At 37.9% G+C, this 68273-nt stretch overlaps 2 protein-coding genes and 2 non-coding genes across 4 annotated transcripts; all 4 read right to left on the bottom strand.

Annotated features, from left to right (window-relative positions):
• Positions 1 to 18604: 18604 nt before the first annotated feature.
• On the bottom strand, positions 18605 to 19681 carry LOC112769968 (uncharacterized). The gene is made up of 2 exons (XM_025814408.1): positions 18944 to 19681; positions 18605 to 18850 (listed from the first exon to the last, which is right to left on the bottom strand). The coding sequence occupies exons 1-2, from the start codon at positions 19679 to 19681 to the stop codon at positions 18605 to 18607; spliced, it is 984 nt and encodes a 327-aa protein (XP_025670193.1).
• A 12240-nt stretch (positions 19682 to 31921) lies between these two features.
• Positions 31922 to 32029, bottom strand: LOC112773625 (small nucleolar RNA R71). The gene has a single exon (XR_003188166.1). It is a non-coding gene; the product is annotated as a small nucleolar RNA R71 (small nucleolar RNA).
• Positions 32030 to 61358: 29329 nt separating this feature from the next.
• On the bottom strand, positions 61359 to 61877 carry LOC140181587 (nuclear-pore anchor-like). Its single transcript, XM_072225622.1, has 3 exons — positions 61776 to 61877; positions 61566 to 61700; positions 61359 to 61458 (listed from the first exon to the last, which is right to left on the bottom strand). Exons 1-3 carry the CDS (start codon positions 61839 to 61841, stop codon positions 61369 to 61371), a joined length of 291 nt encoding a protein of 96 aa, XP_072081723.1. The 5' UTR covers positions 61842 to 61877; the 3' UTR covers positions 61359 to 61368.
• A 5301-nt stretch (positions 61878 to 67178) lies between these two features.
• Positions 67179 to 67286, bottom strand: LOC112773806 (small nucleolar RNA R71). The gene has a single exon (XR_003188335.1). It is a non-coding gene; the product is annotated as a small nucleolar RNA R71 (small nucleolar RNA).
• Between the last annotated feature and the right edge of the window lie 987 nt (positions 67287 to 68273).

Raw genomic sequence — 68273 nt, 5'->3', positions numbered from 1 at the left:
GTGACGTAACTTCAAACTCACAAGTGTTGGGCGAAGTAACAGACGCAAAAGAATCACTGGATTCTATTTCCGACATGATCGAGAACCGACAGATGATTAGCCGTGCTGTGACAGAGCGCGTAGAACATTTTTACTAAGAGGACGGGATGTAGCCATTGACAACGGTGATGGCCCAACATACATCTTGCCATGGAAAGGAGTAAGAAGGATTGGATGAAGACAGTAGGAAAGCAGAGAGATGGAAGGGACAAAGCATCTCCATACGCTTATCTGAAATTCTCACAATGAATTACATAAGTATCTCTATCTTTATTTATGTCTTATTTATCTTTTAATCATTCATCCTCCATAACCATTTGAATCCGCCTGACTGAGATTTACAAGATGACCAAAGCTTGCTTCATACCAACAATCTCCGTGGGATCGACCCTTACTCGCGTAAGGTTTATTACTTGGACGACCCAGTGCACTTGCTGGTTAGTTGTGCGAAGTTGTGATAAAGAGTTGAGATTACAATCGTGCATACCATGTTGATGGCGCCATTGATGATCACAATTTCATGCACCAAGTTTTTGGCGCCGTTGCCGGGGATTGTTCGAGTTTGGACAACTGACGGTTCATCTTTTTGCTTAGATTAGGTAATTTTATTTTATTTTATTGTTCTTCAGAGTTCTTAAGAATGAATTCTAGAGTTTCAGATGATGTTTTCATCATCACCAAAGCTGATTGATTCTCATCAATTTAGCTCTTGAATGTAACGTCCTGTTGAAGCTTGGCTAGCCATGTCTAATCTTTTTAGACTGTAGCTTTAGACTAACATTGCATGATTCCTAGAAATTCTTATTAAGAACTTTGATATCATTATTTTCTCTCCATATAATTTTCAAAAAAGCACAAAAAAATTTTTTTTATAAATCAAAAAGAAATAAAAAATATTTATGTTTCTTGCTTGAGTCTAGTGTCTAATTTTAAGTTTGGTGTCAACTGCATGTCTTTATTCTCCAATTTTCGAAAATTACAATGCATTATGTCTTCATTGATCTTCAAGATGTTCTTGATGATTCCTGCTCTGATCCTTAAATTCTCTGTTTTATGTGTTTAGTTGTTTCTTACATGCATCTTTAAATTATTATATCAGTAGTAGACAAACTTCTAGTTTGGTGTCTTGCATGCATTGTTTGTTTGATCTTAGTTCTCCATGTTTAGTTGCATTTTGATTGTTCATTAAAATCCAAAAAAAAATTTTCAAAAGTGTGTCTTTTCAAGTCAATATACAGAGAATTGAAGATTCAGAACATGCTGCAGAGGAATTACACAGAAAAAGCTGGGCGTTCAAAACGCCCAGTGAGGAAGGAAAACTGGCGTTTAAACGCCAGCCAGGGTACCTGGCTAGGCGTTAAATGCCCAAAAAGGTAGAGTTTTGGGCGTTAAACGCCAGAATGGATACCATTCTGGGCGTTTAACGCCAGGATGACACAAAAGGGATGATTTTGTTTTTAATTCAATTTTTTTCAGTTTTCATAATTTTTCAAATCAAATCTTTTTCAAATCATATCTTTTCAATCAAATATTTTCAAATCAATTTCTTTCTATTTTCAAAAATACTTGCTAACAATTAATGATTTGATTTAAACATTTCAAGTATGTTGCCTTTTCTGTTGAGAAAGGTATAATGTCTGAATCATATCTTTAAATTTCTTGTTAGCCAAGTCATTAATTTTAAAATCAAATCTTTTTAAATTGTTTTTCAATCATATCTTTTCAATCACATATTTTTAAAACCATATCTTTTCAATCATATCTTCTTAATCACATCTTTTTCAAAATTAATTTCCAATCATATCTTTTTATTTCTAATTTCAAAATCTTTTTCAAAATCACTTTATTTCTTTCCCAATCTTAATTTTCGAAAATCATTCGTCAAATTTTCAAAATTTTTTTTAATTATTTCAAAATCTTTTTCTTTATTTTCGAAAATTCTTCCCCTCTTCTCACATCCTTCTATTTAAGGACTAACACTCCTCCATTATCAATAATTCGAATTCTATCTCTCTTGATAAGTTCGAATTTGTCTCTTTCTACCTCCTCCTTCTATTCTTCTTTTCCTCTGACACCTCAAGGAATCTCTATACTGTGACATAGAGGATTTCATACTTCTTGTTCTCTTCTCTTTCATATGAGCAGGAGCAAAGACAAAAGCATTTTTGTTGAGGCTGATCCTGAACCTGAAAGGACCTTGAAGCGAAAGCTAAGACAAGCTAAAGCACTACTCTCTGTAGAGGACCTAATAGAAATCTTCAAACTAGAAGAAGATATGGCAGCCGAAAACAACAACAATGCCAACAATGCAAGGAAGGTGCTGGGTGACTTTACTGCACCTACTCCCGACTTCTATGGGAGAGGCATCTCTATCCCTGCCATTAGAGCAAACAACTTTGAGCTTAAGCCTCAATTAGTTTCTCTAATACAACAGAATTGCAAGTTTCATGGACTTCCATTGGAAGATCCTCATGAGTTCTTAGCTGAATTCTTGCAAATCTGTGACACTGTCAAGACCAATGGGGTTGACCCTGAGGTCTACAGACTTATGCTCTTCCTTTTTGCTGTAAGAGACAGAGCTAGGATATGGTTGGACTCTCAACCTAAAGAAAGCCTGAACTCTTGGGAAAAGCTAGTCAATGCCTTCTTGGCAAAGTTCTTTCCACCTCAAAATTGAGTAAACTTAGAGTGGAAGTCCAAACCTTCAGACAGAAGGAAGGTGAATCCCTCTATGAAGCTTGGAAAGATACAAACAATTGATCAGAAAGTGTCCTTCTGACATGCTTTCTGAATGGAGCATCATATGTATCTTCTATGATGGTCTGTCTGAACTATCCAAGATGTCATTGGACAGCTCTGCTGGAGGATCTCTTCATCTGAAGAAGATGCCTGCAGAAGGTTAGGAACTCATTGAAATGGTTGCAAATAACCAATTCATGTACACTTCTGAATGGAATCCTGTGAATAATGGGACAAATCAGAAGAAAGGAGTTCTTGAGATTGATACTCTGAATGCCATATTGGGTCAGAACAAAATATTGACTCAGCAAGTCAATATGATTTCTCAAAGTCCGTCTGGAATGCAAGCAGCACCAGGCAGTACTAAGGACGCTTCATCTGAAGAAGAAGCTTATGATCCTGAGAACCCATCAATGGAAGAGGTGAATTACATGGGAGAACCCTATGAAAACACCTACAATTCTTCATGGAGAAATCATCCAAATCCCTCATGGAAGGACCAACAGAGGCCTGAACAAGGCTTCAATAACAACAATGGTGGAAGAAACAGGTTTAGCAATGGCAAGCCTTTTCCATCATCTTCTCAGCAGCAGACAGAGAATCCTAAGCAGAGCCACTCTGACTTAGCAACCATAGTCTCTGATCTAATTAAAACCACTCAAAGTTTCATGACTGAAACAAGGTCCTCCATTAGAAATTTGGAGGCGCAAGTGAGTCAGCTGAGCAAGAAAATTACTGAACTCCCTCCTAGTACTCTTCCAAGCAATACAGAAGAGAATCCAAAAGGAAAGTGCAAGGCCATCAACATGGCCGAATTTGGAGAGGAGGAAGAGGCAGTGATCGCCACTGAGGAAGACCTCAATGGACGTCCACTGGCCTCCAATGAGTTCCCAAATGAGGAACCATGGGAATCTGAGGCTCACACTAAGACCATAGAGATTCCATTGGATTTACTTCTGCCATTCATGAGCTCTGATGAGTATTCTTCCTCTGAAGAGGATGAAGATGTTACTGAAAAGCAAGTTGCTAAGTACCTTGGAGCAATTATAAAGCTAAATGACAAGTTATTTGGTAATGAGACTTGGGAGGATGAACCCCTTTGCTCACCAAAGAACTGGATGACTTGACTAGGCAGAGATTACCTCAAAAGAGACAGGATCCTGGGAAGTTCTCAATACCTTGTACCATAGGCACCATGACCTTCGAGAAGGCTCTGTGTGACCTAGGGTCAAGCATAAACCTTATGCCTCTCTCTGTAATGGAGATGGTAGGGATCTTTGAGGTACAAGCTGCAAGAATCTCACTGAAGATGGCAGACAATTCAAGGAAACAGGTTTATGGACTTGTAGAGGATGTCTTGGTAAAGGTTGAAGACCACTACATCCCTGCTGATTTCATAATCCTAGAGACTGGGAAGAGTATGGATGAATCCATCATCCTTGGAAGACCCTTCCTATCCACAGCAAAGGCTGTGATTGATGTTGATAGAGGAGAACTGATCATCCAAGTGAATGAAGACTCCCTTGTGTTTAAGGCTCAAGGATATCCCTCTGTAACCATGGAGAGGAAGCATGAAGAGCTTCTCTCAATACAGAGTCAAACAGAGCCCCCACAGTCAAACTCTAAGTTTGGTGTTGGGAGGTTCCAACATTGCTCTGAGTATCTTTGAGGCTCCATGAGAGCCCACTGTCAAGCTATTGACATTAAAGAAGTGTTTGTTGGGAGGCAACCCAATGTTATATTTATCTATTTTCCATTGTTATTTTATGTTTTCTATAGGTTGATGATCATGTGAAGTCACAAAATCAATTGAAGAAGCAAAAACAGAATGAAAATAGCACACCCTGGAGGAAAAACTTGCTGGCGTTTAAACGCCAGTAAGGGCAGCAAATGGGCGTTTAACGCCCAGTCTGGCACCATTCTGGGCGTTTAGCGCCAGAAAGGGGCACCAGACTGGCGTTTAACGCCAGAAATGGGCAAGAAGCTGGCGTTAAACGCCAGAAAAGGGCAGCAGCCTGGCGTTTAACGCCAGGATTGGTAGAAAGGGCATTTTTGCACGCCACTTAGTGCAGGGATGAGCTATCCTTGACACCTCAGGATCTGTGGACCCACAGGATCTCTACCTACCCCACCACTCTCTCTCTTCCTCACCCATTCACCAATCACCTCATTACCTCTTCCCCAAAAACCCCTCACCTATCAAATCCAACCATTCTCTTCACCACTCACATCCATCCTTCATAAAACCCCACCTACCTCACCATCCAAATTCAAACCACTTTCCCTCCCAAACCCACCCATAATGGCCGAACACTACCCCTCTCTCCACTCCTATATAAACCCATCTTCACCCCCTTATTTTCACACAACCTAAACACTACTTCTCCCCCTTGGCCGAATCACAAAGCCCCCTCCATCCCCTCTATTTCTTCTTCTTCTACTCTTTTCTTTCTTCTTTTGCTCGAGGATGAGCAAACCTTCTAAGTTTGGTGTGGTAAAAGCGTTGCTTTTTGTTTTTCCATAACCATTTATGGCACCTAAGACCGGAGAAACCTCTAGAAAGAGGAAAGGGAAGGCAAAAGCTTCCACCTCCGAGTCATGGGAGATGGAGAGATTCATCTCAAGGGTGCATCAAGACCACTTCTATGAAGTTGTGGCCAAGAAGAAGGTGATCCCCGAGGTCCCTTTCAAACTCAAAAAGAGTGAATATCCAGAGATCCGACATGAGATCCGAAGGCGAGGTTGGGAAGTTCTTTCCAACCCCATTCAACAAGTCGGGATCTTAATGGTTCAAGAGTTCTATGCCAATGCATGGATCACCAAGAACCATGATCAAAGTGTGAACCCGGACCCAAAGAATTGGCTTACAATGGTTCGGGGGAAATGCTTAGATTTTAGTCCGGAAAATGTAAGGTTGGCATTCAACTTGCCCATAATGCAAGGAGATGCACACCCCTACACTAGAAGGGTCAACTTTGATCAAAGGTTGGACCAAGTCCTCATAGACATTTGTGAAGAGGGCGCTCAATGGAAGAGAGATTCAAGAGGGAAGCGGGTGAAGGCATGACCTCAAGCTTGTGGCTAGGGGATGGTTGGAGTTTATCCAACGCTCAATCATTCCCATTAGCAACCGGTTTGAAGCTACTATAGACCGGGCTATCATGATTCATAGCATCATGATTGGAGAGGAAGTAGAAGTTCATGAGGTTATATACCAAGAACTCTATAAGGTGGTGGACAAGTCCTCTACCTTGGCAAGGTTAGCCTTCCCTCATCTCATTTGTCACCTCTGTAATTCAGTTGGAATTAACATAGAGGAAGACATCCTCATTGATGAGGACAAGCCCATCACTAAGAAAAGGATGGAGCAAACAAGAGAACCCACTCATGGACATGAGCATGAGGAAATTCCTCATCATGAAATCCCTTAGATGCCTCAAGGGATGCACTTTTTTCCACAAAATTATTGGGAGCAAATCAACACCTCCTTAGGAGAATTGAGTTCCAATATGGGACAACTAAGGGTGGAGCACCAAGAACATTCCATCCTCCTCCATGAAATTAGAGAAGACCAAAGAGTCATGAGAGAGGAGCAACAAAGGCAAGGAAGAGACATTGAGGAGCTCAAGCACTCCATAAGATCTTCAAGAGGAAGAACAAGCCGCCATCACTAAGGTGGACCCGTTCTTTAATCTCCTTGTTCTTTATTTCCCTGTTTTTTGAATTTTTATGCTTTATGTCTATTTATGTTTGTGTCTTATGATCATTAGTGTCTAAGTGTCTAGGCCTTAAAGTTATGAATGTCCTATGAGTCCATCACCTTTCTTAAATGAAAAATGTTCTTAATTGAAAAAGAAAAAGAAATGCATGAATTTTGAATTTTATAACAGATTAATTATTTTGATGTGGTGGCAATGCTTTTGTTTTCTGAATGTATGCTTGAACAGTGCATATGTCTTTTGAATTTGTTGTTCATGAATGTTAAAATTTTTGGCTCTTGAAAGAATGATGGAAAAGGAGAATTGTAGTTGAGGATCTAAAAAATCATCAAATTGATTCTTGAAGCAAGAAAAAGCAGTGAATATTCAAAAAAAAAAGAGAGAAAAAGCAAGCAGAAAAAGCCAATAGCCCTTTAAACCAAAAGGCAAGGGTAAAAAAATAAAAAGGATCCAAGGCTTTGAGCATCAGTGGATAGGAGGGCCCACAGGAATAATATCCTGGCCTAAGCGGCTAAACCAAGCTGTCCCTAACCATGTGCTTGTGGCGTGAATGTGTCAAGTGAAAACTTGAGACTGAGCGGTTAAAGTCGTGATCCAAAGAAAAAAGAGTGTGCTTAAGAACCCTGGACACCTCTAATTGAGGACTCTAGCAAAGCTGAGTCACAATCTGAAAAGGTTCACCCAGTTATGTGTCTGTGGCATGTATGTATCCGGTGGTAATACTGGAAAACAGAGTGCTTTTGGCCACGACCAAGACTCATAAAGTAGCTGTGTTCAAGAATCATCATACTTAACTCGGAAAATCAATAACACTATCTGGATTCTGAATTCCTATAGAAGCCAATCATTCTGAACTTCAAAGGATAAAGTGAGATGCCAAAACTGTTCAGAGGCAAAAAGCTAAAAGCCCTGCTCATCTAATTAATACTGATCTTCATAGATGTTTTTTGAATTCATTGTATATTCTCTTCTTTTTTATCTTATTTGATTTTCAGTTGCTTGGGACAAGCAACAATTTAAGTTTGGTGTTGTGATGAGCGGATAATTTATACGCTTTTTGGCATTGTTTTTAGTATGTTTTTAGTATGTTTTAGTTAGTTTTTATTATATTTTTATTAGTTTTTATTTAAAATTAAATTTTCTGGACATTACTATGAGTTTATGTGTTTTTCTGTGATTTCAGGTATTTTCTGGCTGAAATTGAGGGACCTGAGCAAAAATCTGATTCAGATGCTGAAAAAGGACTGCAGATGCTGTTGGATTCTGACCTCCCTGCATTCGAAGTAGATTTTCTGTAGCTACCCATACCCAATTGGCGCGCTCTCAATTGCTTTGGAAAGTAGACATCCTGGGCTTTCCAGCAATATATAATAGTCCATACTTTGCTCGAGATTTGATGGCCCAAACTAGCGTTCAAAATTAGCACAAAAGTTTTGGCGTAAAACGCCCAAACTGGCACAAAAGCTGGAGTTAAACGCCCAAACTGGCACAAAAGCTGGCGTTTAACTCCAAGAAAAGTCTCTACATGAAAATGCTTCAATGCTCAGCCCAAGCACACACCAAGTGGGCCCAGAAGTGGATATTTACGTCATTTACTCATTTTTGTAAACCCTAGGCTACTAGTTCTCTATAAATAGGACCTTTTGCTATTGTATTTTCAATCTTTGGACGTTTAGTTCTTCGACCATGAAGGCTGGCCTCACGGCCATGCCTAGACCTTGTTCTTATGTATTTTTAATGGTATAGTTTCTACACACCATAGATTAAGGTGTGGAGCTCTGCTGTACCTCGAATATCAATGCAATTACTATTGTTCTTCTATTCAATTCAGCTTATTCTTGTTCTAAGATATTCATTCGCACCCAAGAACATGATGAATGTGATGATTATGTGACTCTCATCATCATTCTCACTTATGAACGCGTGCCTAACAACCACCTCCGTTCTACATGCAAACAAGGCTTGAATGTGTATCTCTTGGATTCCGTAATCAGAATCTTCCTGGTATAAGCTAGAATCCATTGGCGGCCATTCTTGAGAATCCGGAAAGGCTAAAGCTTGTCTGTGGTATTCCGAGTAGGATTCAAGGATTGAATGACTGTGACGAGCTTCAAACTCGCGAGTGTTGTGCGTTAGTGACAGACGCAAAAGAATCATTGGATTCTATTCCGACATGATCGAGAACCGACAGATGATTAGCCGTGCTGTGACAGAGCGCGTTGAACATTTTCACTGAGAGGACGGGATTGTAGCCATTGACAACGGTGATGCCCAACATACAGCTTGCCATGGAAAGGAGTAAGAAGGATTGGATGAAGACAGTAGGAAAGCAGAGAGACGGAAGGGACAAAGCATCTCCATACGCTTACCTGAAATTCTCACCAATGAATTGCATGAGTATCTCTATCTTTATTTTATGTCTTATTTATCTTTTAATCATTCATCCTCCATAACCATTTGAATCCGCCTGACTGAGATTTACAAGATGACCATAGCTTGCTTCATACCAACAATCTCCGTGGGATCGACCCTTACTCGCGTAAGGTTTATTACTTGGATGACCCAGTGCACTTGCTGGTTAGTTGTGTGAAGTTGTGATAAAGAGTTGAGAATACAATTGTGCATACCATGTTGATGGCACCACTGATGATCACAATTTTGTGCACCAAGTTTTTGGCACCGTTGCCGGGGATTGTTCGAGTTTGGACAACTGACGGTTCATTTTGTTGCTCAGATTAGGTAATTTTATTTTACTTTGTTCTTCAAAGTTCTTAAGAATGAATTCTAGAGTTTTAGATGATGTTTTCATCATCACTAAAGCTGATTGATTCTCATCAATTTAGCTCTTGAATGGAATGTCTTGCTGAAGCTTTAGACTAACATTGCATGATTCCTGGAATTCTCATTATGAATTTTGAATCCATTATTTTTCCAATAATTTTCGAAAAAACCAAAAAAATTTACAAAATCTTAAAATCAAAAATATTTTATGTTTCTTGCTTGAGTCTAGTGTCTAATTTTAAGTTTGGTGTCAATTGCATGTGTTTATTTTTTTCGGAAATTACATGCATTATGTTCTTCATTGATCTTCAAGTTGTTCATGATGATTTCCTTGCTCTGATCTTTAAATTCTCTTGTTTTGTGTGTTTTCTTGTTTCTCATATGCATTCTCAATTTGTTAGTAGTATACGAACTTCTAAGTTTGGTGTCTTGCATGCATTGTTTATTTGATCTTAGTTGCATTTTGATTATTCCTCATAATTAAAAATTCAAAAATTTTTTTTTAAAAGTGTGTCTTTTCAAGTCAATAATACAGAGAATTGAAGATTCAGAACATACAGCAGAGGAATCAAACAGAAAAAGCTGGGCATTCAAAACGCCCCAGTGAAGAAGGAAAACTGGCGTTTAAATGCCAGCCAGGGTACCTGGCTGGGCGTTTAACGCCCAGAAAGGTAGAGTTTTGGGCGTTAAACGCCCAGAATGGTATCCATTCTGGGCGTTTAACGCCAGGATGACACAAGAGGGAAGATTTTGTTTTTAATTCAAATTTTTTTCAAGTTTTCATAATTTTTCAAAATCAAATCTTTTTCAAAATCATATCTTTTCAATCATATCTTTTCAAAATAAATTTCTTTCCATTTTCAAAAATACTTGCTAACAATTAATGATTTTATTCAAACATTTCAAGTATGTTGCCTTTTCTGTTGAGAAAGGTATAATGTCTGAATCATATCTTTTAAATTTCTTGTTAGCCAAGTCATTAATTTTAAAAATCAAATCTTTTTAAATTGTTTTTCAAACATATCTTTTCAATCACATATTTTTAAAACCATATCTTTTCAATCATATCTTCTTAATCACATCTTTTTCAAAATTAATTTCCAATCATATCTTTTTTATTTCTAATTTCAAAATCTTTTTCAAAATCACTTTATTTCTTTCCCAATCTTAATTTTCGAAAATCATTCATCAAATTTTCAAAAATTTTTTTAATTATTTCAAAATCTTTTTCTTTATTTTCGAAAATTCTTCCCCTCTTCTCACATCCTTCTATTTAAGGACTAACACTCCTCCATTATCAATAATTCGGATTCTATCTCTCTTGATAAGTTCGAATTTGTCTCTTTCTACATCCTTCTTCTATTTTTCTCTTCCTCTAACACCTCAAAGAATCTCTATACTATGACATAGAGGATTCCATACTTTCTTGTTCTCTTCTCTTTCATATGAGCAGGAGCAAAGACAAAAGCATTCTTGTTGAGGCTGATCCTGAACCTGAAAGGACCTTGAAGCGAAAGCTAAGAGAAGCTAAAGCACTACTCTCTGTAGAGGACCTAACAGAAATCTTCAAACTAGAAGAAGATATGGCAGCCAAAAACAACAACAATGCCAACAATGCAAGGAAGGTGCTGGGTGACTTTACTGCACCTACTCCCGACTTCTATGGGAGAAGCATCTCTATCCCTGCCATTGGAGCAAACAACTTTGAGCTTAAGCCTCAATTAGTTTCTCTAATACAACAGAATTGCAAGTTTCATGGACTTCCATTGGAAGATCCTCATCAGTTCTTAGATGAATACTTGCAAATCTGTTACACTGTCAAGACCAATGGGGTTGACCCTAAGGTCTATAGACTTATACTCTTCCCTTTTGCTGTAAGAGACAGAGCTAGGATATGGTTGGACTCACAACCTAAAGAAAGCCTGAACTCTTGGGAAAAGCTAGTCAATGCCTTCTTGGCAAAGTTCTTTCCACCTCAAAAATTGAGTAAGCTTAGAGTGGAAGTCCAAACCTTCAGACAGAAGGAAGGTGAATCCCTCTATAAAGCTTGGGAAAGATACAAACAATTGATCAGAAAGTGTTCTTCTGACATGCTTTCTGAATGGAGCATCATAGGTATCTTCTATGATGGTCTGTCTGAACTGTCCAAGATGTCATTGGACAGCTCTGCTAGAGGATCTCTTCATCTGAAGAAGACGCCTGCAAAAGCTCAGGAACTCATTGAAATGGTTGCAAATAACCAATTCATGTACACTTCTGAATGGAATCCTGTGAATAATGGGACAAATCAGAAGAAAGGAGTTCTTGAGATTGATACTCTAAATGCCATATTGGGTCAGAACAAAATATTGACTCAGCAAGTCAATATAATTTCTCAAAGTCTGTCTGGAATGCAAGTGCCAGGCAGTACTAAGGACTCTTCATTTGAAAAAGAAGCTTATGATCCTGAGAACCCATCAATGGAAGAGGTGAATTACATGGGAGAACCCTATGGAAAAACCTACAATTCTTCATGGAAAAATTATCCAAATCCCTCATGGAAGGACCAACAGAGGCCTGAACAAGGCTTCAACAACAACAACGGTGGAAGAAACAGGTTTAGCAATGGCAAGCCTTTTCCATCATCATCTCAGCAGCAGACAGAGAATTATAAGCAGAGCCACTCTGACTTAGCAACCATAGTCTCTGATCTAATTAAAACCACTCAAAGTTTCATGACTGAAACAAGGTCCTCCATTAGAAATTTGGAGGCGCAAGTGAGTCAGCTGAGCAAGAAAATTACTGAACTCCCTCCTAGTACTCTTCCAAGCAATATAGAAGAGAATCCAAAAGGAAAGTGCAAGGCCATCAACATGGCCAAATTCGGAGAGGAGGAAGAGGCAGTGATCGCCACTGAGGAAGACCTCAATGGACGTCCACTGGCCTCCAATGAGTTCCCAAATGAGGAACCATGGGAATCTGAGGCTCACACTGAGACCATAGAGATTCTATTGGATTTACTTCTGCCATTCATGAGCTCTGATGAGTATTCTTCCTCTGAAGAGGATGAAGATGTCACTGAAGAGCAAGTTGCTAAGTACCTTGGAGCAATCATGAAGCTAAATGACAAGTTATTTGGTAATGAGACTTGGGAGGATGAACCCCCTTTGCTCACCAAAGAACTGGATGACTTGACTAGGCAGAGATTACCTCAAAAGAGGCAGGATCCTGGAAAGTTCTCAATACCTTGTACCATAGGCACCATGACCTTCGAGAAGGCTCTGTGTGACCTAGGGTCAAGCATAAACCTCATGCCTCTCTCTGTAATGGAGAAGGTAGGGATCTTTGAGGTACAAACTGCAAGAATCTCACTGGAGATGGCAGACAATTCAAGGAAACAGGCTTATGGACTTGTAGAGGATGTCTTGGTAAAGGTTGAAGACCACTACATCCCTGCTGATTTCATAATCCTAGAGACTGGAAAGAGTATGGTTAAATCCATCATCCTTCGAAGACCCTTCCTAGCCACAGCAAAGGCTGTGATTGATGTTGATAGAGGAGAACTGATCATCCAAATGAATGAAGACTCCCTTATGTTTAAGGCTCAAGGATATCCCTCTGTAACCATGGAGAGGAAGCATGAAGAGCTTCTCTCAATACAGAGTCAAACAGAGCCCCCACAGTCAAACTCTAAGTTTGGTGTTGGGAGGCCACAACCAAACTTTAAGTTTGGTGTTGAACCCCCACATTCAAACTCTAAGTTTGGTGTTGGGAGGTTCCAACATTGCTCTGAGTATCTATGAGGCTCCATGAGAGCCCACTGTTAAGCTATTGACATTAAAGAAGCGCTTGTTGGGAGGCAACCCAATGTTATATTTATCTATTTTCTATTGTTATTTTATGTTTTCAATAGGTTGATGATCATGTGAAGTCACAAAATCAATTGAAAAAGTAAAAACAGAATGGAAAACAGAATGAAAAATAGCACACCCTGGAGGAAAAACTTGCTGGCGTTTAAACGCCAGTAAGGGCAGCAAATGGGCGTTTAACGCCCAGTCTGGCACCATTCTGGGCGTTTAGCGCCAGAAAGGGGCACCAGACTGGCGTTTAACGCCAGGAATAGGCAAGAAGCTGGCGTTAAACGCCAGAAAAGGGCAGCAGCCTGGTGTTTAACGCCAAGATTGGCAGAAAGGGCGTTTTTGCACGCCACTCGGTGCAGCGATGAGCTATCCTTGACACCTCAGGATCTGTGGACCCCACAGGATCCCCACCTTCCCCACCACTCTCTCTCTTCCTCACCCATTCACCAATCACCTCATTACCTCTTCCCCAAAAACCCCTCACCTATCAAATCTAACCATTCTCTTCACCACTCATATCCATCCTTCATAAAACCCCACCTACCTCACCATCCAAATTCAAACCACTTTCCCTCCCAAACCCACCCATAATGGCTGAACCCGACCCCTCTCTCCACTCCTATATAAACCCATCTTCACCCCCTCATTTTCACACAACCTAAACACTACTTCTCCCCCTTGGCCGAATCACAAAGCCCCCTCCATCCCCTCTATTTCTTCTTCTTCTACTATTTTCTTTCTTCTTTTGCTCAAGGACGAGCAAACCTTCTAAGTTTGGTGTGGTAAAAGCGTTGCTTTTTGTTTTTCCATAACCATTTATGGCACCTAAGGCTGGAGAAACCTCTAGAAAAAGGAAAGGGAAGGCAAAAGCTTCCACCTCTGAGTCATGGGAGATGGAGAGATTCATCTCAAGGGTGCATCAAGACCACTTCTATGAAGTTGTGACCAAGAAGAAGGTGATCCCCGAGGTCCCTTTCAAACTCAAAAAGAGTGAATATCCAGAGATCCGAAGGAGAGGTTGGGAAGTTCTTACTAACCCCATTCAACAAGTCGGGATTTTAATGGTTCAAGAGTTCTATGCCAATGCATGGATCACCAAGAACCATGATCAAAGTGTGAACCCGGACCCAAAGAATTGGCTTACAATGGTTCGGGAGAAATGCTTAGATTTTAGTCCGGAAAATGTAAGGTTGGCATTCAACTTGCCCATAATGCAAGGAGATGCACACCCCTACACTAGAAGGGTCAACTTTGATCAAAGGTTAGACCAAGTCCTCATAGACATTTGTGAAGAGGATGCTCAATGGAAGAGAGATTCAAGAGGGAAGCCGGTTCAACTAAGAAGGCATGACCTCAAGCTCGTGGCTAGGGGATGATTGGAGTTTATCCAACGCTCAATCATTCCCACTAGCAACTGGTCTGAAGTTACTATAGACTGGGCTATCATGATTCATAGCATCATGATTGGAGAGGAAGTAGAAGTTTATGAGGTTATATCCCAAGAACTCTATAAGGTGGCAGACAAGTCCTCTACCTTGGCAAGGTTAGCCTTCACTCATCTCATTTGTCACCTCTGTAATTCAGTTGGAATTAACATAGAGGAAGACATCCTCATTGATGAGGACAAGCCCATCACTAAGAAAAGAATGGAGCAAACAAGAGGTCCCACTCATGGACATGAGCATGAGGAAATTCCTCGTCATGAAATCCCTGAGATGCCTCAAGGGATGCACTTTCCTCCACAAAATTATTGGGAGCAAATCAACACCTTCTTAGGAGAATTGAGTTCCAATATGGGACAACTAAGGGTGGAGCACCAAGAACATTCCATCCTCCTCCATGAAATTAGAGAAGACCAAAGAGTCATGAGAGAGGAGCAACATAGGCAAGGAAGAGACATTGAGGAGCTCAAGCACTCCATAAGATCTTCAAGAGGAAGAACAAGCCGCCATCACTAAGGTGGACCCGTTCTTTAATCCCCTTGTTCTTTATTTCCCTGTTTTTCAAATTTTTATGCTTTATATCTATTTATGTTTGTGTCTTATGATCATTAGTGTCTAAGTATCTATGCCTTAAAGTTATGAATGTCCTATGAGTCTATCACCTTTCTTAAATGAAAAATGTTCTTAATTGAAAAAGAAAAAGAAATGCATGAATTTTGAATTTTATAACAGATTAATTATTTTGATGTGGTGGCAATGCTTTTGTTTTCTGAATGTATGCTTGAACAGTGCATAAGTCTTTTGAATTTGTTGTTCATGAATGTTAAAATTGTTGGCTCTTGAAAGAATGATGGAAAAGGAGAAATGTTGTTGAAGATCTGAAAAATCATCAAATTGATTCTTGAAGCAAGAAAAAGCAGTGAATATTCAAAAAAAAGAGAGAAAAAGCAAGCAGAAAAAGCCAATAGCCCTTTAAACCAAAAGGCAAGGGTAAAAAAATAAAAAGGATCCAAGGCTTTGAGAATCAGTGGATAGGAGGGCCCACAAGAATAATATCCTGGCCTAAGCGGCTAAAGCAAGCTGTCCCTAACCATGTGCTTGTGGCGTGAAGGTGTCAAGTGAAAACTTGAGACTGAGCGGTTAAAGTCGTGATCCAAAGCAAAAAGAGTGTGCTTAAGAACCCTAGACACCTCTAATTGGGGACTCTAGCAAAGCTGAGTCACAATCTGAAAAGGTTCACCCAGTTATGTGTCTGTGGCATGTATGTATCCAGTGGTAATACTGGAAAACAGAGTGCTTTGGGCCACGACCAAGACTCATAAAGTAGCTGTGTTCAAGAATCATCATACTTAACTCGGAGAATCAATAACACTATCTGGATTCTGAATTTCTATAGAAGCCAATCATTCTGAACTTCAAAGGATAAAGTGAGATGCCAAAACTGTTCAGAGGCAAAAAGCTAAAAGCCCCGCTCATCTAATTAATACTGATCTTCATAGATATTTTTGGAATTCGTTGTATATTCTCTTCTTTTTTATCTTATTTGATTTTCAGTTGCTTGGGGACAAGCAACAATTTAAGTTTGATGTTGTGATGAGCGGATAATTTATACGCTTTTTGGCAATGTTTTTAGTATGTTTTTAGTATGTTTTAGTTAGTTTTTATTATATTTTTATTAGTTTTTATTTAAAATTCACTTTTTTGGACTTTACTATGAGTTTGTGTGTTTTTCTGTGATTTCAGGTATTTTCTGCCTGAAATTGAGGGACCTGAGCAAAAATCTGATTCAGAGGCTAAAAAAGGACTGTAGATGCTGTTGGATTCTGACCTCCCTGCACTCGAAGTGGATTTTCTGGAGCTAAAGAAACCCAATTGAAACGCTCTCAATTGTGTTGGAAAGTAGACATCCTGGGCTTTCCAGAAATATATAATAGTCCATACTTTGCCCGAGATTTGATGGCCCAACCTAGCGTTCAAATCAGCACAAAAGTTCTGGCGTAAAACGCCCAAACTGGCACAAAAGGCCCAAACTGGCACGAAAGCTGGCGTTTAACTCCAAGAAAAGTCTCTACACGAAAATGCTTCAATGCTCAGCCCAAGCACACACCAAGTGGGCCCGGAAGTGGATATTTACGTCATTTACTCATTTCTGTAAACCCTTGGCTACTAGTTCTCTATAAATAGGACCTTTTGCTATTGTATTTTGAATCTTTGGACGTTTAGTTCTTAGACCATGGGGGCTGGCCTCACGGCCATGCCTAGACCTTGTTCTTATGTATTTTCAATGGTAGAGTTTCTACACACCATAGATTAAGGTGTGGAGCTCTGCTGTACCTCGAATATCAATGCAATTACTATTGTTCTTCTATTCAATTCAGCTTATTCTTGTTCTAAGATATTCATTCGCACCCAAGAACATGATGAATGTGATGATTATGTGACTCTCATCATTATTCTCACTTATGAACGCGTGCCTGACAACCACCTCTGTTCTACATGCAAACAAGGCTTGAATGTGTATCTCTTGGATTCCTTAATCAGAATCTTCGTGGTATAAGCTAGAATCCATTGGCGGCCATTTTTGAGAATCCGGAAAGTCTAAACCTTGTCTGTGGTATTCCGAGTAGGATTCAAGAATTAAATGATGGTGACGAGCTTCAAACTCGCGAGTGTTGGGCGTTAGTGACAGACGCAAAAGAATCACTGGATTCTATTTCGACATGATCGAGAACCGACAGATGATTAGCCGTGCTGTGACAGAGCGCGTTGAACATTTTCACTGAGAGGACGGGATTGTAGCCATTGACAACGGTGATGCCCAACATACAGCTTGCCATGGAAAGGAGTAAGAAGGATTGGATGAAGACAGTAGGAAAGCAGAGAGACGGAAGGGACAAAGCATCTCCATACGCTTACCTAAAATTCTTACCAATGAATTGCATGAGTATCTCTATCTTTATTTTATATCTTATTTATCTTTTAATCATTCATCCTCCATAACCATTTGAATCCGCCTGACTGAGATTTACAAGATGACCATAGCTTGCTTCATACCAACAATCTCCGTGGGATGGACCCTTACTCGCGTAAGGTTTATTACTTGGACGACCCAGTGCACTTGCTGGTTAGTTGTGCGAAGTTGTAATAAAGAGTTGAGATTACAATTGTGCGCACCATGTTGATGGCGCCATTGATGATCACAATTTTGTGCACCAATCGACCTTGGCCGGGTCTACAGAAATGCCTTTACCCGAAACTACGTGTCCTAACACTATGCCTTGTCTCACCATGAAGTGACATTTTTTGAAATTGAGGACAAAGTTAGTGTTAACGCACCTCTCTAAGACCTTAGCCAAGTTATCTAAACAGCTATCAAAAGAAGTCCCATATACACTGAAATCGTCCATAAAGACTTCCAGACAACCCTCCATGAGATCAGAAAAGACATGATTCATGCACTGCTAAAAAGTGGCGGGTGCATTGATAACCCAAATGGCATCCTTTTGTAAGAAAAGGTACCAAAGGGACAACTAAAGGTGGTCTTTTCCTGGTCCTCAGGAGCAATATGTATCTGGAAGTAGCCAGTAAAACCATCAAGGAAGCAGTAATGGGATTTACCTGAAATTCGATCCAACATTTGGTCAATAAAGGGAAAGGGGTAATGGTTTTTCCTTGTTGCAGCATTTAGCTTCCTATAATCAATGCATACCCGCCAAGCATTTTGCACCCTTGTCGTGACCATTTCACTATCTTTCTTCTTGATAGCAGTGATTCCTGATTTCTTTGGAACAACTTGAACTGGGCTCACCCACTCACTATCAGAAATCAGATAAATAATGGCTGCATCAAACAACCTTGTGACTTCCTTTTTTACCACATCAAGAATGATGGGGTTGAACCTTCTTTGAAGTTGTCTAACCGGCCAAGCTCCCTCTTGGAGGAAGATGCGATGCATGCACATACATGGGTTAATCCCCACAAGGTCAGCCAAGCTCCAACCGATTGCTTTCTTGTGCTTCTTTAGGACCTCTAGGATCTTCTCTTCTTATTGGCTAGAGAGCTCACTAGCAATGATTACCAGAAACCTTTGGTTGTCCTCAAGGAATGCATATTTCAAGTGAGAAGGTAGAGGCTTCAATTCGGTTTTCACTTCAAGTTGAGGTTCTTTTTCACCATGATCATGAAGCTCATCCTCATCGATTTTCTCTTGTTTATCCTCATGTTTATCCTTCCCTTCAATAATAGGATAGTACAACCTGTTGTAATCTTCACTTTGTATCTCCGCTACTACCTCGTCAATTACATCACATCGGAGAACGGAGTGCTCTTAAGGTGAATGTCTTATGGCCTCTTCCAAGTTGAACTTGATGGTCTTGTCACCTACCTCAAAAGAGTATGTGCCGGTAAAGGCATCCAATTTAAATTTAGAGGCCTTCAAAAAAGGTCTACCAAGCAAAACGGAGGAAGAACTTCTATTATCCGTTGGAGGCATTTCAAGGATATAGAAATCAACTAGAAACACTAAATCCTTGATTGTCACAAGCATATCTTTCGCTATCCCTACTATGGTGATCACACTCTTATCGGCTAAGACAAATTTGGCGGCCGACCTTTTCAATGGAGCTAAATTCAACCTTGCAAATATAGAGAGTGTCATGATACTCACATAGGCCCCCAAATCACACATGCAATCATAAAAGGTAACTCCACCAATCCAACAAGATACTAAACATGGTCCGGGGTCACTACACTTTTCCGGAATGGATTTCATCAATGAGGAAATGGAACTACCCAATGACAATGTTTCCAACTCACCAGTCCTATCTTTATATGTACACAAGTCTTTTAAAATCTTAGCATACTTCGGAATTTGTTGAATGGCATCAAGAAGTGGAATGGTTACCTCAACCTTCTTGAATACTTGAAGCATGTTTAGAACAAACTCCGGAGTTTTCTTGGCCTTCTTTACCATGGAAGGGAATGGAATAGGAATGGATTCATCCACTATGGCCTTTCTCTTGGGCTCCTTAAGGCTCACTTCTTCTTCCTCTTGCCTTGTGTCTCCCTCATCTTCCTCATATTGAACTTCAACAACTACTTCCTCCTCATGGAGGTCTTCCATGGGCCTAGGAGGTATTTCTTCCAATGTAGTCCCCGACCGTAGAGTGATGGCGTTAAGGCTGCCCTTTGGGTTAGGAAGGGGTTAGGATGGAAGGCTAGAAGAGCTTAAGGGTTGGTTGGTGTTTGTATTGTTGGTGGAAGGTAGGGACATCCTTGAGAGCATTTCGGTTATGTTGGACATTTGAGCACTCATGTTGCCAAATTGTGCATTGAGATTCCTAGTGTTCTCTTCATTTTTCTCTATCATAGCCCTAAGTCTCTCTTGCTCTTAGTAGAGTGCACGGTGAGAGTCATCACCTTGGTTTGTGGAAGAGGAAGAAGGTTGATTAGTTTGTTGCCTTTAGTGAGGTGCTTGGTATTTATGGTGGTTGTTTTGGTTTTGTTGTGAGAGTTGGTATGATTGATTATGGTGGTTTTGGTTGGCTTGGTGGTTATTTTTGTGGTATTGGAAAGAAGATTGGTAGTTTTTGTGGTATTGAAATACTTATTTGGAGAGTGGGGCTTGGATGGCTTAGATTGATTGAGATGCCTTTTGTCCTTGGTGAATCTCCTTAAGGAGAGTGGTCATTTCTCCAAGCACTTTAGTCAAAGCCAATTCAGAAGGAGGTAACTCCACCACACTCTTGGGAGGATTGTTCCTCACTCTCACATGTTAGGTAGCCTCGGCGACATCATTGATCAAACTCCATGCTTCCGCTGCTGTTTTGTTCTTAGAAAGGGAACTACCACTAAAGGCGGTGAGTAATCTCTTATCCGCTGCACAAAGACCTCCAGTGAAATACCTAATGAGCAAGTGAGTGTCTAACCCATGATGTGGACAAGATTCCAAAAACCTCTTAAATCGAGTCCAATATTCATAGAGTGTGTCTTGGTCTCTTTGCATTATACCAGAAATTTCTTTCCAGATGTAGTCGGTCTTCTCCGGAGGAAAGAACTTTTCTAAGAACTCTCTTCTCAAAGGTCCCATTCAGTCACCACTTCATCAAGTTGGGAGTAGAACCATTCTTTTGCTTACCCCTCAAGAGAGAAGGGAAATCAAAAACCATGATAGCAATCTCATCGGCACCATGCCTTCGAGCCGTAGAACAAGCTACTTGAAAGTCTCTCAAATGCCTAATGGGGTCTTGGCCCGGTAGTCCATGATACTTAGGAAGCAAGTTAATCAGACTATTCTTCAGCTTAAAATTAGGATCAAGATTCAGATACCTAGCTTGCAACAGTTGAAGAATGAGATCTGGCACTCCTTGTTGGTGCAAGGTAATCCTATGTGGCTCTGCCATGCGGTTTTCACCTGTATTATGTAAGGATATATTAGTAGTGCTAACAGAGGAGTAGGAAGTTCCTTCGTTGAATGTGGACTCTAGATCACTCTCGGTACCGTCTAGTGTTTCGGAAGGTTCCTCAAGAGAGGCCGAAGCACTAGCCGTGTAATCCAACCGCCGCCTAGCTTGCCGAGTATGTAGTAAAGTTCTTTCAATTTTGGGGTCAAACTCGACAAAGCTAGAATCTGGTTGAGACTGAGTCATTCAACTTAGAAGTCATAGCTCATACATTAAATGAAATCTAAACTAAAAACAAACTAACAAAAGCAAGTAAACTATGTACAATATTCACATATTCACATAACCAATATCAAAGCTCACGTTGCAACCACTCCCTGGCAACGGCGCCAAAAATTTGATAAGAAAATTATGGTCGGTCTAGAATTTCATCAATAGAAAATCATTGTCGTTGTCATAGTATAGTCCTAGACCAACATATAATCCTATCGATCAAATTTTGATATGGTTGTCACAAAGTCAACCCCAATAAAAAATAACCGAGAGTATTGGTCTCGGGTCATCCTCAAGAGAATGGACAAACATGTTCATCAATATTGGTTAGAATTCAGGGTTGGGAGTCATAAACAAGAATTTAAACTACTAAACTTAACATGCAAGAAATCTTAAAGGGAAAGAAACTAAATCAAAGCAATTAAAGTAGGGTATAAGCAAATTCAATCTAGCAAGATAACATATAAATCTATTTCTACTATAAGACTAAGTAAACAACTAAACTAACTATAACAAGAATCAAGTAATTGGAATTTTTTGGGTTTCAAATATGAATAATAAAAGGAACCCTTGGCTAGGCATAGGAATTGGGATCACCATCCTTGTCTAATAACCACATATTGACACTTATGAGGAACCAAACCCATTAAGTCTACTTCTACAAGTGAAATATGTCAAATAGGCTTGATCAATTTCAACTCATAAGTTTTAATCCAACTACTAATTGGCTTAATAGTAGATTGGCGTCAATGGGTATCAATTTGACCAACAAGGGTTCTCAAAGCACCAATTCAATTAGACTCAATGACTCAAGGTCACCCAATTCCCTTAGCCTAGGCCAAGAGTATAGAGAACTACTCCATAATCAAAGAAAACATTTCATCAAACACATGGTATGCACTAACTAAAGACATATTTAAATTGCAAAACTAATTGGAAATTACAAGTACCCATTAACAATTATCAATAGAGAACAACTAAAATAACACTATCAATTATAGAAAACATCAATGCACTCATAGAAATTTAAAATCCACAAAGTTCATAAGATGAGAAGAAAAAGGGAAAATGACAAGAAAACACAAATTCAACACAAGATCTAAAAAAATTATAACTAGAGAACTCAAATTAAGTAATTGAAACTAGAATTAACAAGACCCAATTTAGAAATTCAACAAAGGATAATCAAAACAAACTAAATCTAGAGAGAAGTAAGAGTTTCCCTCTCTAGAAAAATAAGAACCTAAAACTAGCTAAAATTATGTGTATTGTGCGAATGATTGGATCCTCCTTTTCCCCTTGGTTCCTTGGGTCTTTTCCATGCAAAATTCAGCTCAGATTGGGCCTAGAGCTTCTCAGAAATCGCCAGCCACATTTTCCATTAATGAGGTCACGTGCTGGACGTCACACGTGCTCGTTGGCCACGCGTGCGCGTCATATGAACTCCTCGGCCACGCGTACATGTTGGTCATGCGTACGCATCGATGGGATTTCGCATCACCACGTGAATGCACCAGCTTTTGCATGCCAGTCCTAGCTACATGTGGCCACACGTGCACGTCAGCCACGCATGCGCGTCGCCACCAATCCTCCAAAGCTTCATTCCTCATGTCCCTTCCACCATCTCCTAGGACATTATTGCCCTATAGATCCTGAATCCACTTAACAAACACATCACGGCATCGAATGGTAATAGAAGAGGATTAAAATTTGGCCTTTTTAGGGTTAAAGAAGCATGTTTTAAATCATGAAGCAAAATTAGGAAGTAAACACAAAACCATGCAATTTATACGAATAAGTGTGAAAAATATTGATAAAACCCTCCAAATTCTACACAAGATAAACCACAAAATTGGGGTTTATCAGCTTGCCTTGACTGTTTGTTTGTCCATGCGAATTATCAGAGATGGAGGTATGGAGGAAAGGAGGAAAGACTTAGAGTTACGGTTAAGTTAAGTTAGACTTAGATATCCTAGAAGACTGATGAGCAGATATTTTTTATACGCTTTTTGGTGGTATTTTCATGTAGTTTTTAGTATGATTTAGCTACTTTTTAGTATATTTTTATTAGTTTTTAAATAAAAATCACATTTCTGGACTTTACTATGAGTTTGTGTGTTTTTCTGTGATTTCAGGTATTTTCTGGCTAAAATTGAGGGACATGAGCAAAAATATGATTCAAAGGCTGAGAAAGGACTGCAGATACTGTTGGATTCTGACCTCCCTGCACTCTAAATGAATTTTCTGGAGCTACAGAAGCCCAATTAGCGCACTCTCAATTGCTTTGAAAATTAGACATCTTGGGCTTTCCAGCAATATATAATAGTCCATACTTTGCTCGAGTTTTGATAACGCAAACTGGTGTCTAAACGACAACTTTCTACCATTTTCTGGCGTTAAACGCCAGAACTGGCATAAAAGTTGGAGTTAAACGCCCAAACTGGCACAAAAGCTGGAGTTTAATGCCAGGAATAGCCTATGCACGTGAAAGCTTCAATGCTCAGCCCAAACACACACCAAGTGGGCCTCGAAAGTGGATTTCTGCACTATCTATCTTAGCTTACTCATTTTCTGTAAACCTAGGTCACTAGTTTAGTATAAAAACCACTTTTACAGATTCATTTTGCATCTCATGACATTTTACATCAGAACTTGTATTTTCTACGGCATGAGTCTCTAAACTCCATGGTTGGGGATGAGGAGCTCTGCTGTGTCTCGATGGATTAATGTAATTACTTCTATTTTCTATTCAATCACGCTTGTTTCTATTCTAAGATATTCACTCGCACTTCAACATGATGAATGTGATGATCCGTGACGCTCATCATCATTCTCACCTATGAACGCGTTCCTAACAACCACCTCCGTTCTATCTGCAATAGCTTGAGTGTGTATCTCTTGGGTTCCTGGTTCACGAGTTTGATTGCATCTCCTGACAACAAAGCATTCAAATCCGTGAGACCAGAGTCTTCGTGGTATAAGCTAGAATCAACTGGCAGCATTCTTGAGATCCGAAAAGTCTAAACCTTATCTGTGGTATTCCGAGTAGGATCTGGGAAGGGATGACTGTGACGAGTTTCAAACTCATCAATGTTGGGTATAGTGACAGTGTGCAAAAGGATCAATGGATCCTATTCCAATACTAGTGAGAACCGACAGATGATTAGCCATGTACATGGACCATTTTCACTGAGAGGATGGATGGTAGCCATTGACAACGGTGATCCACCAACATACAGCTTGCCATGGAAGGAGCCTTGCGTGCGTGAAGAAGAAGACAGTAGAAAAGCAAAGATTCAGAAGACAGAGCATCTCCAAAACCTCAACCTGTTCTCCATTACTGCATAACAAGTATTATTTATTTCATGTTCTTTTACTTTTCACAATTAAAACTAAGAATTATTACTAATATCTTGACTAAGAGTTACAAGATAACCATAGCTTGCTTCAAGCCGACAATCTCCGTGGGATCGACCCTTACTCACGTAAGGTATTACTTGGACGACCCAGTGCACTTGCTGGTTAGTTGTGCGGAATTGCAAAAGTGTGATTGCAATTTCGTGCACCAAAGACCACCTTTTATGGCTTCCGTTCAATCCTTTTAAGCTTTATAATCTGAGTGTCGTTGTTCTAAGATTGCCTCTGGCATTCCCAGGACCTTATATATTATGTGCGTGGCACCTTTACCATGCTGAGAACCTCCGGTTCTCATTCCATACAATGTTGTATTTTTCAGATGCAGGTCGAGAGGCATCTTGCTAGGCGTCTGGAGCTCTCCGCAGCGAAGTGGGCTTTTGGGTTGATATTTCTGTGCTATTTTGTTATATATATTTATGAGTGTAGATTCTCCCTATGTATCTATATTTTACTTTTTTACCTCTTAGAGGTTTATGGAGAATTAGGGTTTATCTTTGTATTTTGGATTTTGAGGTATGTATATATGTATGTAAATATTCTTCGGCCAGCCTTAGTTTTGCAGGCTGAGTTAGGAGCTTGTTATATCATTCTCTTGTCTCTCTATTCCTATTTCCTATTTTGTTATTCTTTTAAACCTTAGTCTTCTTCATACGCAAGTAATCACATTTTCTGAGCGTTGCGCTTTTATTTTCGCGATTTTTGTTTCACCTAATTTTCAAGGCTCCTAGTTTATTATATTATATCTTCTATTATATGTATATATTTTATTTTTAGAGGTCGTAGTGCCTCGCCACCTTTGTTTTACATCCTAGGTGTAAAGCTCTGTGTGGTAGGGTGTTACAATCAGAGTGGCGTAGCCAAAAGCGTGACATTCTGATAGTAAGAGTGTTACACTAATTTTGTTACCCTTCTTTGTGTTTATGTTGATGATATAACTGATAACAATGATATCGAACTTCAATTACTAATTCAATAATTACATTCAATATTCTCTTTAAAAGATCTTGGCAAATTCAATTTCTTCCTTGATTTAGAAGCAACATACATTAATAACACAAATTCTTCATGACACATGCCAATTCAGCTTCTACTCCAATGGTTAATTCTAACAAATTAAGCTTTAAAGATTCACCACACTTTGAAGATCCCAAACTATTCAGATTTATTGTAAGTGCACTCTACTATTTGACACTGACAAGGCCAGATTTGACATATGCAATCAGCAAAATATGTCAATACATGCATAATCCTATAGTGTACCATTGGAGAGAACTCAAATGTATTCCCAAATACATCAAAGGCACCATGAATCAATGACTCCTTTATATATCTTGTACTGACTCGAGATTATTTGCCTTTTCAAATGCTGATTGGAAGCTGATGCAGATGATCTAAAATCTGTTATAGAATATTGTGTATACTTGGGCACCAATCTGATTGCTTGGAAGAGTAATAAACAACATGTTGTTAGTAGATCAAGTACCGAATCAGAGTTTCCTGCACTAGCAGCATCTCAATCTGAATTGATTTGGACACAGAACTTACTTCAAGAATTACATCACTCCCTTACAACACCTCCAACTATATACTGTCATAATCAAAATGCTTGTGTGCTTGCAACCAATCCCATTTTGCATAGCAAGTCTAAGCACTTTGAATTGGACCTCCATTTTATTAGAGATCAAGTAACTCAATGAAAATTAATTGTCAGCAACATTCCTTCTCAAGATCAAGTAGTTGGCATCTTTAATAAACCAATTTCTATCACTCTTTTTACCAAATTTTGTAGCAAACTTTGAGTGAGCTCATATCTCACTCTTAGTTTGAGGGGGCCATGAAGGATAAAGATAAAGATCAAGAAAGAAGAGTTGTATTAGAGAATGGTTAGTTAAAATCTCTTAGAAAGTTAGCATAGAAACTGCTCTGTTAGAGTTAGTTAGTAAACTTCCTATATATAGCAGTTGGATTCTGTTCCAAGTAATGCATTAATTCTTAGTTTCCAAAACGTAATACAAATTTCATTTTCTCTCTACTCTTTGTCAATCTCTCTTCAATTCTTCTATCATTCATTCTTTATTTTCATTAATTCATTTCAATCTATCTTCTCTGCATAACTGCAAATATTAACAAGGAGCATGACTTAAAAGTTGATAAGATCACAAAACAAAGCAAATCAAACTTGTCAGGGCCGTACACGTAGTTGCTCGCCTATGCAGTAGCTAGAAGGTGGTACACGCGGACGACTGCATGTGCAAAGTATTGCCACTTACGCAGCTGCGCAAACACACGACGTGCTTAAGTAAAGCACATGAGCTCACGTTTTGGCCCCAAAGACCCCCAAATATTAAAGGGAACATGGGTAAAATAGTTTTAGGTCCTTATTAGATTTGGTTTTATGTTTTTAGTAGAATTTTTAGAGAAAGAAGTCCTCTCATCTGTCTAGAATTAGAGTTTAGTTTTAGGTTAGATTTTTTATTTTAATATTAGTTAAAAGTGGCAAGATTCAAGCTCTAAGTTATCATTTCCTTCCATTTTCATTTGGTTTGCACTTTTTTTTAGTTTTAATTCACTTCATGTTATGAATGCTTGGTGTTTGGACCTTTAATTTGAGTTTAATGAATAATTTTTTAGGTATTTTAAATTTGTTTTTTTGTGTTGATTTTATGTTATTGCAAATTTTGTGATCTTAGACTTAGACTTTAATTACTTGAAAGTTTATGTTTTAATTATGCTTATTATGTGTTTGTTAAAATGTCTAATTTAAAAATAGAGTAGTTTACTTATTTGGTTTTGGAATATGAGCTTGGTTAGTCTTCAGCTACACAATTGGTCTTAATTAATTGTAATTAAAGTGGTTGAATTGGCCTAATTAACATCACTTTAACTGCCTTGCATATTATTAGTGGTCGACTGGTTAGAATTTTGTTAGTTAGGTTGAGAAACTCTAGTAAACTTCATCATTATTATAGGTTAACCTAATAGGAAGATAGGATTGATCCAAATTGGTCTGGCTAGGTTAGCATAATTCCAATTGATCTTCTATGTTATTTGATGAGCGGATAATTTATACGCTTTTTGACATTGTTTTTAGTATGTTTTTAGTAGGATCTAGTTACTTTTAGGGATGTTTTCATTAGTTTTTATGTTAAATTCACATTTCTGGACTTTACTATGAGTTTGTGTGTTTTTCTGTGATTTCAGGTATTTTCTGGCTGAAATTGAGGGACTTGAGCAAAAATCAGATTCAGAGGTTGAAGAAGGACTGCTGATGCTGTTGGATTCTGACCTCCCTGCACTCAAAGTGGATTTTCTGGAGTTACAGAACTCGACATGAAGCGCTTCCAATTGCGTTGGAAAGTAGACATCCAGGGCTTTCCAGCAATATATAATAGTCCATACTTTGGCCAGGAATAGATGACGTAAACTGGCGTTCAACGCCAGCTCTCTGCCCAAATCTAGCGTCCAGCGCCAGAAAAGGAGCCAAAACCAGAGTTGAATGCCCAAACTGGCACAAAAGCTGGCGTTCAACTCCAAGGAGGACCTCTACACGTGCAACACTCAAGCTCAGCCCAAACACACACCAAGTGGGCCCAGGAAGTGGATTTATGCATCAATTACTTACTCATGTAAACCCTAGTAGCCAGTTTATTATAAATAGGACCTTTTACTTTTGTATTAGGCATCTTTTTGACCATCTTTGGATCTTTGGATTACCTTATGATCCTTTGATCACGTTTTAGGGGGCTGGCCATCTCGGCCATGCCTGGACCTTCACTTATGTATTTTTAACGGTAGAGTTTCTACACTCCATAGATTAAGGTGTGGAGCTCTGCTGTTCCTCAAAGATTAATGCAAGTACTACTGTTTTCTATTCAATTCATCTTATTTCGCTTCTAAGATATCCATTCGCACCCAAGAACGTGATGAAGGTGATGATTATGTGTGACGCTCATCACCATCTCCCCTATGAACACGTGCCTGACAAACACTTTCGTTCTACATGAAATAAGCTAGAATGAATATCTCTTAGATCTCTTAACCGGAATCTTCGTGGCGTAAGCTAGAATGATGGCGGCATTCAAGAGAATCCGGAAAGTCTAAACCTTGTCTGTGGTATTCCGAGTAGGATTCAATGATTGAATGACTGTGACGAGCTCCTAACTCGCGATTGCAGGGCGTTAGTGACAGACGCAAAAGGATAGTAAATCCTATTCTAGCATGATCGAGAACCGACAGATGAATAGCCATGTCGTGACAGGGTGCGTGAGCATATTATTCACTGAGAGGATAAGATGAAGCCATTGACAAGGGTGATGCCTCCAGACGATTAGCCGTGCCGTGACAGGGCATTGGATCATTTTCCCGAGAGATGACCGAAAGTAGCCATTGACAGTGGTGATGTATCACATAAAGCCAGCCATGGAAAGGAGTAAGACTGATTGGATGAAGACAGCAGGAAAGCAGAGGTTCAGAGGAACGAAAAGCATCTCCATTCGCTTATCTGAAATTCCTACCAATGAATTACATAAGTATTTCTATCCCTTCTTTTATTTATTATTCGAAAACACCCTTATCACTTTATATCTGCCTGACTGAGATTTGCAAGGTGACCATAGCTTGCTTCATACCAACAATCTCCGTGGGATTCGAGCATTACTCACGTAAGGTATTACTTGGACGACCCAGTGCACTTGCTGGTTAGTTGTATCGAAGTTGTGAACCATGGTATTGGCACCATGTTCTTGGCGCCATTGCCAGGGAAAGAAAGAGCCATGAATTCTACATAATTAAAGTGTAATCACGATTACGCGTACCAAGTTGCTCACGTTGCCAGGGATATTTCGAGCCTGGACATCACAATTTTGTGCACCAAGTTTTTGGCGCCGTTGCTGGGGATTGTTTGAGTTTGGACAACTGACGGTTCATCCTGTTGCTCAGATTAGGTAATTTTCTTTTTATTTTATTTTCAAAAAATTTTCAAAAATATTTCTAAAATTTTCTCATCTGTTTTCGAAAAAAAATAAAAATGTTTTCAAAAAAATTTTATTCAAAATTTTTAAGAATGAATTCTAGTGTTTCATGAAGCATGTGAAGCCTGGCTGGCTGCAAAGCCATGTCTAAATTCTTTTGGGCTGAGGCTTCCAACCATCACTTTTATACGACTGTAGGGTATGTCAGGCATGTCATGTCTGAATTACATGCTGAAGCTTGGCTGGCCATTGGCCATGTCTAGTGTTTTGGACCGGAGCTTTCATCGAAAGCTTGGCTGGCTAGTGAGCCATGTCTAATTCCTGGACTGAAGCTTTAGACTAACATGGCAAGATTCCTGGAATTCATCTTAAAAATTTTGGAATCCTTATTTTTCTTTTTCATATAATTTTCGAAAAAATCCAAAAAAATTAGAAAATCATAAAAATCAAAAACATTTTTTGTGTTTCTTGTTTGAGTCTTGAGTCATGTTATAAGTTTGGTGTCACTTGCATATGCATTTTGCATTTTTCGAAAATATCATACATTCATAGTGTTCTTCATGATCTTCAAGTTGTTCTTGGTAAGTCTTCTTGTTTGATCTTGATGTTTTCATGTTTTGTGTCTTTTCTTGTTTTACATGTGCATTTTTCGTTTCTTAGAGTCTAAACATGAAAGATTTCTAAGTTTGGTGTCTTACATGTTTTCTTTGCATCAAAAAGTTTTCAAAAATATGTTCTTGGTGTTCATCTTGACATTCATAGTGTTCTTGGTGTTCATCTTGACATTCATAGCATTCTTGCATGCATTCATTGTTTTGATCTAAAAATTTCATGCATTGCATAATTTTCATGTTTTTCATAAAAATTTCAAAAATCAAAAAAATATCTTTCCCTTTTTCTCTCATCAAATTCGAAAATTAAGTTGACTTTTTCAAAAATTTTTAAAAATCAAAGTTGTTTCTTATCTCTTTCAAAATCTTTTTCAAAAATCAAATCTTTTTCAAAATTCTTAGTTATTTTCGAAAATTCCAAAAATATTTTTCAAAAATATTTTTCTTATTTTTATATCAAATTTTCGAAAATAACAATAACAATTAATGTTTTGATTCAAAAATTTCAAGTTTGTTACTTACTTGTTAAGAAAGATTCAAACTTTGAGTTCTAGAATCATATCTTGTGATTTCTTGTGAATCAAGTCATTAATTGTGATTTTAAAAAATCAAATCTTTTTCAAAAACTAATTTCAATCATATCTTTTCAAAAATATCTTCTCATCTTATCTTTTTAAAAAATTTGATTTCAAAATATCTTTTCTAACTTCCTAACTTCTTATCTTTTCAAAATTTGTTTCAATTAACTAACTAACTTTTTGTTTGTTTCTTAACCTTTTCAAAACTACCTAACTAACTCTCTCTCTCTAATTTTCAAAAATATCTTCCTCCTTTTTCAAAATTTCTTTTTAAATTAGTAATTATTTTATTTTTTTTTTATCTTAATTTTCGAAAATCACTAACATTTTTCAAAAACTATTTTCAAAAATCACTAACTCCTTTTCAAAAATAATTTTCGAAAATTCCCTCCTTCTCTCTCATCTTATGCTATTTATTTATTCATCTACTAACATCTCTTCCTCACATCATCACCAAATTCGAACCCCCTCCTCTATCTGTGTTCGAATTTCTTCTTCTTCTCTTCTACTAACAATAAGGAACCTCTTTACTGTGACATAGAGGATTCCTCTTCTTTTCTTTTTCTCTCCTCTTTCTTATGAGCAGGGACAGAGAAAAAGGCATTCTTGTTGAAGCTGATCCAGAACCTGAAAGGACTCTGAAGAGAAAATTAAGAGAAGCTAAATTACAACAATCTAGAGACAACTTGATTGAAAATTTTGAACAAGTAAAGGAGATGGCAGCCGAACCCAACAACAATGCAAGGAGAATGCTTGGTGACTTTGCTGCACCAAATTCCAATTTACATGGAAGAAGCATCTCCATTCCTGCCATTGGAGCAAACAACTTTGAGCTGAAACCTCAATTAGTTTCTCTAATGCAGCAGAACTGCAAGTTTCATGGACTTCCATCTGAAGATCCTTTTCAGTTCTAAACTGAATTCTTGCAGATATGTGATACTGTTAAGACTAATGGAGTAGATCCTGAAGTCTACAGGCTCATGCTTTTCCCTTTTGCTGTAAGAGACAGAGCTAGATTATGGTTGGATTCTCAACCCAAAGACAGCCTGAACTCTTGGGATAAGCTGGTCACGACTTTCTTAGCCAAGTACTTTCCTCCTCAAAAGTTAAGCAAGCTTAGAGCTGATGTTCAAACCTTCAGACAGAAAGAAGGTGAATCCCTCTATGAAGCTTGGGAAAGATACAAACAGTTGACCAAAAAGTGTCCTTCTGACATGCTTTCAGAATGGACCATCCTGGATATATTCTATGATGGTTTATCTGAGCTATCAAAAATGTCACTGGACACTTCTGCAGGTGGATCCATTCACCTAAAGAAAACGCCTGCAGAAGCTCAAGAACTCATTGACATGGTTGCTAATAACCAGTTCATGTACACTTCTGAAAGGAATCCTGTGAGTAATGGGACGCCTATGAAGAAGGGAGTTCTTGAAGTTGATACTCTGAATGCCATATTGGCTCAGAATAAAATATTGACTCAGCAAGTCAATATGATCTCTCAGAGTCTGCATGGAATACAAGCTGCATCCAACAGTACTCAAGAGGCTTCTTATGAAGAAGAAGCTTATGATCCTGAGAACCCTGCAATAGCAGAGGTGAATTACTTAGGTGAACCTTATGGAAACACCTATAACTCATCATGGAGAAATCATCCAAATTTCTCATGGAAGGATCAAAAGCCTCAACAAGGCTTTAATAATGGTGGAAGAAACAGGTTTAGCAATAGCAAGCCTTTTCCATCATCAACTCAGCAACAGACAGAAAACTCTGAACAAAATAATTCTAATTTAGCAAACTTAGTCTCTGATCTATCCAAGGCCACTGTAAGTTTCATGAATGAAACAAGGTCTTCCATTAGAAATTTGGAAGCACAAGTAGGCCAGCTGAGTAAGAGGATCACTGAAATCCCTCCTAGTACTCTCCCAAGCAATACAGAAGAGAACCCAAAAGGAGAGTGCAAGGCCATTGACATAAGCACCATGGCCGAACCTGTGAGGAGAGGAGAGGACATGAATCCCAAGGAGGAAGACCTCCTGGGACGTCCAGTGATCAATAAGGAGCTTCCCTCTGAGGAACCAAAGGACTCTGAGGCTCATCTAGAGACCATAGAGATTCCATTGAACCTCCTTATGCCCTTCATGAGCTCTGATGAGTATTCCTCTTCTGAAGAGAATGAGGATGTTACTGAAGAGCAAACTACCAAGTTTCTTGGTGCAATCATGAAGCTGAATGCCAAATTATTTGGCATTGATACTTGAGAAGTTGAACCTCCCTTGTTCATCAATGAACTAAGTGATCTGGATCAACTGACATTGCCTCAGAAGAGACAGGATCCTGGAAAGTTCATAATACCCTGTACCATAGGCACCATGATCTTTAAGGCTCTGTGTGACCTTGGTTCAGGGATAAACCTCATGCCCCTCTCTGTAATAGAGAAACTGGGAATCTATGGGGTGCAAGCTGCTAAAATCTCATTAAAGATGGCAGACAGTTCAAGAAAAAAGGCTTATGGACAAGTAGAGGACGTGTTAGTAAAGGTTGAAGGCCTTTACATCCCTACTGATTTCATAGTCCTGGATACTGGAAAGGAAGAGGATGAATCCATCTTCCTAGGAAGACCTTTCCTGGCCACAGCAAGAGCTGTGATTGATGTTGACAGAGGTGAAATAGTCCTTCAATGGAATGAGGACTCCCTTGTGTTTAAAACTCAAGAATCTCCCTCTGCAACCATGGAGAGGAAGCAGAAAAAGCTTCTCTCAAAGCAGAGTCAACCAGAGCCCCCACAGTCAAACTCTAAGTTTGGTGTTGGGAGGCCACAACCAAACTCTAAGTTTGGTGTTGAACTCCCATATCCAAACTCTAAGTTGGGTGTTGGAGAGTCTCAACAAAGCTCTGCACATCTGTGAGGCTCCATGAGAGCCCACTGTCAAGCTATTGACACTAAAGAAGCGCTTGTTGGGAGGCAACCCAATTTTTATTTATCTAACTATATTTTTCTTAGTTATATGTCTTTGTAGGTTCATGATCATGTGGAGTCACAAAATAAATAGAAAAATTGAAAACGGAATCAAAAACAGCAGAAGAAAAATCACACCCTGGAGGAGCATCTGTCTGGCATTCAGCGCCAGAACAGAGCATGGTTCTGGCGCTGAACGCCCAAAATGGGCAGCTTCTGGGCGCTGAACGCCAGAACAGGCATGGTTCTGGCGTTCAATGCCAAAAATGGCACACAAATGGGCGCTGAACGCCCAAAATGGCCACCAACCTGGCGCTGAACGCCCAGAGTTGTGTATAAAGGCATTTTTACATGCCTAATGGGTGCAGGGATGTAAATCCTTGAACACCTCAGGATCTGTGGACCCCATAGGATCCACTCAGGACCTGTGGACCCCACAGGATCCCCATCTACCTCCTCTCACTTCTTTTCACCACTCTCTTTCACACAACCCCATAAACACTCTTCCCCAAAAACCCTTCACCAATCACCTCAAACTCTCTTCCCCATCACCTCTTCACCACTCACATCCATCCACTCTTCCCCATAAACCTACCTTATAAACTCCACCTACCTTCAAAATTCAAAACCAATTTCCCACCCAAACCCACCCATATGGCCGAACCTTAACCCCCCCTCCCTTCCCTATATAAAGCCATCCATTCTTCTTCAAATTCACACAACACAACCCCTCTATACCCTTCTTGGCCGAACCACATCACCCTCTCCCTCTCCTCCATTTCTTCTTCTTCTTCATCTATTCTTTTGTTTATTGCTCGAGGGCGAGCAATATTCTAAGTTTGGTGTGGTAAAAGCATAACTTTTTTGTTTTTCCATTACCATTGATGGCACCTAAGACCGGAGAATCCTCTAGAAAGGGGAAAGGGAAGACAAAAGCTTCCACATCCGAATCATGGGAGATGGAAAGGTTTATCTCCAAAGCCCATCAAGACCACTTCTATGATGTTGTGGCCAAGAAGAAGGTGATCCCTGAGGTCCCTTTTAAACTCAAAAGAAATAAGTATCCGGAGATCCGACATGAAATTCAAAGAAGAGGTTGGGAAGTTCTAACAAATCCCATCCAACAAGTCGGCATCCTAATGGTTCAAGAGTTCTATGCCAATGCATGGATCACCAAGAACCATGATCAAAGTAAGAACCCGGATCCAAAGAACTATGTTACAATGGTTCGGGGGAAATACTTAGATTTTAGTCTGGAGAATGTGAGGTTGGCGTTTAACTTGCACATGATGCAAGGAGATGAACGCCCCTACACTAGAAGGGTCAACTTTAATCAAAGGTTGGACCAAGTCCTTATGGACATATGTGTAGAAGGAGCTCAATGGAAGGTTGACTCCAAAGGCAAGCCGGTTCAACTAAGAAGATTGGACCTCAAGCCTGTAGCTAGAGGATGGTTGGAGTTCATTCAATGCTCAATCATTCCCACTAGCAACCGGTCTGAAGTTACTATAGACCAGACCATCATGATCCATAGCATCATGATTGGAGAAGAGGTGGAAGTTCATGAGATTATACCTCAAGAACTCTACAAGGTGGCTGACAAGTCTTCCACTATGGCAAGGTTAGCCTTTCCTCACCTCATTTTCCACCTATGCAATTCAGCTGGGATTGACATAGAGGGAGATATCCTCATTAAAGAGGACAAGCCCATCACTAAGAAAAAGATGGAGCAAGCAAGAGAGCCCATTCATGGAGCTCAAGAGGCGTATGAAGCTCATCACCATGAGATCCCAGAAATGCCGCAAATGCACTTTCCTCCACAAAACTATTGGGAGCACATCAACACCTCCCTAGAAGAATTAAGTTCCAATATGGGACAACTAAGGGTGGAACATCAAGAGCACTCCATCATGCTTCATGAAATAAGGGAAGATCAAAAAGCAATGAGGGAGGAGCAACAAAGACAAGGAAGAGACATAGAAGAACTCAAGGACATCATTGGTTCCTCAAGGAGGAAACGCCACCATCACTAAGGTGGATTCATTCCTTGTTCTTATTTCTTCTGTTTTTCGTTTTCTATGTTATGTGCTTATCTATGTTTGTGTCTTCATTACATGATCATTAGAAGTAGTAACTATGTCTTAAAGTTATGAATGTCCTATGAATCCATCACCTCTCTTAAATGAAAAATGTTTTAATTCAAAAGAACAAGAAGTACATGAGTTTCGAATTTATCCTTGAACTTAGCTTAATTATATTGATGTGGTGACAATGCTTCTTGTTTTCTGAATGTATGCTTGAACAGTGCATATGTCTTTTGAAGTTGTTGTTTAAGAATGTTAAATATGTTGGCTCTTGAAAGAATGATGACTAGGAGACATGTTATTGATAATCTAAAAAATTATAAAAATAATTCTTGAAGCAAGAAAAAGCAGCAAAGAACAAAGCTTGCAGAAAAAAAATAGAAAGAAAAAGAAAAAAGCAAGCAGAAAAAGCCAAAAGCTCTTAAAACCAAGAGGCAAGAGCAAAAAGCCAATAACCCTTAAAACCAAAAGGCAAGGGCAATAAAAAGGATCCCAAGGCTTTGAGCATCAGTGGATAGGACGGCCTAAAAGGAATAAAATCCTAGTCTAAGCGGCTAAACCAAGCTGTCCCTAACCATGTGCTTGTGGCGTGTAGGTGTCAAGTGAAAACTTGAGACTGAGCGGTTAAAGTCAAGGTCCAAAGCAAAAAAAGAGTGTGCTTAAGAACCCTGGACACCTCTAATTGGGGACTTTAGCAAAGCTGAGTCACAATCTGAAAAGGTTCACCCAATTATGTGTCTGTGGCATTTATGTATCCGGTGGTAATACTGGAAAACAAAGTGCTTAGGGCCACGGCCAAGACTCATAAAGAAGCTGTGTTCAAGAATCATCATACTGAACTAGGAGAGTCAATAACACTATTCGAAATCTGAAGTTCCTATAGATGCCAATCATTCTGAACCTCAATGGATAAAGTGAGATGCCAAAACTATTCAAGAGGCAAAAAGCTATAAGTCCCGCTCATATGATTGCAGCTCTGTTTCATTGATAGTTTGGAATTTATAGTATATTCTCTTCTTTTTAGCCTATTTGATTTTCAGTTGCTTGGGGACAAGCAACAATTTAAGTTTGGTGTTGTGATGAGCGGATAATTTATACGCTTTTTGACATTATTTTTAGTATGTTTTTAGTAGGATCTAGTTACTTTTAGGGATGTTTTCATTAGTTTTTATGTTAAATTCACATTTCTAGACTTTACTATGATTTTGTGTGTTTTTCTGTGATTTCAGGTATTTTTTGGCTGAAATTGAGGGACTTGAGCAAAAATCAGATTCAGAGGTTGAAGAAGGACTGCTGATGCTGTTGGATTCTGACCTCCCTGCACTCAAAGTGGATTTTCTGGAGCTATCGAACTCGAAATGGCGCGCTTCCAATTGCGTTGGAAAGTGGACATCCAGGGCTTTCCAGCAATATATAATAGTCCATACTTTGGCCAAAAATAGACGACGTAAACTGGCGTTCAACCCCAGCTCTCTGCCCAAATCTAGCGTCCAGCGCCAGAAAAAGGAGCCAAAACCAGAGTTGAACGCCCAAACTGGCACAAAAGCTGGCGTTCAACTCCAAGGAGGACCTGTACACGTGCAACACTCAAGCTCAGCCCAAACACACACCAAGTGGGCCCAGGAAGTGGATTTATGCATCAATTACTTACTCATGTAAACCCTAGTAGCCAGTTTATTATAAATAGGACCTTTTACTTTTGTATTAGGCATCTTTTTGACCATCTTTGGATCTTTGGATTACCTTATGATCCTTTGATCACGTTTTAGGGGGCTGGCCATCTCGGCCATGCCTGGACCTTCACTTATGTATTTTTAACGGTAGAGTTTCTACACTCCATAGATTAAGGTGTGGAGCTCTGCTGTTCCTCAAAGATTAATGCAAGTACTACTGTTTTCTATTCAATTCATCTTATTTCGCTTCTAAGATATCCATTCGCACCCAAGAACGTGATGAAGGTGATGATTATGTGTGACGCTCATCACCATCTCCCCTATGAACACGTGCCTGACAAACACTTCCGTTCTACATGAAATAAGCTAGAATGAATATCTCTTAGATCTCTTAACCGGAATCTTCGTGGCGTAAGCTAGAATGATGGCGGCATTCAAGAGAATCCGGAAAGTCTAAACCTTGTCTGTGGTATTCCGAGTAGGATTCAATGATTGAATGACTGTGACGAGCTCCTAACTCGCGATTGCAGGGCGTTAGTGACAGACGCAAAAGGATAGTAAATCCTATTCCAGCATGATCGAGAACCGACAGATGAATAGCCGTGCTGTGACAGGGTGCGTGAGCATATTATTCACTGAGAGGATAAGATGAAGCCATTGACAAGGGTGATGCCTCCAGACGATTAGCCGTGCCGTGACAGGGCATTGGATCATTTTTCCGAGAGATGACCGAAAGTAGCCATTGACAGTGGTGATGTATCACATAAAGCCAGCCATGGAAAGGAGTAAGACTGATTGAATGAAGACAGCAGGAAAGCAGAGGTTCAGAGGAACGAAAAGCATCTCCATTCGCTTATCTGAAATTCCTACCAATGAATTACATAAGTATTTCTATCTCTTCTTTTATTTATTATTCGAAAACACCCTTATCACTTTATATCTGCCTGACTGAGATTTGCAAGGTGACCATAGCTTGCTTCATACCAACAATCTCCGTGGGATTCGACCCTTACTCACGTAAGGTATTACTTGGACGACTCAGTGCACTTGCTGGTTAGTTGTATCGAAGTTGTGAACCATGGTATTGGCACCATGTTCTTGGCGCCATTGCCAGGGAAAGAAAGAGCCATGGATTCTACATAATTAAAGTGTAATCACGATTACGCGTACCAAGTTGCTCACGTTGCCAGGGATTGTTCGAGCCTGGACATCACAATTTCGTGCACCATTATTGATGGTTAATTGGTTTGGATCTTGTTAGTTCAATTAGTTGACAAACTCTAATAATTACTATCACAATATTGTGGTTAACTTGTTAGAATAATTTACTCTCTTTTATTAACATAAGTAAAATAGCAGTGATAGATAATCCTAAAAAATATGTCTAAGCCAAGTTCCAGTTTAATTCCTTTTAGCCCTGTTTACTTTAATTGCTTTAATTTGTAATTTCGTTGCTAATTCTCCTTTTTAATTTGTTTTCTTAGCTTGCACCCAAAACTCTTCAATCCATAATTAATCTATACAATCCTTTCTTGAAATACCACTCGAGTCTAAACCCCAAATTTAACTTTTAGAAGGTTTAAAGAACCTTTATTATCATTTCAAATTTGATTGTGGAAGCTGGTATTCGGAGTGTACTATAATGACAACGATATAACAACTTAAGATTTTACTCTGGATTCAATTTTTGCACATCAATTACTAATGCTAAATGATTTCTTATCTCTATCTCATGTAACTCAAGATTGAAATAGACTAACAATAATACTACTTTATAGTTATGTTCTAAATGAGTCTTTCCACAAAATTGAAAAGACAGGCTCTTTGAAACTATTGTATGTCTTCGTTTATATCTCCTTTGATTTTATCTTTCATGAATTTGTGGTTTTTTCTCATGGTATTAATACACAATCTTTTTGCATTTCTAAGTGAAATTTTTTATATTAGATATATTAATATAATTTAATTGAGGTAGCAGAATTGAGACAAAACTTTGGGGAAAAAAGGGAGGATTTGAACACAAAAGTTATATAATAGCATTTATACTGAATGGAATTTGTAAATATAAATATTTTTGAAATATGACACTAGTATATTAATAAATGAATAACTTTATAAATTGTTGAGTTTGAAAAACTAATAATATTTTATAGATGATAACTAAATATTAATATTAGATTAAAATTTAATTATGTGTTTGATTATTTTGTTAAGTGTGTAGCAAATTAAATTAATCAAAACAAGCCTAAGAAGCAAGAAAATAGACCAATAAACAAATGAAGCCCAATATTGATCAAACAAAATACTCATATTATATGTTCAATTGAAAGAAAGAGTGGCTAATCTTCATCGAAAATTGAAAGCAAGCAATCTGACCAAAATAAGGAAGAAAAGAAAGCAATTGCCCCAAGATTATAAACAAGTCCAAATAAGTTGTTAACTAAGTAATTCAATTTCATCTCAATCTGAACCAGACTCCACCATCGAAACCAAATTCTCTCTTCCTTTTGTCCAATCTCACATGATTTTTCAGAAGAAAAAGTAAGAAAAAGGGGAAGCTCTGACTTAGGGCAAAATTGAAGAATAAAAAAGCAAGTTTCCAAATCCAAACAAAGAAGAGTAAGTCAAAGAGGTTAGGGCAAAAGTCAAGACCACATCCGAAGGGCAAATCACAAAAAAAAAGTTTCCACATTTGTGTTTCATTGAAGCTCGATGAAGAAATCCTCTCTTTACAAGCACAGAAGTAGAAAGCTGAAAATATTGAAGATCATGGAGCTCTGCTGTGAATCAACATTCAAGAATCTGACTTAAAGTCAAAGCAAGAATGAAGGGTTCAGATTCAATAAGTAAGATGAAAAAGGTTAAAAGAGAAGATAGAAGGTATGGATGCATGTATGGTTAAATCATTGCTTCTACCCTATCTCTCCTTTATCACACCGTTGCTGCTTTTGATGTTTAGGAAAAAAAGTTAAACAAGTACTGAAGCAAGTCTCAAGTCCTGGAAGTTTCACTCCTCTATTAAAGGGGTGAAGGGTCAAAGATTGAAATATGGAGAGAAAGCACAAAGTTTGGTTTCCATAGCTCACTAAGCTATCCATTCTTCTCCTCCATGGTTCTCATTGAATGTCTTATTTTCTCAATCTAGTATTTCTTTGTTTTTAATGGAAAAAGGCAATATAGTGAGGATTTTATGAAAAAGTCATTGAGTGGAAAAAGGCAAGAGAGTTAGAGTTGGAGAAAAACCTATGTTTATTTCAGAAATTCTTTGTAAGTTTTTCTATTTTATTATCATGATCTTGAGGGGATTTCCTTATAAGTTGGGTTAGCACTTTGTTGTTGAAAACTAGGGTGATTTTTTAGTCAAGTCTGATTTGAGTTAGAAACTGGATTTGTCCCATACAGGATTAATTAGAATCCTAGGGAGAATTGATGATTGTAATTCTGTTGAAAGATAGTGAAATTCTGTCATTATTGTGATGGAGACTGGGTGTAGGCTACATTGCATTGAGTAGCCGATCCAAGATATATGGCCGTGTCACTTCTTTTTCTCTTCTCTGTTTCTGGTTCTGCACTTTAAGAGAGGAAACAAAAGTATCTCTTGATTCTTCTATCCAGCTATACTTCACTGTAACACACCTTACTCGTAACTCTATTTTACCTCCTACCGCATCAAGAGACAAAATCAAAGTATCTCTTGATTTTCTACTCAAAGTGTCATAATAATATCCCAGTTAAAAAGCAAAATAAAAATAGGCCAAGATTCAACCCCTTTTTTCTTAACCACTGATATTCATCACAAATAAAAATTATAAAATACTTAAAAATAATACTCTTTAAATCTTAAGTAATTTGATATTTTCAATAATTGAAATAAAAACATAATTTTTTAATATTTTTTATCAATATAAATAACCAAAATAAATGAATATTTGAATGTCTCTGTTTAAAAAATTTCAATCAAAGAATTCATAATTCATCAAAAATAAAATAATATTAAATTAAGTAAAAAGAATAAAAGAAAAATAAAACTTTAGTGATAGTAACTGAAGGTTAGAAAAGGAGACAAGAAAAGATATTTATGGAGGCAAAAGCTTTTGTGGGATGTTTTTAGTTAGTCAAAATTTGAAAGTATGGATTCGAACATAAGTATTCAAGTTATTGAGTTAAATAATTAAAAAATTCAACTAATTGGACAAATAATACTCTATGCAAAAAAACTACTAATGTTTATATAAAAACTTTTGGGGAGGAGGTCATGCCTCCCGTTGCCATAAACAAAGCTCTGCCTTTGAGTATTGAGTTTATTATTTTAGAATAATCTATTAACTGTATCTCTCTTCCAAATTTAATATTGTCAAAGGTCAACATACTTCCTGAAAAATTACTTTAGTTGTAGGATAAAAAAAAAAATACCCAAAGTTTGAAGTTTATCAAGAATTTAAACTCTAGATTTTAATGTAGCTTCCTAAAATAATTTTGGTAACAAAATAAGAGTAATCATACTTGACTTGATGAATAAGATAAAAGTATATTAAAAAAAAGCTAATATAATTTAGAGTAAATTTAGGTTGTTTAAAAGAAAATTGTGTGTGTTAGGATACCTAGAATGAAGGATAGGTAAGTTTATCCAACACGTATGTATTGATTAGTTTTTTGGAAAAAAAATTAGAAAGTTAAAATTTATCCCATTACTTAAAATTTATATTTGTAAATTTTATTCTTTTATATTTTGATATATATAATATTTAATATATATAACTCTCATACTAATATTTTTTTTTATGAAATAACCCCTTTTCATTTCATTCAATTCAGTTAAAGTTCACATTGTAGATTTTATAGTGATTTTTCTCTTTCCTTTTTTTTTTCCCTCCATTGACTCCAACCCAATTTATCCTTTCTCTATTATTTATTTTTGACGTTTAGTTGTTATTAAACTCCAAAAATTCAAGTAAAATATATAATAACATTTGATTTTATTTTTATTAAGACGTACTTATTTGAATAATTTTGCGTTATTATTTTTATTATTTAAATTAAAACCATATTAAAATCATCATACATAAATGAAATTTAAAACAACTAATATAATTATATACTTAGTTAAATAAATATATACCCACAAAAAAAAAACAAGAAAATAAATAACACGATTGCCATGTGATATGCTTCTTAATATGAACCAACCTTCCAACAATGTATTTTGGCTCCAATGCATATTTGAATCCAAATGATAATATTCGAAATAATCCAAAATTCTCTATATATCCAGTGATGAAAGTTTTTCTTTTTCTTTGAAAGGGAAGGGGTTTTTTTTTTGGCGCGGGCGGGCGGGCGGGGGGGGGGGGGGGGGAGGGATTTCCGTTTCCTTGCACTCTAAATTATTCTACTAAAAATTTATGTAATAGAAATAATATAAAAGCAAAAGAATTTATTTGCCAAAACTTAAATAGGATAGACTAGAAATAATATATGGTATAAATAAGTTATATTGCTTTGTTTTATTCAATAGTTGTCATATATTTTTTTAAATTCTTAGAATTGTTTAAAAAAAACTTGAATTTGTATTAATATTATCAATCATATTTTGTACACATTAAAATTAATTATCAAAATCAGTCATTATTTTATTTAAATATAAAATATACATTAAAATAAATTAAATAATATATATTTATATATAATAATACATAATAATTAATTTTAATAACTATTTTTAGTATATAAATAATATTTTTGCAGTACTATATTATATTCTTTATCTCAAAAGGTGATAACTCTCTCTCTCTCTCTCCACTAAAATATAATCAGTCAAATGTTTGTAACCGGAAATATGATGCTGATTGATATCGTCTTCAAAAGAATAAAATATATAATCAGGCTACTTATTATTCGTTTCAGTTTTCTATGTATATAACAGGATTGTGCTATGTACTATCATCAATTAGGCTATATATGTGGTTTTAGAGAAAACTTATATATTATAAACGAGTGATGATGGGTCTAATTCAATCTAAAAATTAGTTTAAAAATGATCATTAATTCATATACACTTATAAGTATTGTAAAGGTTATATTCTTCACCAATACACATAAGACTAATAATATATTCCTTCACATCTAAGATTAGAGACCTAAAAATTAAATGACTAATTATTTTAAATCAGATAGATACATAAACTTTAATACTATATAAAAGTTGCATAAATCCGCTCAAATGATAATGATTATATTATCTCACATATACTTAAACTAACTCTTTAGAAAGCATATTCTTATTAAATGTACATTTGAGAGTTGTATATAAATGACCTAGCTTCCCCCTTGCTCCAATAAGACAACTAATTATAAAATAAAATCTCGTTTTTTGTTAAGACAAGAGAGACGAAAATATGAAGATACAAACGAAGAAGAAAGAAGCCTTGATGGAAATTGTGGGATCTAATATTATTTGTGTTTAGACACATGAAAAATTGTTCAAATATCTACTCCAATCCTCAAACAAGGGCAAACTACACTTGTTTCTCTTCGTATAAAACTATCTTATCTATATGGTCATGTATAATTTTTATAGACCTTTTTTCTCACATAATTTACATACTGATAGATTGAAAATTCACATATATATTATAAGTGATGTTCATAAAATATCATATTATAATTAAAATTATTTAATATATTTTGTTTATAAGCTTAATTACTAAGTTTTTTAGTCCTTATAGTTTTATCAAATTTTTAATTAAAATTTTATAGTTTAAAAATTTGTAATTGAATTCCTAAATTATTGGATAAGTATGTCCAATTATTATATCCTTTTTAACTATGTCTTGTTAAAAAGTATAATTTTTAAAATATTTATTTTTATGTTTGATATAGAATGAATTATGTAATATTTTAAAAATAAATATTTTTAGATCATTATATTTTTTAAAATTATAATTAGTAGTAAAGATTTAATTATAAATTTTTATTTAATATACAGACTTAATTACAAATATTTAAAATGTAAAGTTCAAATTAAAAATTTGATCAAACTATAGAAATTAAGAGAATTATTAAATATTGTTTATATTCAAATAAAACATATTAAATATTTAAAAAATGATGAAAATTCAAATGTAGCGATTTTTATGTGAATTTTGTAAGATCCCTAATTTGGAAAAGTTATTAATTAAATATTTATGGTCTATTATATTTATTTAAGATTATATTTTTAGAGATTTTATACATAAGTTGAGTAAATTCTTATTTATTATTTAGAGTTTTTATAAAAAAAAGTAAATAAATAAATAGTGAATATTCTATATGTCTTACTTTTAAATATTTAGATTTTTAACCTTATTTTATAAATAAAGGAGAATTAATTTACTTATCTCCAATTTTTATTTAATTAGCATTTAATTGAAACTAATTTACAAATTTGTAATTGGAAGGTATTTTAAAGATGGATATTTTATATTTAATTTGATTTTTAATTATTATTTTATCTTTTTATTTATTTTATAAAATTACACTACTATACCTAAAATTTTAATAAAAATACCTAAACTAACCCACACTACCCAAAACCCTAATTACACTCACTCACTCGGTCAGACCCACACACAACACATACACTAAACACAAATCTAACCTAACAAACCTAACCTAGCAGCTGAAAGGAAGAAAGAAGAAAAAGAAAAGAAAGGGGATCGGGGAAGGGGGGCCGGGGAAGAAGAAGAAAGGGATGAGAGGAGAGGGGAATCCGAGAGAGAGGAAGGGAGCGCCAGGGGAGGAGAAGCTCGCCGCCGTCAACCTTACCGCCGTCATCATCCAGGGAGCTACCACTCCTGGTCATCGTTGCTGAGCCCATCAACCCCGTCCCGCCTTTTGTCCTTGCCGCTGCCAGCTGCGCCATCGCGAAGAAGAGACGCGCGAGAGAAGAGGGGTCAATTCTGTAACCACCGCCGTGCCGTGCTCCATGTCGTCACCGCCACTGTTTCGTCACGAGTGAAGGACGCGCAAGGGAGGAAACAGAACCGCGAGGGAGCTCAACCACGGAGAGAGGAGATGCGCATCAGATCTGTTGCCGCCGGTCCACCCAGCTGACCCGTCCCCAAACCACGTCACTATCCGTGAAGCTATCTCTGTCGCCGCTGCCGGAGGTCACCATTGGAGCCGCCGCTCCACTTCTATCATTCTTCTTTTTACAGTGACTTGCCCATTCCTTGAAGCTCTTTCTATAAGCATTCTAGCTATCTGTGGTTAAGGACTCTGATGTATAGATGTTGTAAGGTTAATTTTATGGGTTTGCATGTCAAAAATTAAAGTTGTTGCTGAGCCACTGAAGCTCCTGGTCGTTGTCAGAGCTGCTGCCGGTTAAGTTTGGGGTGGCTGGCGCGTCGTTCTTTTATTCCAGTTAGTGTCTCCATCTCGGAATCCTTGCCTTTGGTTTTCTATTATGTGTTTTGAGGTTTCCACGATATTGATGTTTTAGGAGTTAATAACGGGGTTGCATGTTGGGACTTGAAGATGTTTATGCTGTGGCGAAAGTGTGCGGGCTATGAATTAAAGCTGTCGTTGACTTCGGGTCGAGAGGAAACAAATTTCTTGAGTCATTTGGATTGTGGTTTGAACATGTCGAGGTAGGGGCGTTTTCTTAAAATTCATTTTACTTTTAAGAGTTGTTATAAGTCTATAATAGTATGAAAAATATATTTTTATAATTACATGAGTTTTATGAATTGAATTGAACTATTTGGATGGCTGTGATCATTTATTTGATTGGTTTATTGAATTATTGAGGAAGCTAGATATTTTGATTTGCTGTTTTGGTTTGTTAAGTTGGTCGTTATTGAATTGATTTTTCTTGAATCACTGGAAGATGTTTAAATTTTGGAATTGGGTTTGATTTTGGAGAGGATTTGATATCTGAAACTAGTTGAGACTGGGTTGGAAATTGTGGTTTTGATGGGACCCGCGAGGGTGGCATAGTCCGAATTTTAGAGGAGATGCTGCCCAAATTTTTATAAAAATTAGAGACTCTGTTTAAAAATGGTTATTTAGAAAGATTCAGATTTTCAAGAATTTTATAATTTGATTTTTGAGAATTATAAAGAAAAAGTTTACGTTTGGTGCTTGGTTTATTTAGAAAAGAATAAATTATATTTTGAATCTGAATTCTTAAAGAAAGTAACGAGTGGTATGATGAGAATGAGTATGAGAGTGAAGATTGATTTTTGAGTATGATTTTTGAATAATTGAATGACAATGAGGATGAATGAGAAAGTGAGATATGAATTAGTATCGGAAATAGAAATGATAATTATGAGAAATTATTGAATATATTGAGTTTGGGGCATTGCCCCCATGTCAGCCGGGATTTTTCCCATAGTTACTATTGAGCTTGGGGTGTTGTTTTTCCCATGTCAACTTGGGGTATTGTTTTTCCCATGTCAGCTTGGGGTGTTGTCTCATCTCCCCATGTCAGCTTGGGATTCGTCCCATAGATATATTTGAGCTTGGGGGCGTTCTCTTCCCCATGTCAGCTTGGGGATTTTCCCCATGGTATATTTTTGAGCATGAGAACATGTCGGGATGGCTACGTAACTGATAGATGATATCATCAGCCATAGGATAGGCATTTATTATATGCACTTGTATGCTTTGCTTGAGTTTGAATTTGTTTGGGTCTGCCTAAATGCTTAACTGTTATTAACTGCTATCTGAGCTATTTGCTGTAACTATAATCTATACCTGTGTTTTCCTTATATGTTTTGCCTGTGTTTGTTTCTGTAGTGGTACCTTCGAGTTTGGATATTGATGGTGAGATGATGATTTGGTTGTGGAATTGTTTGAGTCGCTGAGTTGAAGGCTGTGATTGATCATTCATACTGTTAGGAAACTTTTAATTTTCTTTTATAGGAAAGACTGAGTTTGGAATTTCTGGATACTTAATCATTGAGTTTGAAAAACAATTTACCTACTATACATCTTCTTATAACAAATTCTGGAAATCTATGGTGAGACCATGTGTTAGGTTCTCACCCCCCTACAGACTTCTCTTTTCAGGAAATGGACGAAGAAGCTTATGAAGAGTAGTTCGGTTTAGCTTATGCGATAGAAGATGTTTTAGTTTAGTTATTATTATTCTTCCCTCGCCATTAATATTATAACTTTTGCAAGAGGGATAGGAGTTTTGATATGTGAAGTTTATATATTGGTATGATGTATATATATATATATATATATATATATATATATATATATATATATATATATATATATATATATTATTTGTAAGTATTGTAAATTGTATTGAAAGGTATGGTTGTATGTTTGAAAATCCGGTTTAAGATTTAAATAGGCTCATATTTTACTATTAAATATTTTAAAAGTCGTCGTAATACCCGAACTATCAGAGTGGCGCAACCGGAAGCGTGACATTTGATAGTTAGGCTGTTACAAATTTGATATTTAAAAATTATTAGATAATTTGATAAATTTAACTAAATTATTATAATATAGTATTCAATTATATATCAACTTCAGATAAAAATCAATGCAGATGAGTTTTCAGTAAAAAAAATGTTTCAAAAAGTTTCACATACATATACTATTGGTCCTATTGTTCCAACAAAAAACTATAATGCAAGTGAAAATCATCGTGGATCTCATATTATTCCATTGCTACATGCTCTATCATCTCATCTCCAGAAGGGTACTGTTCCGAGGGTTACTTGAAACTGTAGGTCGATCTCGGACGAGATCTTCTATACTGGTCAGAGCTGTTGTGTCCGATTTGTTGGATTGGGTGGTGGTGCTGATCCTTCGTCACCAGAGGGTACCTGCAAGGGACTCCGATGCTTAAGTTAGCAAGGGTATTAGGCAGGTTTTTAGTAGAATAAGAGTATGAGTTATACCTAGGTGCTCCAGTGTATTTATAATGTTTGTAGAGTGATCTTTCTGGGGATAAGATAGTTATCTTATCTTATCTTTGAGTGAAGTCATCTTTTATCTTTAAGGGAACCGCCCTTATCCTTCTAGGCTTGGGCTGCCTTTGGATATGGGTCGCGTTCCTTTACTTGGGTCTGATTTGGGCCTTTATTGTCGATTTGGCCGAACTCTTTGAGAAGAGATCGGGGATTCCAGACTTGAATAGGTCAATCGCTTTGTCTTCAAGCAGCCCGGGTTGTACAGCTCGACCCAGGGTATGAACAGTGCCCCTGCTCGAGCTCGGTCTTTCTTTTGAGGTCGAGTTTTTGGAACTTCGATCTCTTTTGGGGAAGCCGAACTCGAGCATTCTTTTGTTGGGTCTGTTTGTAGAACATCATTTAAGCAGCTTTAAATGCGGAACGTTTTTCCTTGTAGCGCGCGTTTTTGTACTTCCTTGGGAACATGCGAAGGTTTTAAATGCCCATTAACCTTCCCTTTCGCCGTTTCCTTTGCTTCCCACTTCTTTACTTCTTTTCAAAATTTTTCAAAGAGTTTCTCTTCTTTGTTTCTCCTCTTCTTGCTTCACCGCAACTTTTCTTGCGTTTTATCTTCTGCTTTTGAAGAGGCGATCGTTGGTGTTTGCTTCTTTTCAATCTCTTGATCATTCCTTCCCTTTTGCAGGTTGGTCTTCTCTCTTTCTTTTTTCTCTTCATTTTTATGCTTGGATATTTGTAATCCTTTTGATTTTTGTTTGGGAAAAGCTGGAAAGTTTGAATCTTTCTTTGCTTGCTGCGTCTGATTTTCTACTGCTCTGTGTGCTGTTTTAGGGTTTCTTTAATTTTGTAGAACCTTTCCTTATTTGCTGGTATTTTATGCGTTTTTAGGGTTTTGAATGCTGCTTACTGTTTCTAAATGTATCTTCTTGATTTCTTCCTTTGAAATAATGAACTGTTTGATTCTGAGAAAAGGTTGCGCCTTTGATGATTGTCCCTTTGCATGTTTTGATGTTTGATTTTTCTGATAGGCTGTAAAAGGTAATGACTTTGATAGATTATTTTGTGTTTTTGTGGAATGTTGCTATCGAAGGAGGGTTGCTTCCTTGTTTTGAGGGATGTAGGTCGTAGATTTTTCCTGAAACCTTACTCTGTTACTGCCTCCAAAGAATGCCCCTGGACCTTGGTGTGAGTCCTGGGGCCTCCTTTTGTTGTTTTGTATGCTTTAGCCCGGGTTGTATCCATATTTGTCCGAGATGTTTTTTGATTTGTCCAAGTTGTTTATTTAGTAATCCCTTTATCTTTTTCTTTGCTGTAGGACTAGTTGACCATGTCTTCTCGCAAAAATATTGTCAAGACATCTTCCAAGGTCCCTGAGGGTATGTCCGACTGGCTGGACTCCCTCGTCCTGATGTGTGTTTCCCTAGTTAATTCTGAGTTCTGCGCGGATCTTAGAAAACATCACCGAATCTGTAGTAGTAGGGATCAGGAGAAAAACTATGAATTGGTAGCACCTGACTCTGATAAAAGGGTTTGCTTTCCTACTCTGACCCAGGGGGAACGTCCCTTCTTCTATGCCTATGACTATTTTTTTAGCCAGCTAAACATTACTTTTCTTTTTACCTCCTTTGAGACCGACTTGTTGTGGTCGTGTAATGTAGCTCCATCCCAGCTCCATCCGAACTCCTGGGGCTTTATCAAGATCTTTTAGTTACTTTGCCAAGAGTTGGATGTCACACCTTCTCAAACTCTCTTTATATATCTCTTTGTTTTGACCAAGCCTGGGACTACCAAAAAGAAAGCTTCTTGGGTTTCTTTCAGGTCTGCCCAAGGGCACAAAGTGTTTTCTATGTATGATGAGTCTTTTAGGGATTTTAAGAACTACTTTTTTAAGGTCCGAGCTGTTGAGGGAGCTCGACCATTTTTCTTACAGTCGAATGGTGAACCTACCTTCCCCTTGTGTTGGCAAAAGAATGTTGTGGTGTCTCGATACTCGTGGGAGATGCTTGATGAGGTTGAGCAGGCCTTTGTAACTGTGTTGGAAGATATTTGGGGGGAACCTCCCCATCTCGATACAAAGAGATTTTTGGGGGACCCCTCTCTTGTCCGAGCTGAGCTGGGTAGTGACCGACTTCTTTTGCTCTGTTTTACTTGCTTTTGCTTCTAGTTTGTAACTTTTTTTTTTTGGTTATTTTTTTTTCAGAGATGGCAAAGACCAATGATTCCATGAAAGCCTTTAAGAAGGCGAGGAAGGCTACCGCTGGCCAGAACATCTCGGCTAAAGCTGCAGGGGAGGGATCTTCTCAAGTTCCTCCCAAGAAGCCGATCTTGAGCTCTGCTGGGCCGAGGAGGATGATTCCAACTCCTCAGGTCCATTTGATTGATCCTCCCCAGACTTCTGCTGCTACTTCTTCTCCTACTACTGGCCTTCCTCCAAAAAGACAGAGGACTGTTGAGCCTTTCAACTTGGACGCTCCTGACTTTGATGTCGTTGGGTTTGTTGATCAGCAAATTGCTCGTTATGGTGTTGTTCCTACTGACGATGTCTCCCTTCTTTGTCTCCCTTTCCCATTCATGCAACAAAGGCTTTTATGGAGGAGGCCAAATCAGAGTTTGACAGAATCAATGGGTTAAAAGAGGATCTCAAGGTGAAGGTGGCAAAGTTGGAAAAAGAGTTGGAGGGTGAGAAGACTCGGGCTACCGCTGCGGCGGCTTCTGCGAACTTGGCCGAGGAGATGGCGCATAAGCATAAGGAGAGCTATGTCTTAGCCTTTGGTGAGATGATGGAGCTTAGGGAGAGTTTGAAATCTGCCCAAGCCAACTATGCTGAGCTCCAGGGTCATCTTGTAGGTAGCGTGAATGCTGCTTACGAGAATTTGAAGGCTCAGGTTCGGGTTCTTGCACCCGAGCTCAACCTCACCTTATTCTGTCTGGACAACATCGTAGTAGATGGTAAGATTGTCCCTGATGGCTCGGATGATGATGATGCAGATGTAGACCCTCCTCCTATGCCATCTGCCAAAGCCTCTGTTGCCTTGCCTTCCTCGACTCCAGCAGCTGAGGTTGGCCAGCTCGAGTTTGACCCTGATGTCCAGATCTTGAACCGGGATGATGGGACGGTAGATGCGATACCCCTTCAAACTTGTCCTCCTTCACCTCGAGATACTGCTACTGGGGAGTCTTTGGATCCTTTATAATTTTTCTTTGATGTATTGTGTATAGCCCGGTCTGTGTGCTTTTGAACTCTTTATTTTTGTAACTTGTGATCTTGACTTGGGTATTTTGGTTGCTTTTCTATAGTAACTCTATGTAGAAAAACAAAGTAGCTTCTTGAGCTCTTTGAGGTCAACTCTTGGGTGTTCTCTTGAGCCTTTTATCATAGTAGCTTTGTTCCTTCGCGATATGCTTATCTGCATCGTTGTTTAGCATTTTTCAGGAATCCTTAGAATGTTGGACTCTTGTTGTCCGACCTCTTTCGATGGCTTTTACTTTCTGCATTAGTCGAACAAGGTTTCTGAGGCTAGTTCTATTCGACTTATTCTTTCTCAGTACTCCCATAGAATACTTGCGGGTTTGGTGGGGTTGTGGCTTTCTGTAGGTCGAGTTGTGTCCTTTTTAGCGCACGCCTCCTGTCGCGTTGAATCTTTTTGCTGAGTCCTTCGAGTTATTTTTAGTAATCCATCTTATTTGGACCTTGTTAGGTCTCTTTTGATGGATGACTTTTTATAACTTTGTAGCTTTTTAGGCTGACTTCATCATGTCGGTCCTTTCTAAGTTATTTTTAGTAATCCATCTTATTTGGACCTTGTTAGGTCTCTTTTGATGGATGACTTTTTATAACTTTGTAGCTTTTTAGGCCGACTTCATCATGTCGGTCCTTTCTAAGTTATTTTTAGTAATCCATCTTATTTGGACCTTGTTAGGTCTCTTTTGATGGATGAATTTTTATAACTTTGTAGCTTTTTAGGCCGACTTCATCATGTCGGTCCTTTCTAAGTTTTTTTAGTAATCCATTTTCAGGGCTGGCCAGGCCTCTTTCCTATGGATTTACTTTTTATAACTTTTTCTGTTTGACTGGTCCGACTTCTTTGTGTCGGTCCGTCTTTAAGTTATTTTTAGCAACTCATTTTTATTAAGACCTCGTCAGGTCCTTTCCTATGGATCACTTTTGATAACTTCTTGCAATATTCTGTTTTGTCGCTTTTCATCTTGCCGATTTTGATCCTTTGCTTGGCCGACTTTTCGATTTTCATCTTTGTCGACTTCATCGTGATCGAGCAGTGAATTTGGTTTTCACTTTTGTCGATCTGTAGCTTTGTAATCGGATGATAAATTTTGCATTTCAGATTAATGCGTCTTGATAAAGAGGATTTGTAGAAAATCTGGAAAAACTTTATTCAAAATAGAAAATATGCAAATATATACATGTGGGTGTTTTACCCTTCTAAGTCAGGCAGTTTGTAGATCTTGGCTTGACGCCTCATTAAAAAACCTTTTTAGGAAAAAGAGTGCACCTTATCCTAAGATATTTATTACCTCTAACTATAATACCTTCTTAGGTTGCAGGCGTGCCATGACCTTGCCAGTTCTCGCCCTTCAAGTTCGGACAGCCTGTAGTAGCCCTTTCCGAGTACTTCTATGACTCGGTAGGGTCCCTTCCAGTTTGCCGCGAGTTTTCCCTCTCCAGGTCGACTTGTTCCGATATCATTTTGGATTAGGATGAGGTCGTTCTCGACAAAACTTTGTTGTACTACTTTTTGATTGTATCTTGAGGCCATTCGGCATTTTAGCGCCTCTTCCCTGATCTGGGCTCTTTCCCGTATTTCTGAAATTAAGTCAAGCTCTTCTTTTTGAAGTTGGGAATTGGCCTCTTCATTGTAGAAGATCATTCTGGGGGACCCTTCTTCGAGTTCTACTGGGATCATTGCGTCCATTCCATAGGCTAGTCGGAAGGGTGAATCTCTTGTCGTGGAGTGTGGAGTTGTCCGATATGCCCATAGGACTTGTGGGAGCTCTTCAGTCCAGGCTCCCTTTGCATCCTGTAATCTCCATTTTAGTCCGGCTAATATAACTTTATTGGCGGCTTCTGCCTTTCCGTTAGCCTGGGGGTGTTCTACGGACGTGAATTGGTGATTTATTTTCAAGTTGGCCACCAATTTTCTAAAGCATGCGTCTGTAAATTGAGTGCCATTGTCTGTGGTAATGGAGTATGGAACCCCAAACCTTGTGACAATGTTTCTATATAGAAATTTTCGACTTCTTTGAAAAGTGGCATTGGCTTGGGGTTCTGCCTCAATCCACTTTGTAAAGTAGTCTACCCCTACGATGAGGAACTTGACCTGTCCTGTTCCTTGGGGGAAGGGGCCCAAGGAGGTCGAGTCCCCATTTTGCAAATGGGTAGGGTGAGGTTACGCTGATGAGCTCCTCTGGTAGGGCGATGTGAAAATTGGCATGTTTCTGACATGGTGGACATGTCTTTACGAATTCTGTTGCTTCTTTTTGTAAAGTCGGCCAATAGAATCCTGTTCGAAGTACTTTTTTGGTGAGAGCTTGTGCTCCGAGATGGTTGCCACAGATGCCACTGTGTATTTCTTCTAATACTTCCTTTGTGTTGGAAGTCGACACACATTTTAACAGGGGTGTTGAAATCCCTCTTTTGTATAGAGTATTATTTATGATGATGTAGTATTGTGCCTCCTGTTTTAACCTCTTCGCCTCCTTCTTATCTGTGGGGAGTGTTTCTGTTTTGAGGTAGTTGTTTATAGGAGTCATCCATCCTTGATTCAGACCTGTTTTGGCTAGGACTTTTTCTTCTTCCCTGATTGACGGGTTCTGTAGTATCTCCTGAATGAGGCTTCTATTGTTGCCTCCTGGTTTGGTGCTGGCAAGTTTTGAGAGTGCATCAGCTCGAGCATTCTGTTCTCGAGGTATATGGCAGACCTCATATTCCCCGAGTTGTCTGAGCTGTTCTCTGGTTTTGTCCAAATACTTTTTCATGGTGGGATCTTTGGCTTGGTAGCTCCTTGCTATTTGTGAGGTGACTACTTGTGAGTCACTGAAAATGATAAGTTTTTGGGCTCCGACCTCCTTAGCCAGCTTCAAACCAGCAAGTAATGTCTCATATTCGGCTTGGTTGTTTGAAGCAGGGAACCCGAATTTGAGGGAAAGTTCGATTTGGGTTCCCTGGTTGCTTTCCATTATCACTCCTGCGCCACTCTCAGTTTTATTCGAGGAGCCATCTACGTAGAGATTCCATTCTATAGGGATTTCTGGTGTGTCAGTAAACTCTGCAATGAAGTTGGCCAGATACTGTGATTTGATGGCTGTCCGAGCTTCATATTGAAGGTCAAATTCGGATAACTCGACTGCCCACTGTAAGATTCTTTCTGCTAAATCTGTTTTTTGTAAAATGCCTTTTATGGGCTGGTTGGTTCGAACCTTGATGATGTGGGCTTGGAAATATGGGCGAAGTCGTCGAGACGTTAGGATGAGAGCATAGGCGAATTTTTCTATTTTCTGGTAGTTCAGTTCGGACCCTTGTAGTGCTTTGCTGATGAAGTATATAGGCTGTTGTGCACTTTCATCCTCTCTGACCAGTGCTGAGGCTATTGTCCGATGTCCTACTACGAGGTACAATACAAGTGGTTCTCCTTCCCATGGCCGAGTTAGAATAGGTGGTTGTCCCAAGAACCTTTTGAAATCCTGGAAAGCCTGTTCGCACTCCGTTGTCCATCCAAACCTCATTCCCTTCCTTAGAGTGGCGGGGAGAGATCTTATCGCCGATCCGGCTAGAAATCTGGACAAGGCTGCCAATCTTCCATTTAGTTGTTGTACCTATTTGACACAGGTCGGACTCTTCATGTTGAGTATAGCCCGGCATTTATCTGGATTTGCCTCGATTCCTCTTTGTGTGAGCATAAAACCCAAGAATTTGCCAGCTTCTACTGTGAAGCTGCATTTTGTAGGGTTAAGTCGCATGCCATGCCTTCTCATGGTATCGAACACTTGGGTGAGGTCGGACAGTAATGATTCCTCGCTTTGTGTCTTTACTAACATGTCATCCACGTAAACCTCCATGATTTTCCCGACATGGTCAGTGAAGACTTTATTCATTAATCTTTGATAAGTGGCTCCTACGTTTTTGAGTCCGAATGGCATGACGATGTAGCAGTAGTTTGCTTTTGGGGTTAAGAATGATGTTTTTTCTTGATCAGGCGGGTACATCGGGATTTGATTGTATCCCGAATAGGCGTCCATAAATGAGAGGTATTTGTATCTGGAGGAGGCATCCACCAGAGCGTCGATACTTGGGAGTGGATAAGGATCTTTTGGGCAAGCTTTGTTGAGATCGGTGCAATCAGTGCACATCCGCCACTTCCCATTTGATTTTTTCACCAAGACGACGTTGGCTAGCCATAGTGGGTACTTGACTTCTCTTATGAATCCTGTCTCTAGTAGAGCTTGTACTTGTTCTTCCATAGCTTGGGATCGTTCTGGTCCGAGCTTTCTACGTTTCTGCTGTACTAGCCGAGATTCTGGGTAAATTGCCAACTTGTGGCACATTAACATGGGGTCTATGCCCGGCATGTCTGCGACCTTCCATGCAAAGAGGTCGACATTGTCTCTTAAGATTGTATGAGGGACTCCTTTACATCTCCTTTTAGGATTGTGCCAATATTGGTTGTTTTATCTGGAGTATCTCCGATTTGGACTTTTTCTGTCTCGCCTTCAGGTTGTGGACGAAGTTCTTCCTGCCCTCAAACTCTTCCGAGTTCAATGGTGTGGATTTCTTCTCCTTTGCCTCTGAGGTTCAGACTTTTGTTGTAACAGCAGTGCGCTGTCTTCTAGTCTGCTCTTACCGTAGCGATCCCTTCTGTGGTTGGGAACTTCATGCATAGATGTGGAGTCGAGACTACTGTGCCGAGCTGATTCAACGTTGTCCGACCTATCAAGGCATTATAGGCTGTACTTACGTCGACCACGATGTAGTCTATGTTGAGTGTCCTTGACCGGTTTCCCTTTCCAAAGGTTGTGTATAGTGAGATGTATCCAAGCAGTTGGATTGGAGTGTCTCCCAGCCCGAAGAGGCTGTTCGGATATGCTCTGAGTTCTTTTTCCTCTAGGCCGAGTTTGTCGAAGGCGATTTTGAACAGTATGTCAGCCGAGCTTCTCTGGTCCACCAGTGTGCGGTGGAGATTAGCGTTGGCTAATATGATAGTGATGACCATGGTATCGTCATGTCCCGAGATGACGCCAGCTGCGTCCTCTTTGGTGAAGGTGATAGTGGGGAGGTCGGGTGCTCCTTCTCCTTCCTCGACATGATATACTTCTTTCAGATGTCTTTTGCGAGATGATTTGGAGATTTCTCCTCCTGCAAATCCTCCATGTATCATGTGGATATGTCTCTCCAGGGTACGAGGTAGTCATTCAGTTCGTCCGACCTCTTCGTCCCTTCTTCTTTTTGTTGGCTCATCTGTTTTGCTGGCTAAGTACCGATCTAGTCTCCCCTCTTTCACTAATTTTTCTATGACATTCTTCAAATCGAAGCACTCGTTGGTGGGATGTCCATAGATTCGATGGTATTCACAGTATTCTGTCCAATTTCCTCCTCCTTTCTTGCTTTTGAGTGGGCGAGGTGGGGGTATCTTTTCAGTGTGGCATACTTCTCGATAGACATCTACAAGAGACACCCGAAGAGGGGTGTAATTATGGTATTTCTTGATCTTTTTTCCATGTTGATCTTCCTTTTTCTTGGACTCTTTATCCTTATCTCGGGAGGAGTAGGAGAATCCGGACTTTGAGGTCTCTCCTAGTCGGGAGTTTTCCTCTATGTTGATATATTTCTCTACTCGTTCTTACACTTCATGCAGAGATGTGAGATGTTTTTTCAATATGGAGTGACTAAAAGGTCCCTCTCGTAAGCCAGTGATGAGACCCATAATGGCTGTTTCTGTTGGCAGACTTTGTATGTCCAGACATGCTTTGTTAAAGCTTTCCATGTAGCTACGAAGACTTTCCTGATCTTCCTGCTTGATCTCTAATAGGCTTGGGGCGTGTTTAGCTTTGTCCTTCTGGATGGAGAACCTGGCTAGAAACTTCTTGGCTAAGTCGTCAAAGCTTGAGATGGACCTAGGGGGCAGATTGTCGAACCATTTAATTGCTGCCTTTGTCAAGGTAGTCGGGAAGGCTTTGCATCGAATTGCATCTGAGGCATCGGTGAGATACATTCTACTTCTGAAATTACTGAGATGATGGCTGGGATCTGATGTGCCATCGTACGGAGTCATGTCAGGGGGTTTGAAGTCCTTTGGGATTTTGGCCTTCATGATCTCTTTGGTGAATGGGTCTTAATCCTTGCGGGGGCTATCTTCATGAATGGATCGGATAGTTTTAGCTTTGAGGTCGGCTTCAAGCTTTAGGAGCTTGTCCTCTAATTCTCGGTGTCGCCTAGTTTCCCTTCGTAGGTCTCTCTCGGCCTCCCTTTGATATTCAGCCTCTTTTTCGAGTTGTTTGAAGCAATCTTGGAGTACCTCCATGACTCCTGTGTTTGGCGAATTCTTGTCTTTGTTAGGCTGAGAAGTATCGTCTGGTGTGACGTCCGCGTTCTTATGTGGCGTTCTGTCTCCAAATCAGAATTGTGGTCATTGTCAAGGTTGTCCGCCATGATGATGGGCTGACTTCCAGGTCCCCGGCAACGGCGCCAATGTTCCGAGGGTTACCTGAAACTGTAGGTCGATCTCAGACGAGATCTTCTGTACTGGTCGGAGCTGTTGTGTCCGATTTGTTGGACTGGGTGGTGGTGCTGATCCTTCGTCACCAGAGGGTGGTGGTACCTGCAAGGGACTCCGATGCTTAAGTTAGCAAGGGTATTAAGCAGGTTTTTAGTAGAATCAGAGTATGAGTTATACCTGGGTGCTCCAGTGTATTTATAATGTTTGTAGAGTGATCTTTCTAGGGATAAGATAGTTATCTTATATTATCTTTGAGTGAAGTCATCTTTTATCTTTAAGGGAACCGCCCTTATCCTTCTAGGCTTGGGCTGCCTTTGGATATGGGTCGCGTTCCTTTACTTGGGCCTGATTTGGGCCTCTATTGTCGATTTGGCCGACCTCTTTGAGAAGAGATCGGGGATTCTAGACTTGAACAGGTCGGTCGCTTTATCTTCAAGCAGCCCGGGTCGTACAGCTCGACCCAGGGTATGAACAGGTACCAAGAATTAATTCATCTCATCTGGTAAAGAAGAAGAGACTAATAATTCCATATCATCAACCCAATTGTTGAGGTCAATGATGTCAGACGTGGAGCAATCTTGACTGTCTATGTGTCCTAACTCGTACCGTTGATCCAATTGTGGGTCGTTAATTTCCTTTTCGAACGACTTAATCATATTTACAAGCCTATCATCTCCATAGTGAGGGCAAATTACGTAACTAAACCAAGGGGAGAAAAATTACACAATTCAACTAAAACAAAAAATGTAACGGGAATCTCCCAAAAGCAATATCCTATGTAATTTGAAATAACCAAATTCGAATTCAACAAATCAATAGTAATTCAAATTAAATCAATTCGAATTAAACAAAGCAATAGAAACCCTTAGTAATTCGAATCAATATAATTCAAATTATGCATGCATGAGCTCCTAAGGTAATTCGAATCAACCTGATTTGAATTACACACAAATAAGATGCATACTAGTTCAAATCAGCTTGTTTTGAACTAGCACACCGAATTGAAGCCCCTAGTAATTCGAATTAATATGGTACGAATTACACCTTGTTTGGCTGCTCCTAGTAATTCGAAACAACCCAATTTGAATTATAAAGGCTTGCCCTATAAATAGAGTTCGAGTCAAACTCATTCGAACCACTATTTCAAACCCCATACCCCACCAAATCTCAAAGAAAACGACTCCAACTAAGTGTTCAACAGAATATTCAGCTGATAGGGGATGACCCGGATCGACTTTATGGTTTGGATGGGGTCGCACATATAGCTGGTGTCATCAATGAACAGGTTAGTGTGTTTTTTTCCTTTTAAAGTAGGATTTAATGTGTTACTTTTTATATTTTGACCTTTTGTATGTTATAATGGTAGTCATTATATATTGTTGTTAAGTGGTTATATTAGTGGTTTATGGGTGAGCACAAATAAGAAGAAAAAGTTATCCAGAAAAAAATGTTTTTTTGCTTACTTGAGTAGTCCTCGTAGGATAATTTTTTTATCGTAATTAAGTACACTCTTTTTAAGAAAATGTTTTAAAAATATTTTCTCATTAGGCCCAGTTTGATGTGTATATGAAGTTATTAACCATGCTAACGCATAACATGATTTGGTAGAGTACAAGTTGTATGTTCTGCTATACGATATGCATTAGTGAATGATGTTGTGTCAATATGTTCCGATGGCGAGACACAATTTGATACATTCTTTATGCAGCCCCACTGATGTATCTCGAGCATGCGACGGCAGCAGGGCATGCGCCTGGACATGAAGTACGTTCTGTACTTGCAGATGGCTGGCTTATACTATCTAGTGAGGCTGAACAAGAGATTTAGGTCTCGTTTTATTTTTCTATATATATATCTATATATATATACACATATATATATATATATATATATATATATATATATATATAATTATTTAATAATTATTAATACAACATAATAGTTAATAATATAATTACATGTATAATAATTCTGCATTTTTATTTAAATGCGTTGAATATTATAAAATAAAAATAAATACATAATTATATTAAATAATTTTTTTAAATAATAAAAATTATCTCTAACCAAAATATATTTATAATAATGATCCAAAAATACTAGAATGAAGTTAATTGTAAAAATTCATACATCTTATACTAAAGTAAGCATAACCATATCAAAATAACTATAGTATCACTTAGAATTCACTACTAATACTCTACAAAAAAAAAAAACATATCCTACATACATAAGTATCTTCTAATAAAAGTCATTAGTCAACCATACATGTAAAGATTCTAAACAGTACTCTATCTTAGCCAATAAACCACAATAATAATCAGCTTAATCTTCATTGCTTAATCTTCATTGTTACCTTGCATAATTATATAGAAAAGCAGTTAGAAAAATATTCATAATGACATTCATAATTATAAAAATTAAATAGAATTTTTGTTATATTAAGATTTTAGTATACAAAAATTATAAAAATTTTTTTGGATTTTACATGTATAAGCCTATTTCGCATTTCATCAAACAGCTCAAGTGCAAAATCACCCGAAGGAGCACATAATCAATAAGCTTATAAATCAAACCAGCAACATTATTAACGAAATGCGCAGGCTTCCTATCTCTATCTCAGCATGCATATTTCTTACTATAACAAAACAGATTAGCCAACATTCAAAAACAAAAACAAGGATCCAATAGTGGAAATTCCAAAAATAAATTCACACAATAAAATAAAACAAATAAAAAGCTACTAGAAAGAAAGCTGACTCTGACACTAACATTGTATCAAACACCTTGAAGGTGAGCAAAACTTGAGACGCACCAAACCCTCAGTTACTAAGTTCCTTATATATATACATCTACTACTAAAAATTAGATTCTACATCTACTACTAAAAATTAGATATAGTATATAAAATTAGATTCTAGCCTGCAACAGAAGCATAAGATAAGCATCATCCTGAATAAACATAATATAGCAAGCTAAGATAAACATCATCTTGAATGTGCATAATATAGCAAGTAGTCTTTTACTTGTTTAGTCAGTTAGAACTGGAAAAAACACAGAAGATCAAAAGGGTTCAATCTACAAAAATGCTTTCATCCCCTTATCCTTACCATAACCCCACAATCTCACCCCAACCTCATTACGGACTCATTAGTTCCTAGGCCATATCAAAGAAACACAAATAAGAAATGAGCAGTACCTGCAGGCGCTACACCCTTTCAGATAAACTATGAACCTCATCAGATGCTCGCTTTTCTGCATTTGATAATACTTTATTTTCAAGCTTCAAAACAGATAACTGACAAATAAGGGGAGGCAGTGAGTTAATAAATAGGTACTAAATCAAAATGTTACAAAAAGTAAACTCTTAAAAAGCTCAACATTGTAATTTGATACAATCTTAACCTCCATCGTAAGTCTCCTTGAAAGCTCCTCAGCAGCATTCAATGACTCAGAACTTTCACATAATTTTCGTTGGTAGTCAGCAATAAGTTGAGAAAATTCTACATTCCTTGCTAAAATTCTATTTGCTTCAGCTTTCTAAAATATCAACCCAGAATCCATGAATTAGTAGAACACATACATAAAGCATTTGACATTATTTCCATCAATTACCTCGTGTTCAAACTCTTTCATAAAACTATCAAGTCTCTCTTTAGAAAACTTTGGCTCGAGTTCCATTTTATCACGTTCTGATCGTAATACAGTAATAATATCACTCCTGAAGATACACAAAAGTGCAAACCATGAAACCAATCAAGCTACACAGAATTAATGCTACTTTTAGTAAAAGATGTTTTATAAGGAAATAAAATTATTTAAATTAGAAGAATTTTATTATCCACTGTTCCATAAAAAGGGAAGATTATTACGAAGTATGAAAAGCAACAATAACATCAATGTCAGATCTAATAATATTCATACCAAAATGAAACTGTACAAGACCAGTGGTGTACTATGACAAACTCAGTGCCATAATGCTAGCTCATAATCCCATTTTACATAATCGAGCAAAAAACAACGAGTTGAATCTCTTCTTTGAAAAAGAAATAGTTATGGAAGGAAAATTATTGGTTGCTCACATTCCCTCAACTGACCAGCCAATAGATGTGCTGACCAAGGCTGTCTCTAAAGCTAAATTCTGGAGTTTGCGAGAAAAGCTACATGTAACAAAGTTTTAAAGCTATCGAGAACCCAGTTTCAGGGGACATAATAGAGTGAATTGAGTAAATAATCTAGAATAGTCTAGAAGTTGTTAGAGAAGTTATAGGAATTGCCAACTAGATATATTCCTCCCCCATACTCCCTAGCTAACATATGTTTGTAAGGACCCTTCTACCCCTTTCATCTAGCATGCCGAACACTCCTCAACTATGTACATAAATGCTGATTCACTCTAGTACTGATATAGATGTAGAAAATGGTAACAAAACATTAAAGACCAAATAGGTTCCTTGCAAATCTATTGAGCGAGAAAGAACCTAAATTTTTATAATTGGCATCACGTTAATTGGCTTCTTATAGTGTATAATTTGCATGATATCATATTTTAATGTAATTACTGCACACAATAGTATATAAAATACAATATCATCAATCTGAGAACAAATAAACAACTTAACTAGCCTTTGCCATATCTTCATCAAGGCATCTCACACGCTCTGCAGCTTTTTCCAAGGACTTCTTAGCCGCTTCCTTTGATAATGAAAACAATATATATTACAAACCTTTAATACAAAAAACTTAGGAATAAAAACTTAAACTTAATTAAGTTTTAGTCGTTGAGATGATAAAAAAATCATATAAAGTGGGACATTGATTTATATGCTGTATACAAGGATAACTAGAGAAGCAGAAGGCTAAACTCTCCTGGCAGAACTAACAAAAGCTAATATCGTGAACTATAAATAGTTAAATGGGCTTGTTCACATTTCAACTTTCAAGCTCAAAGGGTTTATGCATGAGAGGACATCATATATGTTCTTAATGAACATTTGGGAGAGTGGGTTCAAAACAGAAATATGGAATTGAAACATTGTTTCTGAGAGTCAAAACATCTACTTTACCTGTGAACTATCAATTAAAGTAGCAAGGTCATTGATGAGCGGATAATTTATATGCTTTTTGGCATTGTTTTTAGTATGTTTTTAGTAGGATCTAGTTACTTTTAGGGATATTTTTATTAGTTTTTATGCTAAATTCATATTTCTGGACTTTACTATGAGTTTATGTGTTTTTCTGTGATTTCAGGTAATTTCTGGCTGAAATCGAAGGACCTGAGCAAAACTCTGATGAAAGGCTGACAAAGGACTGCTGATGCTGTTGAATTCTGACCTCCCTGCACTCGAAATGGATTTTCTGGAGCTACAGAACTCCAAATGGCGCGCTCTTAATGGCGTTGGAAAGTAGACATCCAGAGCTTTCCAGCAATATATAATAGTCCATACTTTATTTGAGATTAGACGACGAAAACTGGCGCTCAATGCCAGTTCTACGCTGCATTCTGGAGTCAAACGCCAGAAACACATTACGAACAAGAGTTGAACGCCAAAAACACGTTACAACTTGGCGTTCAACTCCAAAAGAAGCCTCTGCACGTGTAAAGTTCAAGGTCAGCCCAAGCACACACCAAAGTGGGCCCCGGAAGTGGATTTACACATCAATTACTTACTTCTGTAAACCCTAGTAGCTAGTCTAGTATAAATAGGATATTTTACTATTGTATTAGACATCTTTGGTCTCAGTTTTAATCTATTGTTCATCTTAGGAGACTATTGATCACGTTTTGGGGGCTGGCCTCTCGGCCATGCCTGAACCTTCATCACTTATGTATTTTCAACGGTGGAGTTTCTACACACCATAGATTAAGGGTGTGGAGCTCTGCTGTTCCTCGAGTATTAATGCAATTACTACTATTTTCTATTCAATTCGGTTTATTTCTGTTCTAAGATATTCATTGCACTTCAACATGATGAATGTGATGATCCGTGACACTCATTATCATTCTCACCTATGAACGCGTGACTGACAACCACTTCCGTTCTACATTAGACCGGGCGCGTATCTCTTGGATTCCTTAATCAGAATCTTCGTGGTATAAGCTAGAATTGATGGCGGCATTCATGAGAATCCGGAAAGTCTAAACCTTGTCTATGGTATTCCGAGTAAGATTCCGGGATTGAATGACTGTGACGAGCTTCAAACTCGCGAGTAATGTGCGTAGTGACAGACGCAAAAGGATAGTAAATCCTATTCCGGTATGATCGAGAACCGACAGATGATTAGCCGTGCTGTGACAGAGCATTTGGACCATTTTCACTGAGAGGATGGGTTGTAGCCATTGACAACGGTGATGCCCTACATACAGCTTGCCATGGAAAGGAGTAAGAAGGATTGAAGGAAGGCAGTAGGAAAGCAGAGATCCAACAGGGACAAAGCATCTCCATACACTTATCTGAAATTCTCACCAATGATTTACATAAGTATTTTTATTCTTATTTTCTGTTTATTTACTATTATTATTCGAAAACTCATTACCAATTATTATCTGCCTAACTGAGATTTACAAGATGACCATAGCTTGCTTTATACCAACAATCTCCGTGGGATCGACCCTTACTCACGTAAGGTATTACTTGGACGACCCAGTGCCCTTGCTGGTCAGCTACACGGAGTTGTGACAAACTACAAATTAAGATTAGAGCACCAAGTTTTTGGAGCCATTACCAGAGATCACAATTTCGCGTACCAAGTTTTTGGTACCGTTGCCGGGGATTGTTCGAATTTGGACAACTGACGGTTCATCTTGTTGCTCAGATTAGGTAATTTTATTTTATGTTTAAGCATTTTATTTCTAATTTTATTCTAAAAAAATTTTCAAAAATCTTTCAAAATTTATTCCTTTTGTTTTCGAAAATCATTCTAAATTTTTAAGAATGAATTCTAAAGTTTCAAAATGGTATGCTGAAGCTTGGCTGGCCATCAAGCTTTAGACTAACCTGGTATGATTCCTGGAATCTTGATTGAGGACTTTGAATTCATTATTCCTTTTTCCTATATGTTTTCGAAAAAAACATACAAAAATCCAAAAAAATAATAAAATCATAAAAATAAAAAATATTTGGTGTTTCTTGTTTGAGTCTTGAGTCAATTTTTTAGTTTGGTGTCAATTGCATTTTTCTAAAAATTTATGTATTTTTCAAAAATTCATGCATTCATAGTGTTCTTCATGATCTTCAAGTTGTTCTTAGTAAGTCTTCTTGTTTGATCTTGATGTTTTCTTGTTTTATATCTTTTGTTGTTTTTCATGTGCATTTTTGCATTCATGGTGTTTAAGCATTAAAGATTTCTAAGTTTGGTGTCTTGCATGTTTTCTTTGCATAAAATTTTTTTTAAAAATATGTTCTTGATGTTCATCATGATCTTCAAAGTGTTCTTGGTGTTCATCTTGACATTCATAGTGGTCTTGCATGCATCATTGGTTTTGATCCAAAATTTTCATGTTTTGGATCATTTTTATGTTTTTCTCTCTCATCATTAAAAATTCAAAAATAAAAAAAAATATCTTTTCCTTTTTTCTCTCATAATTTTTGAAATTTTGGGTTGACTAAGTCAAAAAATTTTTAAATTTAGTTATTTCTTGTTAGTCAAGTCAAAATTTCAATTTTAAAAATCTTATCTTTTCAAAACTTTTTCAAAAATCAATTCTTTTTTATTTTTTTTACTATTTTTCGAAAATTTAAAAGTATTTTTCAAAATTTTTTTCTTAATTTTATCTTTATTTTTGAAAATTATGCTAACAAGTAATATGATTGATTCAAAAATTTGAAATTTGTTACTTTCTTGTTAAGAAAGGTTCAATCTTTGAATTCTAGAATCATATCTTTTAGTTTCTTGTTAGTCAAGTAATTAATTTTAAATTTTAAAAATTAAGTCTTTTTAATCATATCTTTTTATCATATCTTTTATATCATATTTTTTTCAAAATTTTATCTTTTTCAAAAATTTGAATTTAAAATATTTTTTCTAACTTCTTATTTTCTTATCTTTTCACAATTGATTGTCAAATCTTTTTCAACTAACTATTTGACTTTTTGTTTATTTCTTATCTTTTTCAAAACCACCTAACTACTCTTCCCTCTCTAATTTTCGAAAATACCTCCATCTTTTTCAAAATTCTTTTTAATTAATTAATTGTTTCAAATTTTAATTTTATTTTATTTCTTTTCTTAATTTTCGAAAATCACTAACTCCTTTTCAAAATTTATTTTCGAAAACTCCTCTCTCTCATATTATTCTATTTATTTATTCACTTACTAACACTTCTCTTCATCCCAAATCACTGCTCCTATCCTCACCCTTGTGTTTGGATTATCCATTCTTCTTCACTCTTATTCCCTTTCTTCTTCTACTAACAATAAGGAACCTCTCTACTGAGACATAGAGGATTCCTCTTCTTTTCTTGTTCTCTTCTCTTTCATATGAGCAGGAAAAAGGAAAAAGGCATTCTTGTTGAAGCTGATCCAGAACCTAAAAGGACTCTGAAGAGGAAACTAAGAGAAGCTAAAATTACAACAATCCAGAGACAACCTTACTGAAATTTTCGAACAAGAAAAGGAGAAGGCAGCCGAACCTAACAACAATAATACAAGGAGGATGCTTGGTGATTATACTACACCTACTTCCAAGTTTGATGGAAGAAGCATCTCAATCCCTACCATTGGAGCAAACAATTTTGAGCTGAAACCTCAATTAGTTGCTCTAATGCAACAGAACTGCAAATTCCATGGACTTCCATCAGAAGATCCCTATCAGTTTTTAACTGAGTTCTTGCAGATTTGTGAGACTGTTAAGACTAATGGAGTAGATCCTGAAGTCTACAAGCTCATGCTTTTCCCTTTTGCTGTAAGAGACAGAGCTAGAACATGGTTGGACTCACAACCTAAAGATAGCCTGGACTCCTGGGATAAGCTGGTCACAGCCTTCTTGGCTAAGTTCTTTCCTCCTCAAAAGCTGAGCAAGCTTAGAGTGGATGTTCAGACCTTCAAGCAAAAAGATGGTGAATCCCTCTATGAAGCTTGGGAAAGATATAAGCAGATGACCAAAAGGTGTCCTCCTGACATGCTTTCAGAATGGACCATTCTGGATATATTCTATTATGGTCTGTCTGAGTTCTCCAAGATGTCACTGGACCATTCTGTAGGTGGATCCATTCACCTAAAGAAAATGCCTGCAGAAGCTCAAGAACTTATTGACATGGTTGCAAATAACCAGTTCATGTACACTTCTGAGAGGAATGCCGTGAATAATGGGACACCTCAGAAGACGGGAGTTCTTGAAATTGATGCTCTGAATGCCATATTGGCTCAAAACAAAGTGTTGACTCAGCAACTCAACATGATTTCCCAAAGTCTGAATGGATGGCAAAATGCATCCAACAGTACTAAAGAGGCATTTTCTGAAGAAGAAGCTTATGATCCTGATAACCCTGCAATAGCAAAGGTAAATTACATGGGTGAACCTTATGGAAACACCTATAATTCATCATGGAGAAATCATCCAAATTTTTCATGAAAGGATCAACAAAAGCCTCAACAAGGCTTTAATAATGGTGGAAGAAACAGGCTCAACAATAGCAAGCCTTTTCCATCATCTTCTCAGCAACAGACAGAGAATTATGAACAAAATACCTCTAATTTAGCAAACTTAGTCTCTGATCTGTCCAAGGCCAGTTTAAGTTTCATGAGTGAAACAAGGTCCTCCATAAGAAATTTGGAGGCACAAGTGGGCCAGCTGAGTAAGAGAATCACTGAAACCCCTCCTAGTACTCTCCCAAGCAATACTGAAGAGAATCCAAAAAGAGAGTGCAAGGCCATTGATATAATCAATATGGCCGAACATAGAGAGGAAGGGGAGGACGTGAATCCCAATGAGGATGACCTCATGGGACGTCTCTCAAGCAAGAAGGAGTTCCCTATTAAGGACCCAAAGGAATCTGAGCCTCATATAGAGACCATAGAGATTCCACTAAACCTCCTTCTGCCACTCATGAGCTCTGAAGACTATTCTTCCTTTGAAGAGGATGAAGATGTAACTGGAGAGTAAGTTGCTCAA

The sequence above is a fragment of the Arachis hypogaea genome, chromosome 18, assembly GCF_003086295.3.
Source record: "Arachis hypogaea cultivar Tifrunner chromosome 18, arahy.Tifrunner.gnm2.J5K5, whole genome shotgun sequence".
In the NCBI taxonomy this organism is placed as follows: Eukaryota; Viridiplantae; Streptophyta; class Magnoliopsida; order Fabales; family Fabaceae; genus Arachis; species Arachis hypogaea.
Note: the sequence above shows the minus strand (reverse complement) of the source record. Positions and strands in the feature narration are given on the sequence as shown.

What these genes read in the sequence shown, in the direction of transcription:
- LOC140181587 (XM_072225622.1), bottom strand. Translation starts at nt 61,841, where the DNA reads ATGGAACTCGAGCCAAAGTTTTCTAAAGAGAGACTTGATAGTTTTATG. An exon ending in TGAAAGAGTTTGAACACGAG is followed by an intron (nt 61,701 to 61,775) that starts GTAATTGATGGA and finishes TTGATATTTTAG; the next exon opens with AAAGCTGAAGCAAATAGAAT. An exon ending in CAAGGAGACTTACGATGGAG is followed by an intron (nt 61,459 to 61,565) that starts GTTAAGATTGTA and finishes CTTATTTGTCAG; the next exon opens with TTATCTGTTTTGAAGCTTGA.
- LOC112769968 (XM_025814408.1), bottom strand. Translation starts at nt 19,681, where the DNA reads ATGGAAGACCTCCATGAGGAGGAAGTAGTTGTTGAAGTTCAATATGAG. An exon ending in CCGGCACATACTCTTTTGAG is followed by an intron (nt 18,851 to 18,943) that starts GTAGGTGACAAG and finishes GTAATTGACGAG; the next exon opens with GTAGTAGCGGAGATACAAAG.